A 72089-nucleotide genomic window follows, 5' to 3' on the forward strand; every position below is an offset into this window, starting at 1 on the left:
AATCAGCCTGTCCATACAATTTCTGAATCTGATCAATGTTAATCTTGTTAAATGGGCAATCTGCAGTTGCTACATACATTTTGCACTTATAAATTAATGGTATATACCCATTGATACAACTATCGTACACAATAATGTCATTAGTCATACCTCATCAGAACCCAAAATATTAGTTTGTATTATTCCATTGGTTGTAAACAAGGTTAATGTAAACAAACACTATCAGTGAAGGCTGGTGGAAGGAGCTATAGGATGAGGGACTTATTGTAATGGCTGGAATGGAATACTGGAACGGTATCAAACACATGGAAACCACATGTTTTACTCCGTTCCATTAATTCCATTCCATCCATTACAATGAGCCTGCTCCTTCCACCAGCCTCCTCTAGTCTCAAACCATGGTTACAACTTTAACTTGGATATCATGGATGGTCAGTCCTTGCATCCATAGCTCTGTCTATGAATTGAAGTGGTAGCATTTCTCTAGGCTCAACCCTCAGATTTTTACCAAATCAGTATTGTTTCAACTACCGATTGGCCCTTTTAAAGTTAAATTGCTTGACGAATCTTTTTACCATTTTTGGATTGGCTGTGAAGAGCAGTGCATTCTGGGTAGGACGTCAGCGCGTCCATATCTGTATTTTACTGCTGCTGAAGGAGAGAAACTGGAGTCATGAAAGGGATCCGAACTCTAAATAAATTATCCGTGAGTCTCGTTACTCTATCCTATCAGTGTATTTTACAACGATGTATCATGAGGTTTCGTGCATTCTTTCCGTTGGGGCGTCAATTGGAACCCACCCCGCGGACTCGCCGGCTAAGTTGCCAAGGTTGGCTAGTGGAAACGGATGGTTAATTAGCCTGTCGGTTACCGTAGCTAAAGTTAGCTAGGCGCGCTTACTTCTATAATCTTGACCGAGATAATGTATCCTATCGGTTTCATGAACCTATAATAGCCATTCTTACTTACAAATGAGGCTATGTACTACATTTTACAATGGCATGTTCTCTACTGGCGAATCGCTGGCAGGCTGTATTGCTAGCTGTCACGTAGCCCGTGGTTCCATCCAGCTCAACCCACTGAAGGTCATTGCGGTTCTGCTAGTTTTTCAGATCAATCCCGCACTGACAATCCAAGCCAGGTGGCATGCCATGGAACAGTCAATGTCTCAATTCACCGATCAAGTAATCTCATTGCAATTTTGATTGGTAGTGATGGGATTAAGTATCTGGCAGCTTTAGCTACGAAGCTCTGACAATAAGCCACCGGCTTTCTCCCGTATTATCTAGTATACTGTTGATTTCTAGGAAGCTTGACAAGTTAATGTTTTGATATTGCCCTGTTTTTGAACAATGTATTCTAGTATATCTGGAGTGTGCTGCAGAATTCCCAGTGCTACTTGCTAATGCTTGACATCCAAAGCATCAGCATTGAGATGTTTTAATGTAGACGACTCACAGACAATTCGCAGTGGCAGCCAAGTGTTTGGTGTCTAGCTCAGCTGTCTGCAGATAGGCTTAGCTGACAAACTCAGCAAAAAAAGAAACGTCCTCTCACTTTCAACTGTTTATTTTCGGCAAACTTAACATATGTTAATACAAATTTACACAACAAGATTCAACAACAGACACAAACTGAACAAGTTCCAGACACCAGCGATGGTAGGTTTGTGCCTATAAGTGATGTGGTCGCCAGTGATGTCTGGTGCCAGTTCTTGCTGTGAGATGTCACCCTCGACCTCCGATCCAACAGTTCCCAGGCGTGCTCAATGGGATTGAGATCCGGGCTCTTCGCTGGCCATGGCAGAACACTGACATTCCTGTCTTGCAGGAAATCATGCACAGAACGAGCAGTATGGCTGGTGGCATTGTCACGCTGGAGGGTCATGTCAGGATGAGCCTGCAGGAGGGGTACCACATGAGGGAGGAGGATGTCATCCCTGTAATGCACAGCGGTGAGATTGCCTGCAATAACAAGAAGCTCAGTCTGATGATGCTGTGACACACTGCCCCAGACCATGACCGACTCTCCACCTCCAAGTCGATGCCACTCCAGAGTACAGGCCTCGGTGTAACACTCATTCCTTCAACGATAAACGCGGATCCGACCATCACCCCTGGTGAGACAAAACCGCAACTTTCTGCCAGTCCTGTCTGGTCCAGCGATGGTAGGTTTGTGCCTATAAGTGATGTGGTCGCCAGTGATGTCTGGTGAGGACCTGCCTTACAACAGGCCTACAAGCCCTCAAACCAGCCTCTCTCAACCTATTGCGGACAGTCTGAGCACTGATGGAGGGATTGTGCGTTCCTGGTGTAACTCGGGCAGTTGTTGTTGCCATCCTGTACCTGTCCCGCAGGTGTGATGTTTGTATGTACCGATCCTGTGCAGGTGTTGTTACACGTGGTCTGCCACTGTGAGGACGGTCAGCTGTCCATCCTGTCTCTCTGTAGCACTGTCTTAGGCGTCTCACAGTACGGACATGGCTATTTATTGCCCTGGCCACATCTGCAGTCCTCATGCCTCCTTGCAGCATGCCTAGGCACGTTCACACAGATGAACGTAATAGAAAGGCCTCTTTAGTGTCCTAAGATTTCATAACTGTGACCTTAATTGCCTACCGTCTGTAAGCTGTTATTGTCTTAACAACCATTCCACAGGCGCATGTTCACTAATTGTTTATGGTTCATTGAACAAGCATGGGAAACTGTGTTTAAACCCTTTACAATGACGATCTGTGAAGTTATTTGGATTTTTACTTATTGTCTTTGAAAGACAGGGTCCTGAAAAAGGGATGTTTCTTTTTTTTTGCTGAGTTTTAGCTTTTCAGATATTAGGTTCCAGATTAGTTTAGGTCAGAGGTCTCCAACAGGTCGATTAGCTCGCAGCCCACCTACGAGAAGCTCGCCAAACAATTCTGAAAATACATGCAATTTATCAAGTGTCAGACACAGCAAGCTCCCAGTTACTATCTAATCAACGCAACATTGACATTATCCAACTCCTGGTTAGGTTTGGCTTTTTAAGCCAATAGTGGCTATCTGCCTATTAATTTCCAGCAATATTACGTTTGTCTGTGTGGTGCGCGCGTTTATCCATCACACTGTGTTGCCAGTTGATATAACCATTTTGTGGGTTGACAGTTTCCCCAAAACATCAATTAAATGTTAACTGCAAACTTGGTGCTTCTTCTCTGGTATAATGGCGTTCGCTTCAATTATATGTGCATTCTGCCACCTACACTACAAGTTGATGGTAATAAGGCTCTAAAAAGGAAGGAGTAAAAAATACATTAAAAAAAAAATTGCATTCAAACTAACGAAATGTTAATGAAACTAAAGCTTTTCTGTTTGAAGCCGGTCCCTACACAGGCTCAGAAGGATCCTGTGATGGTGGGACATATCCCGGTGACAGTAGTCCTTGCAGTGCTTCTGCCATTAAGTCTTGGAGGCCCAAAAACTTATCGGCTGCAGATATGATGTCCAGCTTCTTGGACACTTGTGCAGTACAATTAATAACTGTGACTATAAATGCTACAAAATACACCTTTTTCACAATAAGTGTATTCAACGTTTGCAACTGGTTGTGGCATATCCACCTCCATATCTTCTTCAGAACAGTGGCCTCTTGCCCCTTCAAAGCTCTTCACCGACTAAATCCCTGATCTTTGACACCTCAACCTCTTTCACCCTAACAGGGCACTCAGGGACAGTTACATTTTACATTAAGACTCTTCAATAAGATTCCTTCCTTCTGCAAAGACTTGACACATGGCCAACCTTTTTACACTTCTTGCATTGCATCGGGTTTTGGACGAACGCTGTTACGGCGTATCTTAGGGTGGTATATACTAATTAAACAATAATACAGATAAACTGTTCATTTTCCGCATTCTCCATGTGTCTAGCGACGTGTATTAACTACTCCTGGAATTTTTGGCCCAACATAATGATTATCAATGTCCAATAGGACGCCAGAAATAACATTTTACCGGTGCCCTGCTCCGAAAATCAAAGCTGTTCACTTCATGCGTCGATATTTTCGCGAGCCACAATGCACACTCCTTTTGCTCTTTAGATACACACAATATCAACACCATACCACTTCTGGTTACTTTGACTGCATCCACTTTTCCCAACGCCGCCTTCAACATCCTAGTAACTTCGAAAGGGTTTCCAAAATAAACATCTTTATCCAAAAAACGTACTTCAACAACGAACGATACATTAGACTAATTTTCCACAACAACTTAAGCCCATTTTGTTCCATTCTTCACTGTTGTCCACTAATCTTTCACGCTAACTGTACTCGACGCGCTTTAATCGACACTTCTGCTTCCGCCATCTCACGGTCCTAGCACATTCCCCACTCACTAGATACGCAATTAAATGGCCAAATGCGCAATTTAAGGGGAATTACACAAATAAATGTGTTTTTACATACCTAAAAAAAATGTTTTCTGATGTGATTTAACCGTTGACATGGACTCAGAACATCCAATTTCGTTGTTTTTCTATGAACAATTATACTTTTGAAAGTGAAAAACTTACATCTAAAACCAGGAAAAATAAAACAGAAAACATAGTGTACAAGAGTAAGTAGTTCAATAAGAACCTGGAGAAGAGAAGAAAAATGGGCCTATTTGAAAGCTAGAGAAAAATGAGTAGCTTGCTACACTTTTTAATGTAGCTCTCATGCCAGAAAAGGTTGAAGACACCTGTTTTGGTCATTTCTGTGGAAATAACATAATGCTTTAATGTGGAAAATTATCTGTATGACTGCATACTGCAAAAAAATGAGTAGCTTCTATTTCTCTCTTTCATATTGTTGTCGGGTTGTCTGTACAAGCAGACACCATAATCTCTTCTGACATTAGATGTTTGACTGGGGGTTGGATCGTATCAGGTCTTTAGGATTTAGCCTTACTACCAATTGAGTTTCCCTCACCCTCATCTTAACCAAGGTGCTACAGCCAATGTATGATGTGTCTTCTTGGAAGGACAAATAAGAAGGCGGCTTAACATACTACATATTTCAGGTTGGCCTGGCACCCAGTGAGTCTACCCTCAGAGTGGACTAAATATCATCAAGCATACCCACTGCTCTAGTCTAGAGCAGGCTCAGAATTCATCTCCCATCTTTAGGTCCAGAGGAAGCTGCTCGCATCACAAAACATCCTCCTAAACAAAACCTGTTATGATGGTCATTAGAAGTCATTTGACTGGGGTCATTTGAGGACAGAAGGAAATCTAGATCCCTCCACATGAACTGAATTGTGTATCATATTGTAATTCCCTAGCTGAGGAAGTGCTGGTGAGTGTTTGTTGACATGATTTTTATAATTTCCCTCCCCAGATACGATGCTATGCAGCCAGGAGGAGTGATGTCCTCACTGAGCCCTTGGCTGGCCTGAAGGCTGGGGCGGCCCTGCCCCCCCAGAGTGTACAGGTATGTCATAGAGGCCAATAAGTTTTCACATGGGATCACAGGAAGAACTCTGGGCCCTAGTTGTAGCCCAAACTGGGGTGTGGAGTTTTTCTTGGTGGGTCCTTGCATGGCGTGTCAGGGATGAGGATGTGCTCTACTCTATGGCTAAGCATTGTGATTATGTTCATGTGTAGACTTGTTTTAGGTACTACCATGCACACACTTTTACTTACTGTGTAGCCATATTTTTCCCTCCATATTGGAAAATGAACTTTTGGTTGTGTAGTTGATCACAAGAACTTTACCTCAGTTGAACAGAATGGAATGTTTACTCTCTTACACACTGCAGTTTCCAAAACAACAATGCTGCCAGTCTCACGTGTGTTCCAGCTGTGACATCATGACTCTCCCTCCCTGTATTCTCTACTAGGTGTCCAAGCTGCCCAACGGTCTAGTGATTGCGTCGTTGGAGAACTACTCTCCCGTGTCCAGTGTGGGTGTGTTTGTTAAAGCAGGCACTCGTTATGAGACTGTGGAGAACCAGGGAGTCAGTCATGTCCTGCGGTTGGCAGCCAACCTGGTAAGTCCCAGTGGTTTTATGAATGGATTGATCTCTTTGACTTGTGAATGACTTCAACAATAAGGGCAATTTCCATCACAACTACACTGTTTTTTAAAGTCCTTAAGTTAATGAACACTGTCACTGTTGTTGTTTTCAGACTACTAAGGGAGCGTCTGCGTTCAGGATCTGTCGTGGTGTGGAGGCAGTGGGGGGTAGTCTGAGGTCAGTGAGTATGGAGGGTACAGCACTATGTCCCCTCCCTCCCTGTCCCGTAACCCCATTTTTGTCCTCATACAGAGCATACATTATTCTGTTTCCTATCTCCACATACAGAATGTATGCTACAATATACCCTCTGTTACCCTGTATGGCTCAGTTGGTAGAGCATGGTGCTTGTACAGCCAGGGTTGTGGGTTCGATTCTCGGGGCCAACCATAAGTGAAATGTATGTACGCATGACTGTAAGTCGCTTTGGATAAAAGCATCTGCTAAATGGAATATTATTATTAGTATTATGTTATACACTTGTATTGTGTACCCCTTCCCTCCTTGTCCCTTATTCCTTCTGTGTCCCCACCTACATTTCTGTATATTTACAGCAAGTCAGAAGGCAGTGAAACATTAACACCAACTTCAACACCCATACCTCACACAAGCTATAGCTTCACTACATTATAGATGCACACACATACAGTTGCCCTCGAGTCAACAGGGGGCTCACGCTTTAGGATAGAGCAGAATGAACAAGATGAGAGAAGCACAGAGTCACATGCAGGTTGACATTTATTGGGATGAATCTTGTCCTGAGGGCAAAGCTAAGTGTTCCGCTAGATGGGCCAGCTGCAAAGTCAAAATTGGCTATATCGTAAACAAAGTTATGAAAACAAAAATGTGTTTTTTCGTCTCAATTTAAGTTTAGCAGTATGGTTAAGTTTAGGTTTAAAATCAGATTTTATGACTTTTTGGCTGTGCCAGATGGTGACCACCCTGTAGAGCTGCCTCCAGTACATGAATCATCCCAGTAAATGCCAATCTGCACACCCAGCACAAGAATGTTCCTATTTTCACCTCATTGCAACGCAATGTGCATCATAGCTAGTCTAGTCTGGAGGATGTAGCTAACATTTCTGTTTTCTGTATGTCCGCAGCGTAACGTCATCGAGGGAGACCATGGTTTACTCTGTGGAGTGTTTGAGAGACCACTTGTAAGTACCCTTACTACCGCAGCCAGACTCCCTCAAAATGTGTGGGTTTACTTTGGTGTTGAATTGATGGATGAGGAAACTTGAATTACGGACACGTTGTATGCGAGGACAGGGTTGATTCATGGTGTAATTAGCCCCTGTGTTTCTTACCTATTTATCATAGAGGCTTCCCATAGGGCCACTTGAGATCATCTTGATTCATCATCTACAGTGGCAAGAAACAGTATGTGAAACCTTTGGAATTACCTGGATTTCTGCATAAATTGGTCATCACATTTGATCTGATCTTCATCTAAGTCACAACAATAGACAAACGTAGTGTGCTTAAACTAATAACACACAAATTATTGTATTGTTCTTGTATATATTGAATACATAAATTAAACATTCAGTGTAGGGTGGAAAAATGTGAACCCCTAGGTTAATGACTTCTCCAAAAGCTAATAGGAGTCAGGAGTCAGCTAACCTGGAGTCCAATCAATGAGACGAGATTGGAGATGTTGGTTAGAGCTACCTTGCCCTATAAAAACCACTCACAAAATTTGAGTTTGCTTTTCACAAGAAGCATTGCCTGATGTGAACCATGCCTCGAACAAAAGAGATCTCAGAAAAATGGTTGACTACATAAAACTTTTTTAACCCAGCATCTCTAAAAGCCTTGATGTTCATCAGTCCACGGTAAGACAAATTGTCTATAAAAGTTCAGCACTGTTACTCTCCCTCGGAGTGGCCGTCCTGCAAAGATGACTGCAAGAGCACAGCGCAGAATGCTCAATGAGGTTAATTAAGAAGAATCCTAGAGTGTCAGCGAAAGACTTACAGAAACTCTGACGAGGCTACGATACATAAAACACTAAACAAGAATGGTGTTCATGGGAGGAAACCACGGAAGAAGCCACTGCTGTCCAAAAACACACTGCTGCACATCTGAAGTTTGCAAAAGTGCACCTGGATGTTCTACAGCGCTACTGGCAAATTATTCTTTGGACAGATGAAACTACAGTTGAGTTGTTTGGAAGGAACACACAACACTTTGGAGAAAAAAAGGCACAGCACACCAACACCAAAACCTCATCCCAACTGTAAAGTATGGTGGAGGGAGCATCATGGTTTGAGGCTGCTTTGCTGCCTCAGGGCCTGGACAGCTTGCTATCATCGATGGAAAAATGAATTCCCAAGTTTATCAAGACATTTTGCAGGAGATTAGGCTATCTGTCGGCCAACTGAAGCTCAACAGAAGTTGGGTGATGCAACAGGACAACGACCCAAAACACAGAAGTAAATCAACAATAGATTGGCCACATCCTGACTGATGGCAGCCCATTCTTGCATAATCAATGCTTGGACTTTGTCAGAATTTGTGGGTTTTTGTTTGTCCATCCGCCTCTTGAGGGATTAAGATATGGGGAGTTTCCTGGCCATGGACCCAAAATATCGATGTTTTGTTCCCCGAGCCACTTAGTTATCACTTTTGCCTTATGACCAGGTGCTCCATCATGCTGGAAAAGGCATTGTTCGTCACCAAACTGTTCCTGGATGGTTGGGAGAAGTTGCCCTCGGGGGATGTGTTGGTACCATTCTTTATTCATGGCTGTTTTCTTAGGCAAAATTGTGAGTGAGCCCACTTCCTTGGCTGAGAAGCAACCCCACACATGAATGGTCTCAGGATGCTTTACTGTTGGCATGACACAGGACTGATGTTAGCGCTCGCCTTGTCTTCTCCGGACAAGCTTTTTCCCGGATGCCCCAAACAATCGGAAAGGGGATTCATCAGAGAAAATGACTTTACCCAAGTCCTCAGCAGTTCAATCCCTGTTCCTTTTGCAGAATATCAGTCTGTCCCTGATGTTTTTCCTGGAGAGAAGTGGCTTCTTTGCTGCCCTTCTTGACACCAGGCCACCCTCCAAAAGTCTTCGCCTCACTGTGCGTGCAGATGCACTCACACCTGCCTGCTGCCATTCCTGAGCAAGCTCTGTACTGGTGGTGCCCTGATCCCACAGCTGAATCAACTTTAGGAGACGGTCCTGGCGTTTGCTGGACTTTCTTGGGTGCCCTGAAGCCTTCTTCACAACAATTGAACCGCTCTCCTTGAAGTTCTTGATGATCCGATAAATAGTTGATTTCGGTGCAATCTTACTAGCTGCAATATCCTTGCCGTGAAGCCCTTTTTGTGCAAAGCTATGATGACAGCACGTGTTTCCTTGGAGGTAACCATGGTTGACAGAGGAAGAACAATGATTCCAAGCACCACCCTCCTTTTGAAGCTTCCAGTCTGTTATTCAAACTCAATCAGCATGACAGAGTGATCTCCAGCCTTGTCCTCGTCAACACTCACACCTGTGTTAACGAGAGAATCACTGACATGTCAGCTGGTCCTTTTGTGGCAGGGCTGAAATGAGGTGGAAATGTTTTGGGGGGATTCAGTTCATTTGCATGGCAAAGAGGGACTTTGCAATTAATTGCAATTCATCTTATCACTCTTCATAACATTTTGGAGTTTATGCAAATTGCCATCATACAAACTGAGGCAGCAGACTTTGTTAAAATTAATATTTGTGTCATTCTCAACTTTTGGCCATGACTGTACAGAAAATGTTTGTTTGAGGTTATTGCTGCCAAAGGAGGGTCAACCAGTTATTAAATCCAAGGGTTCACATACTTTTCCCACCCTGCACTGTGAATGTTTACACAGTGTGTTCAATAAAGACATGACAACTTCTAATTGTTTGTGTTATTAGTTTAAGCAGACTGTGTTTGTCTATTGTTGTGACTTAGATGAAGATCAGATCAAATTTGATGACCAATTTATGCAGAAATCCAGGTATTTCCAGAGGGTTCACATACATTTTCTTGCCACTGTATGTTGAGAGTTACAACTGTTGCATTGTCCATGTGTGTCCATATGTTTGTCTGCCCATCCAACGTCCATCCTTCTCCTCAGAGACACAGTGATGGAGTACCTGATCAACGTGACCATGACCCCAGAGTTCCGGCCATGGGAGGTGGACGACCTGACCTCCAGGGTCAAGGTAGACCGGGCCCTGGCCCACCAGTGTTCACAAATAGGTCAGCAACACTTCCCCTTAATTCACTTTACTTGTCCAGCACGATTGCTCCTTGTTGAATTAATATGTTTTATTCAATTACCAGTAGCATTTTGGTTTAGTATATATTTGTATGCTGCCGATTATTTAATTTTTTGTCTATAGTCATTTTTCTAGCATCCTGTTATTAGTTCTCCTTGCCAACACACTGACTGAAGTCTTTTGTTATGGGGTTTATTTCTCTGAAGGTGTCATTGAGAAGTTGCATGAAGCTGCTTACAAAAACGCTCTATCCAACTCCCTGTACTGTCCTGACTACATGGTTGGCAAAGTCAGTGGTGAACAGGTAAGACTGTGTTAATAGCTGTGTTGTTCACTATAGTGCTACCTTGTGTTTGTCACAACTTAGCTCTCTCTTAAACTCTCTCCTACTTACTTATTCCCCTTAGCTGCAGTCCTTTGTCCAGAACAATTTCACCAGTGCCAGAATGGCTCTTGTAGGACTAGGTGAGTGTGTCTGGCTGTTAGTCTTTTTGATCCAATGGCACCCTGGGTTCTCCTTTTAACATGTTGCAGCTCCTTCAGCATGTCTCCGGGGCTTTTCTGATTCCTTGCCCTACCTTTTCCCTGAAGTGTGCAGACCCTCATGGATTGAAAAGGAATATGTTGGAAACTCACTCTAGCCAATGTATTACTTTTAAATCCTTGAGGGGATATTGAGCAAGTGCACACTTCAGGAAGAAGGGTAGGGAATCGGAACAACCCTATTGATTTGGTCACAATAAGGGTCATATCCTTTGAATTAGGCTGACGTAAACACACTCTCCTGTGTGTGTGTGTGTGTGTGCGTACGTACTGTGTACACATCACATTTCCTTTGGCCTCTGTCCAAACCTTAGCGTTAAAGGCTGTCTAAAGATATGTGGAGTAGAGGTCAGCTATTCTGCTCCAGTATGACGCACTTTGTGTGTGTGACATGACTGCTCTCTGGTATGTACAAGTGATAGGAAATAAATTGCTAGTTACATATTGAGATTATTTTTGACGATATCGTATGGTTTTGATAATATCGCAATAATGTTTTTGCGCTAGTTGGCTGTACCTGCCCCAAAACCTGTTCTCCCTCTTCTTTTTAAATAGGGAGCCAATTTGTTTTCAGCACTTACACTACCTGTCGAACATCTCATTCCAGAATCATGCTTAATAATATGGAGTTGGTCCCCCCTTTGCTGCTATAACAGCCTCCACTCTTCTGGGAAGGCTTTCCACTAGATGTTGAAACATTGCTGCGTGGACTTGCTTCCATTAAGCCACATGAGCATTCGTGAGGTCGGGCACTGATGTTGGGCGATTAGGCCTGGCTCACAGTTGGCGTTCCAAGTCATCCCAAATGTATTCGATGGGGTTGAGGTCAGGGCTCTGTGCAGGCCATTCAAGTTCTTCCACACCGATCTCAACAAACTATTTCTTTATGGGCCTCGCTTTGTGCATGTTGCCATTGTCATGCTAAAACAGGAAAGGGCCTTCCCCAAACTGTTACCACAAAGTTGGAAGCACAGAATCGTTTGGAATGTCATTGTATGCTGTAGCGTTAAGATTTCCCTTCACTGGAACTAAGGTGCCCGAACCATGAAAAACGGCCCCATACCATTATTCCTCCTCCATCAAACTTTACAGTTGATACTATGCATTGGGGCAGGTAGTGTTCTCCTGGCATCCTCCAAACCCAGATTTGTCTGTCGGACTGCCAGATGGTGAAGCGCGATTCATCACTCCAGATAACACGTTTCCATTGCTCCAGAGTCCAATGGCGGCAAGCTTTACACCACTCCAGCCAACGCATGAACTTAAGCTTGTGTAAGGCTGCTTGGCCATGGAAACACATTTCATGAAGCTCCTGGTGAGCAGTTATTGTGTTGATGTTGCTTCCAGAGGCAGTTTGGAACTCGGTAGTGAGTGTTACAACCCGAGGACATACAATTTTTACGAGCTTCAGCACTTGGCAGTCCCGTTTCGTGAGCTTGTGTGGCCTAGCACTTCGCGGCTGAGCTGTTGTTGCTCCGAGACGTTTCCACTTCACAATAACAGCACTTACAGTTGACTGGGGCAGCACTAGCAAGGCAGAAATTTGAGAAACTGACTTGTTGGAAAGGTGGCATCCTATGACGGTGCCACGTTGAAAGTCACTGAGCTCTTCAGTACAGGCCATTCTACTGCCAATGTTTGTCTATGGAGATTGTATGGCCGTGTGCTCGATTTTTACACCTGTCAGCAACGGGTGTGGCTGAAGTAGCCGAATCTACTAAGTTGAAGGGGTGTCCACATACTTTTAGCCATGTAGTATATTTCCCTTACTGATCAAAAGTAATTTTCTCATGGCTCTCCCTTATCCCTCGGCAGCAGACATATGGGGAGCAAAATATATATTGAATCGAAATAAAATCACAGTATCGAATTGCAATACATATGGAACGACACTACATATCGCTTCAGCACCTAAGTATGGTGATAATATCGTGAGGTCCCTGGCAATTCCCGGCCCTAGTATGTACCCCTGTGTGAAACACTGAACTGAGGGCATGTGATGTCTATGTGATGACAGTCCACCTGTGTGTGTGTGTCTCCTGCTGGCTCTCTGGTGTGTCTTCCAGTGACATAACCCCTATCTGTGCCGTCTCTCCCCAGGTGTGAATCACTCAGTGCTGAGGCAGGTAGGAGAGCAGTTGTTCCGTGTCCGCAGTGGGGCTGGAGTTGCTGGGGCCAAGGCTGTATACCGTGGAGGTAAGACCCATAGAGAGCCTTAGAAGCAATGCACGCCTAACTGCTGAGCTCTAGTCTGGGCCACTGATTCAGTCAACCCCAGTGTGTGAGCCAAGATGGGTTGTGTGTTCGTACCCTGATGGTGGTTAACCGTGTGTGACTGTGTGTCCCTGCAGGTGAGCTGCGGGTGCAGAACGGGGCCGGTCTGGTCCACTCTCTGATCGCCAGTGAGGGCGGTGTGACTGGATCAGCAGAGGCCAATGCCTTTAGTGTGCTGCAAAGGGTTCTGGGAGCCGGGCCACATGTAAAGAGAGGCTCCAACGTCACCAGCAAACTGAGCCAGGGCATCGCCAAGGCAACTACACAGCCCTTCGATGTGAGTAACTTCACCGTTTGTTGCTACAGTTATTCCTGTGTTGTTGGTTGTGGTCACTACAATAGAAATCGATATTCTACATAGTTGAAATTCTACATAACTGTAGTTTTCATTGTATGATTGTCTAAATTACGCACAGAGAAAAATAAAAGGTTTAGAGGTTAGAAAGCACAATGATCTTGGACTATCTTGTGTACAGAAGTTAATCTAATGCTTATTTCTCTTTCTCCTATTCAGGCCACAGCCTTCAATGCCACATACGCTGACTCTGGACTCTTTGGAGTCTACTCCATCGCCCAAGCCGACTCCGCAGGAGAGGTGAGCACACTATAATGCAGTAGTAACATAAGAACTTGTTAGAACCTGATATGTTGATAAGTGACTGTCCCTCTGTACAGGTGATCAAAGCTGCCATCGCCCAGGTGACAGGGGTTGCGAAGGGAGGCGTGTCCGAGGACGATGTCACCAGAGCAAAGTTAGTTCACTAAACAACATGGCTCATTAAGTGGACATAACTTGGTGCTGTCTCTTTGGTTATTTTTATTTAACCTTTAACCAAGCCAGTCAGTTAAAAACAAATTCTTATTTACATTGATGGCCTATAATACCTTCTTGCCCTGATTTGACCTTTGACCCTTTCCCCCCTCTTACCTGGTAGGAAACAGTTGAAAGCCGAGTACCTGATGTCCATGGAGAGTTCCGAGGGCCTGCTGGAGGAGATGGGGGCCCAGGCTCTGTCCAGCGGAGCCTACCACTCACCAGAGACAGTTACCCAGAGCATCGACTCTGTCAGCCACGCAGACGTCGTCAACGTGAGTATACTTCAACATTCACTACTGCTAGGGCTACTGCTAACATTCACTACAGGCACAAACTGTTCTCGAAGTTTACATACACTTAAGTTGGGGTCATTAAAACTCATTTTTCAACCACTCCACAAATTTCTTGTTAACAAACTATAGTTTTGGCAAGTCTGTTAGGACATCTACTTTGTGCATGACAAAGTCATGGCATGGCTTTAGAAGCTTCTGATAGGCTAATTGACATCATTTGAGTCAATTGGAGGTGTACCTGTGGATGTATTTCAAGGCCTACCTTCAAACTCAGTGCCTCTTTGCTTGACATCATGGGAAAATCAAGACATCAGCCAAAACCTCAGAAAATAAATTGTAGACCTCCACAAGTCTGGTTCATCCTTGGGAGTAATTTCCAAACGCCTGAATGTACCACGTTCATCTATACAAACAATAGTACGCAAGTATAAACAACATGGGACCACGCAGTCGTCATACCGCTCAGGAAGGAGATGCGTTCTGTCTCCTAGAGATGAACATACTTTGGTGCAAAAAGTGAAAATCAATCCCAGAACAACAGTAAAGGTCATTTTGAAGATGCTGCAGAAAACAAGTACAAAAGTATCTATATGCACAGTAAAACGAGTCCTATATCAACATAACCTGAAAGGTCGCTCAGCAAGGAAGAAGCCACTGCTCCAAAACCACCATAAAAAATCCAGACTACAGTTTGCATCTGCACATGGGGACAAAGATCATACTTTTTTGAGAAATGTCCTCTGGTCTGATAAAACAAAAATAGAACTGTTTGGCCATAATGACCATCATTATGTTTGGAGGAAAAAGGGGGTGACTTGCAAGCCAAAGAACACCATCCCAACCGTGAAACACGGGGGTGGCAGAATTATTTTGTGGGGGTTCTTTGTTGCAGGAGGGACTGGTGCTCTTCGCAAAATAGATGGCATCATGAGGATGGAAAATTATGTGGATACATTGAAGCAACATCTCAAGACATCAGTCAGGAAGTTAAAGCTCTGTTGCAAATGGGTCTTCAGAATGGACAATGATCCCAAGCATACTTCTAAAGTTGTGGCAAAATGGTTTACGGACTACCAAGTCAAGGTATTGGAATGGCCATCACAAAGCCCTGACCTCAATCCTATAGAACATTTGTGGGCAGAACTGAAAAAGCGTGTGCTAGCGAGCTTGTCTACAAACCTGACTCCGTTACATCAGCTCTGTCAGGAGGAATGGGCCAAAATTTACCCAACTTATTGTGGGAAGCTTGTGGAAGGCAACCCGAAACGTTTGACCAAAGTTAAACAATTTAAAGGCAATACTACCAAATACTAATTGTGTATGTAAACTTCTGACCCACTGGGAATGTGATGAAAGAAATAAAAACTGAAATAAATAATTCTCTCTATTATTCTGACATTTCACATTCTTAAAATAAAGGGGGTGATCCTAACTGACCTAAGACAGGGAATTTTTACTAGGATTGAATGTCAGGAATTGTGAAACTGAATTTAAATGTATTTTACTAATGTGTATGTAAACTTCCAACTTCAACTATCTATTCACATTCGATATACACTAAGTGTGTAAAACATTAGGAACACCTTCCTAATATTGAGTTGCACCCCCCTTTGCCCTCAGAACAGCTTCAATTCATCGGACATGGACTCCACTAGGTGTTGAAAGCATTCCACAGGGATGCTGGACCATGTTGACTCCAATGCTTCCCACAGTTGTGTCAATTAGCTGGATGTCCTTTGGGTGGTGGGCCATTCTTGATACACACGGGAAACTGTTGAGTGTTGAAAAACACAGCAGCGTTTCAGTTCTTGACACTTAAATTGGTGTGCCTGGCACCTACTACCATATCCTGCTCAAAGGTTCTTAAATATTTTGTCTTGCCGATTCACCCTCTGAATGGCACGCATACACAATCCATGTCTCAAAACTTAATCATCCTTCTTTAATCTGTCTCCTTTCCTTCATATACACTGATTTGAAGTGGATTTAACAGGTGACATAAATAAGGGATCATTGCTTTCACCTGCTCAGTCTATCATGGAAAGAACAGGGGTTCCTAATGTTTTGTACACTCCTTGTATGCCTGTGAATATTTATGGTGAATATATTGCCCCCTTGGCTATGGGGATTGCTGTCTGTATGTGCCCCTAAATCCTTCCTCTCCCTCTGTCTATCTTCCAAACTATACCTCCATCTGTCCTATAAAATAATAATGTTTGGGTAAAGTGATCGGAATGCCATTCTCCAAGTAAAAAAATTAAGGGGAAAAAAATAAATATATGAATAACATTTTTTAAGACTGATTTCTGTGTGCATCCTACATTTACATTTTATTTATAGCAGATCAGCTGGGGACACAGAAGGGGAATAAGGGACAATGTGATAAGTGTATTATTTTGTTTTTCCAGGCTGCGAGAAAGTTTGTGGACGGCAAGAAATCGATGGCAGCTAGTGGACAGCTCGCCAACACACCCTTTGTGGATGAATTGTGAAAAGAAATAAACCATAAACAATGACAGTTATTTAACATTTTAACCTGGGCAGGTTGTGCCTGGCTGCTTACTCCAGAACAAGGAACCTGGTTCTGATATGAAGCCCATGACTTCATCTCACAGCAAACGATAATCCTTTGTTAACAAATAATGTTAAAGTTTGTTCTGCAATAATTGTACACAGGCATCAGAAATAATTATGCTTTTTGTTGTCAATTTCTCTGTATATTTGATGTAAATTCATTAAATGGTCTATCTACAGTTATGGCAGTCTGATTTGATCACCAAGATGAATGAGTAATGATATATCTTTGATGTTATTCCGCCCAGCTGCTACAGGGGGAGACGAAGAGCCTTAAATCTGTTGGAGCTGCTACATCAGCAAAAATGTTGCATCTCGTGTAGCAGCCAAGTATGTTAGAATGAGGGGAAATTGTGGGGGTATTGTTTATATCAAAAATATAAACGCAACATGTTTCATGAGCTAAAATAAAAGATCCCAGAAATGTTCGATATGCACAAAAAGCTTATTTCTCTCATTGTGCACACAATTTTGTTTACATCCCTGGTAGTGAGCATTTCTCATTTGCTAAGATAATTCCTCCACCTGACAGGTGTGGCATATCAAGAAGCTGATTAAATAGCATGATTATGACACAGGTGCACTTTGTGCTGGGGGCAGTAAAAGTCCACACTAAAATGTGCAGTTTTGTCACACACCACAATGCCACAGATGTCTCAAGTTGAGGAAACATGCAATTGGCATGCTGACTGCAGGAATGTCCAACAGAGCTGTTGCCAGATAATTTAATGTTAATTTCTCTACCATAAGCCACCTCTGTTTTAAAGAATTTGGCAGTACGTCCAACCAGCCTTTCAACCGCAGACCATGTAACCACGTAAGGCCAGGATCTCCACATCCGGCTTCTTCACCTGTAGGATCGTTTGGGGGTCAATTTATTTAAGTTGAATGATTTCCTTCTATGAACTGTAACTAAGTAAACATTTTGAAATTGTTGCATGTTAAGTTTATATTTTTGTTAAGCATATTGATCGATCTGGAGTTTGGTCAAACACGTTATCAAAAATATGGCACAGCAAAAGCAGCTATTAAGAATAACCGCTATGGCTAGAGAGAGAGGGGCAAAAAAGGCCTTGATGACTAAACATGACAAATCAACACATAACGACTGGGTGTCAGTGACTCATGTATTCAAGGAACGTAGTGAATAATAAAGCTACATATCCATGTGGGTCTATTTAGGTTTAACATGTATTGCCCATTGGAGGTGGTGGAGTGGTGCTTGAATCAGTGATTGACTGACTGTGTGGTAACAGGGAAATCACTAATATACCTCATGTGCCATGAAGGCTATAGTGTGGGGTCCTCTGAGAAAATCTAATCTTATTAAACAAATTAAGAACTTTTTTTCTCTTCAAATGGGTATACATTTCATTAGGATCTCTTTTAGTCCTCATTTGGACTAACCTTCCAAGAGTCCTTAAACATTAATACAATTCATAATACATTTTAACATAACACACTCCGCTAAGGACCTCTTCCACCATTAGAATGTGTGTTCATGTCATTGTGCCTGGTCAGCCAGTGGGACCTACAATTGAGTGAATATGAACACACAGGATATAACTTTTCCAAGTCGGGTCTCCTGCATATTCTAGTGTCAATTTCGGGTTGTGTTCTGTAAAAGCTTAGATCATACAGGCAAGCAATACAAACTCGGAAAAAAAGAAACGTCCCCTTTTTCAGAACCCTGTCTTTCAAAGATAATTCATAAAGTCCAAATAACTTCACAGATCTTCATTGTAAAGGGTTTAAACACTGTTTCCTATGCTTGTTCAATGAACCATAAACAATGACCATGCACCTGCAGAACGAACGGGAGGCAATTAAGGTCACAGTTATAAAAACTTTGGACACTAAAGAGGCCTTTCTCCTGAGTCTGAGAAACACCAAAAGAAAGATGCCCAGGGTCCCTGCTCATCTGCATGAATGTGGCATAGGCATGCTGCAAGGAGGCATGAGGACTGCAGATGTGGCCAGGGAAATAAATTGCAATGTCCGTACTGTGAGACGCCTAAGACAGCACTACAGGGAGACAGGACGGACAGCTATTTGTCCTCGCAGTGGCAGACCATGTGTAACAACACCTGCATAGGATCGGTACATCTGAACATCACACCTGCGGGACAGGTACAGGATGGCAACAACAACTGCCCGAGTAACACCAGGAACGCACAATCCCTCCATCAGTGCTCAGACTGTCTGCAATAGGCTGAGAGAGGCTGGACTGGGGGCTTTTAGGCCTGTTGTAAGGCAGGTCCTCACCAGACATCATTGGCAACAACGTCACCTATGGGCGCAAACCCACCATCGCTGGACCAGACAGGACTGGCAAAAAAGTGCTCTTCACTGACAAGTCACGGTTTTGTCTCACCAGGGGTGATGGTCGGATTCGCGTTTATCGTCGAAGGAATGAGCATTACACGAGGCCTGTACTCTGGAGAGGGATCGATTTGGAGGTGGAAGGTCTGTCATGGTCTGGGGCGGTGTGTCACAGCATCATCGGACTGAGCTTGTTGTCATTGCAGGCCATCTCAACGCTGTGCGTTATTGGGAAGACATCCTCCTCCCTCATGTGGTACCCCTCCTGCAGGCTCATCCTGACATGACCCCCCAGCATGACAATGCCATCAGCCATACTGCTCGTTCTGTGCGTGATTTCCTGCAGGACAGTAATGTCAGTGTTCTGTCATGGCCAGCGAAGAGCCCAGATCTCAATCCCATTGAGCACATCTGGGACCTGTTGGATCGGAGGGTGAGGGCTAGGGCCATTCCCCCCAGAAATGTCCGGGAACTTGCAGGTGCCTTGGTAGAAGAGTGGGGTAACATTTCACAGCAATAACTGGCAAATCTGGTGCAGTCCATGAGGAGGAGATGCACTGCAGTACTTAATGCAGCTGATGGCCACACCAGATACTGACTGTTACTTTTGACCCCCCCTTTGTTCAGGGACACATTCCATTTCTGTTAGTCACATGTCTGTGGAACTTGTGTTCAGTTTATGTCTCAGTTGTTGAATCTTATGTTCATACAAATATTTACACATGTTAAGTTTGCTGAAAATAAACGCAGTTGACAGTGAGAGGACGTTTCTTTTTTTGCTGAGTTTATGAGAACTGGGTGATCTATATATTCTCTCCAAAGCAGAAACACATTGGGTAAAATCTGGTTGAATCAAAGTTGTTTCCACATTATTTTTACCAAAAAATGTAATGATGTTGTGGAAAACTGATTGGATTTGCAAATACTCATCAACTTAAAGGTATTTTGTATTTTACACCCTACTTTTAACCTAAATTCAATGACAGGGTGACATTTCACATTGAATTCACGTTAGTTAACAACTCAACAAAATGTGCATCAAAACAAGATGTCAAACTGACATATGTGCCCAGTGTGAAGACTCACATTGCTGAGACTGCTGTGTTGAGTGGGTGGGAGGTTACTTTCTGCTGATTGCTTTGCTGCTCTAATGGAATAGTGGAAAGCGCTGACCAGCAAAGTACTGCTATCTGGCACACTCCCTTGATAGATCAGAGGATTTGCTTTGACCTTAACTACAGCATGTGTCAGTGAGAATAAACTAAGGCATCTACACATGCTTTTGTTGGCAAAAATGTGTCACAAAAAGGTAATCATACAAACATTTCAGATTGTTGTTTCCCCCCCATCACTCCTATCTTGGGGACCACTTTTATCTGGTAGAATGGACACTTATTCAAACATGGGATAAGGAGCCTTTGAGTGTTAAAAGGAAAGGCGTTACTTCTTCCTCTGATGAGAATAATAAACGGTTTGATGAATGTTATGTCCTTCCAAATGAGTGGTCTCATCTACCCCCTCTGCATGATCCCATCTGTCTGAAACGTCTCTCACGCCAACGATCTCGCGAGAAGATAGCGAATGCCCCGTGTGTGTGTGTGTGTGTGTGTGTGTGTGTGTGTGTGTGTGTGTGTGTGTGTGTGTGTGTGTGTGTGTGTGTGTGTGTGTGTGTGTGTGAGAATTGAAGAGAGAGAGAGAGCTGTTGTCTGTGGAACGCACTGCGTGAGGCACGGTGTTCGGTTGATAGGGGGCCAAGCTAGTGGGCTAATCGGGGAAAGCATAATCACCACCTCTCCTAGCGGCTTTAATAATATCGTATTTCCATATTAAGATTATGCGAAAGCCGCCGAGCCTGCTCGAGCTGCCTTGGTTCCTACTTCGCTATGTCGGCACCAGAGCTTGCTAGCTAGCGGTCTATTTACACTACAGATGCTATTCCAGCAGCGGAGAAGGGGGCATGAATAAGCAAGAGGGAGGATGGGTTCTCGTTTTCCTGACGGCTAGCTAGCCTTAGAGCTTCGCTGAAAACAAGGACATACTGAAGGCAGAGCATTATTCGATTATTTAGTACCTCTGTCTGACGGAGTTTTGTTAGTGAAATGGTTTAAAGTACTTCTTCAAATGGGGGTTCGGCCGTCAAGCACCCTCTCTGGGTTGTTGTTCGGCACACGGAGTTCGAATGTGGGAAATAGCTAGCTAGGTGGCTAGCTATCCTGCTAGTCTCAATAACCAAATGCTGCTGCTACCGTGCAGATCCGAGCGAAAACACCAGCGACTGGAGACTTGGGCCCTGACGTTGCGCCAGCTCCTTTTGCTTTATCGGAGGAAGATTCGGGTCGAAAAGATGGTCGTTTGAGATGTGATTTTTTTCCTCCGTTTTTAGCCATATGTACGCGGAATGAAGGTGTGTTGATTTTCTGTTGCTGCCATGTCCAAATGAATAATGACAGGCTGAACCTCCAAACCAGTTGAATCTCTTATGAAGGGGGTGAGGTGGACTGATAACTATCTAACGGAAACATATATCTAAAAACTGTATCTCTGAGGTTTAAACTCCTTGGTCTTACCTGGAACTCTAAGCCACGTCTTTCATATCTGCTAATTTAAAGCACACAGACTTGAGCTGCAAATATGGATAAATTAACAATTATATCAGGATGTCTGTTTCTGGCAGCGGATATATTTGCAATCGCAAGCATTGCAAACCCCGACTGGATCAACACAGGCGAATCTGCAGGTAATTGGCGAATTATTGAACTCTTATCTTTGACATTGACCACTGTATTTTCCTTTTAATGTTACAGCATCACTGATGGAATGATTCCCATTTGCAGATTGTAGGGCTATACGTTATACATTCATTGAAGCCTTTACCTGCTGCTGCATTCATCATCCACAGAATGAAGATCCACCCTCTAGCAATGTTTACATATCAGCAGGGGTATCTTGTCCTCTCTGCAACTCAGTCGTTTGTTCTATGTTCCTCTGTGATTTGAAACACTGGGCTACTAATCCAAAATAGGGATGCATAATAAATATATAATGTATATATCACATGTAGATATTATTTTAGGCCTATATAATAAGTTATTGCTGATATATTGGGGACACACAGAAATAATTTGATATGTTGTATTCTCTACTACTCTCTTTCCCATGTATTACGTAAGGGTAGTGTTGTAATGATTTCATATTAGCAAGACCAAGAAGCACTACTCAGTAATTTCTTGGCGGCGGTTGTTTATTTAGTAGATAGATCTGTCATCAGAGCAATTGGCCACGTCAATGACCACTTCGAGGTCAATCCTATGGGTCAATCGACAGACTTGATCAACTGTAACACGTGTTGAATACAGGCTTCCTGCTGGCCTCCCGAATGCCAGTTGGTCTTTTTCTGTTGACAAGCCTCAAAACATATCCACATGCCATTAATAGGCTGATGCTCTTCTTTGTACCCACCCCCACCCACGATGATGACGGCTTATAGTAGGAACTGGGTCAGGAAGGGTTCATGCACCAATGTGAAACCAATGTAGCCTGTCAGCTGCTGCAGCAGAAGCTATTTGTTTTCATTGCCCTATTTTCTAAGAAGAAAAAGGATGGATGTTTTCAAAACACTGTTTCTGATGTGTGCTCACTGTCTTTATCTTTCAATTGGACTGTGTCCACACACACTCTCACACATCAACTCAAATAAGCCTTCTATGACAATAACATTCATGTTTTGTCTTTAAAAATGACTTAACAATATTGACACCCTTACTGGAAATGAAGAGTAGCTAACTCATGTTCGACAGTAAATAACATTGTAATTACATGTAATTAGAAAGCATGCTGAGTTGCTTCAGTATGCCTACTCAGCAATGGCCTCAGTAACCTATTCCTGCTAGGCTGTGCCATCTGCCTCACTCCTGCTTTGTTGATAATGGTCACACCTGCAATTAGCCTACCACAGCAAAAGTGCTGGTAAGTGTAGGGTTGCATGCATTGCAAACCACACATCTTAGTGTTTCCCCTTGGATTTTTGTTCAGCAGTGGTGGCAAGGGTAGCGTTAGGGCAATGACATGCAAGCTGTTCCCATAGACTTCCAATCATTGAGCCAATGACTATCCATTTAAAAGCGAGTCTCAGACGATATTGATAATAAACAACCATTTTTTTTGCAGTGGTGGCAACAATTAACAGTGGTGGGCCACCCCTGCTAAATGAATATAGGGAAAACAATGTCATAACCGATTCCAATTATATAATGTTTTAATTCTCGACAAAAAATACTTTCCAAGGCGCAACTCAGGCTGCAATTGGCCAAAAGGGTTTGTTTTGGTTTGACTGCTGGTTTTAGTAGAGCGGTGCAAACGACCATCCTCTCATATCTCCCACTGTTCTCACTTCCCCTCCACAGTCTCCCCTGCGGTTTCTTTGATGATGATGTTGGGTCTTTTGTTGGGCTGTTTATGAGATGGAAAGACCCTTCTTAACATCCTGTCTCTGAAGGGACCAGGCTTTTCTCACCCAGGGATTTAGTCACAAAGCCTGTGTTTGGTGTCCTGTGCTTCTCATCATACCCTCCTGGTTTTGTGACAGGCTGCGGGTATTAGGTGTTATCGGCCCAATTCATTATAGAAGTAACTCAATATAGAGAAGAACATTTCCAGCACATTGGCAGCCTTTTAATGGATGGCAGAAAAAGTAATTTGGTCAGGGTTGGCCTGTGTTACGCATCATAAGAATTTCCCTCTGTCATCATGGTTTGATTGTGATGTGTTTGTGGACATAGTGGTTAGCCTAATTGCTCACCACAATTTGGGAGATAATTGTAGATCTTACACTCTCAACAAGCACATTAATGGAAGTGATAATTTTATTTGTTGGGCTGATTTATTTTTGGATGAAGGGAAAGCAAGCATACAAATGCAGTTTGTTTTGTAATGTTTTTTCTTCTTCTGTTCTCAATTTATACTGGCATAATTGGCCTAACACAGCCTCACTTCTTTAATGCCTGTACAAGTAACCAATAGGCTATGCTCTATTTGCCCCCAAACAACATTGCTATTGTAGAAAGATTTTAACATAAAAAAAACAGAAACAAGCAAAGAGTATCATCAGTCTTCAGCCTCTGCTTTTGATTAAGTCATCTGAATGTAATTTATGAGACTGAATGTATTATTGGTTGTAAAGACATTGTGTGACCAATGTGAATATCTTCATCTGTCAGTTTCAGTTTCTCTTAGTTTCTCTTAGCGTAGCACAAAGATGCAGACATGGCATTTAGCAAAGCATTAAATCATCTGCTATCCTTTATTTAACTAGGCAAGTCAGTTAAGAACAAATTCTTATTTACAATGACGGCCTACTCCGGCCAAACCCAGACAATGCTGGGCCAATTGTGCGCCGCCCTATGGGACTCCTAATCACGGCCGGTTGTGATGCAGCCTGGAATCAAACCAGGGTCTGTAGTGACACCTGTAGCACTGAGATGCAGTGCCTTAGACCGCTGCGCCACTCAGTGACAAACAATCTCTGTAATTGTTTGTCACTTGACTACTCTTCAGAGAAGGCAGGTTAATTACTAAGTGATGAACAGATATGATATGATACCTTTAAAGACGTAAATGTTTGGCAGGGTGGAATCTCTCTCTTCATCTTCTACTGATGCTGGCAAGGGTACAGTGGGCTCCCAAGTGTTGCAGCGGTCTAAGGAGCTGCATCTCAGTGCTGGAGGTGTCACCCTGGTCCCTGGTTCAAATACAGGCTGCATCACATCCGGGTTGTGATTGGGCGCCACCCTATGGGACTCCTAATTGGCTCAGCGTTGGCCGGGGCAGGCCGTCATTGTAAATAAGAATTGGTTCTTAACTGACTTGCCTGGTTAAATAAACAAAAAATACAGTGGGTGTATCTCAATAGTCTAAAGTGGATTCCTCGTCTCCTATCCTCCACCTGTACTGAACAGGTGAATTCCTGGATGGCTGTCTATCCACATGGCTTTAACCTTGTGAGGTTCTTTGGCTCCGGACCCCCTTATTGATATAATAATTGCGACCCCACGATGTAAAAAAATAAATAATAATAATTATGTAATCAACTGCAATTGTTTACTTTTTTAGTTTGGACTATGACAGTATGAAGTGACTGAAGTGCATCAAAGGTATGGCAATAATGTTGGATGATCTTCTGTGTAGAAAAGAACATCATCACAGTCCCACTGGTCTTGTCCACTCAGTTCTAACTGCTTTTGGGCATAGTACAGGGAAACAGTACATTTGTGATGATGCAACACATCATTTCACAATTTTTTATCATGGCAAGTGCTTTAATACAGAGTTCTATAAAGTGTTTCATTATAAATTAAAAAATAATAATGCAAGAATCTAGGCAACAATGCAGCAACCTTCTCCTCTGTTTCCAGCTGGCTGAGGAGGTTTGTGACTGCCTGGGATGATGACTTTTCTGCCAACAAAAACTCTCTGTACAGATGAACATGCTCTGCAAGGTACTTCACTGCCTCAAATGAACTATTCCATCTGGAGCTCACTGCTTCAGTAGGAGCCTTGGCCTGCACAAACTCCTTCATAATGAGGAACCTCACCCATCTTCTATTTCTGACAGGCTTCTTGAAGAAGACAGATCTAATCCATGTCCCAAGTGATGCAACTTCAGAGAAGTATTTGTAGTGCTGCCAGGTTTCACCCTCCAGATTGATGACCTGATAGAGACAGGGTACATGGACACTGTTGGGCATCTCTCCTTTCAGAACCTCCTTGTATGCCTTCAGGCAGTAGGAGGCATTGTCTGTGACCACTGCCCAGGCATCATTCAGGTTCAGATGGTTGCTGTGGAGGGAGGCTAGTATAGCTTGGGAAAACGCTGAGTAGTTGCATCTGTCCATGAAAATGACATCTACCAGAAAGCACTGGTTTTCAACACCTGCAATGAAAGATAAGGACAAATTTTAATTTCAAGTGTAAACACAATATAGATACAGCGATAGTTAGGTAGATGGAGAGGCAGACAGCTGCTGACATTATGCATCGCTATATTTCACCACGAAAGCTTGTCGTTTGGAATATCACAATTTGCATGCGGACAATTCACATAGCCTACATTTACATTCTGCAATTGCAACGCTTTATTAATAGGCTGTTAGGTTAACTCACCAATGACGATGTTTAGAACGCTGCAATCCCCTGGATCTGTTGTCTCGTCAACAACCACCACAAACTTCTTCCCACAGATCTTCAGTAGAACGACAGTCATATGTTGGTCGAACACACGGGCGGGTGAGTTTGACAGGCTGTTCTCATTTTCGCGGAACGCTCCTTCCTGTTTGCAGTGCTTCACACTTAAAACGGCCATAGCTTTCTAAGCTTTTCTAAGGGGATGTCTGACTCGGCGCGCACACAGCCGCAAAGTCCTGAATAAATTCTCGTCTTGAATCTGCCGATGAGCTTGCACTAGAAATGGTTGTTTGAAGAGGTATGCTCTGGCTAACACGGTGCTTTTCCTTGTTTTTCACATGGGCTTTAGACTTTAAGTGGTCATCGCATGTATTTTTAGGGGTCCAATCAATAGTATGTTGACATAATTTGCAGAACAGCTTATCACCTGACTCATAATAGTCCTTTGGGTATTGCTCTGCTCTGAATTTAGGGGTTAGGGTCAAAGTTTTCCGTGTTTTTGATGACTTGGCCGTCCTAGACGGCCTCTTCGACATGTTTCTCAAAGTGACAGCCAAGTTGTGAGGTGACGTAAGGGTCCCACGCACAACCTCCCCCCTCAAAACACCCCAATCGAAAACGGAATTATTTATCTATGCCTTCTCGTCTAATTTTACAATTATGAAATCATTTTCAATTTCAGCCAAATTATGTTTTACAGTTGATTCCATTTTTATTACCAAATTCCATCTGCGTTTTCAGCATCTTGGAAATCATAGGGCCCTATATAAACCACTCTTTTTTTAAATTAAAACCGCATCTAGGTTAATGATGTAACCCTGGTTCTATGAAGCAAGCGCACATTTTCTCTCGTGACCCCATTTTCAAAGCAGGCGACCCCTCATGGGGTCGCAACCCCTAGTTTGGGAAACCCTGACCTAGCCAGTGCACTCAGTAAAGAGGAGTAGAGGAGAACAGCAGAGGTGATCACTTTAGGCTATTGAATTGCATCCTTTGTGTGTTACCCACACATATTCCTCATTGCGGGGCATTATGGACCGGGGTGAAATGTCACCCAAACACAACCCTAGTGGAATTTGCCCCTATGCTCAGATCTAGGATCAGATGACCATACCCCAGCAATTAAACCTAAACCATTACTATATAAAAACAAAAAGCAAACCTGATTTGGGATCAGTGGCGGAGTACCTCATCATGGTGTCTATCTAAGGTCAAAGTGTAGAGAAACAGAAATGCCACCCAGGCCAATTAGTAGGGATGCATGAAGATGTTGGCCACAGACACTGATCATAGGTCAGATTTTTGTACCTAATTAAGTTAGCTGTACCTACATCAGTTATCTGGGTTAGCGTTAATGGAACCAGGATTTTGATTTTGATCTACTCATTGACTCTTAGGGTGGTTCCCTTATTACGGTGCCTTGATTTCCTACTGGAGAGCTCGGCAGCTCTAAACACCCCTGTAATTGGAACCTTGAGTCAGATACCTTGTGTGTATAATATACAGAAGAAGGGTTGAATCTCCTCACTCAACACAATGCCACAGCTGTGTTTCCTAAATGGGTTACTCTACACCTGTCTTTGGTCACGGCTAAAGATAATTCTAACGAAGGAGATAACATTATTGATTTGTAGTTAAACAAGACCATTGAAAAGCCTGCAAGTGAGTAAGTCATAAGTAGAGTCTGGAGTATCTCCAATCCTGACTACGTAACCTGACTAGGAACAACTCCTGGCCCAGGGCAACACAGAGATGTTTAGCGACCACGACAACCACTGGCACAAATGGAGGAGAAATGTTGGCTCTCCAGCTGAAAAGACCCTGTCCTCACCTCTGTGTGACGTTCCCAGGCAATCACAATAAATTCATTTCCTGCCTGGGCTTCTACACAAAGCCCATTATTACTGGCAGTGTCAGTGTCACGGAGACAACTGTGAATCTGCCCGCAGCCCTCTGCCCTCCTGTAGATCCTGTTGTCTTCAGAATGTCTCTGTCACCATCTGAATGAAAATAGACCCACACACAGAGAGAGACAGTGAGATTAAAAAGGGTCACGGTTCAGTGTTATTTTGTTTTCTTGACTGAAATGCGATATGCCATCTCTCACAATGCTATCCTACAAGTAGACTTGATGATGAGATCCTCGCTTCACCTTCCAGCTGTCAGACATATGTAGCACTATCATTTCATGCAGGAAGCATATTGTGTCTTCTATACATTTCTTTCCAAGACAAAAAGCGTGGTCAACTTGATAATCATTTCAGCACTGTTTTGATTGGGACAGCACCATCGCGCTGCTTTGAAACAAGCATGGAGGCATTATCTGAATATCTGTTTGAAAAATAATAGCAATCTATATTTTCTAATCTGTATCATGAGGAAGATACTCCAAATGTAACAGCCTACGCCTGCTCCCTAACAAAGCGGAGCCAGGGTAGGAAAAAAGATAAAGGGTGCAGAGGTTCATCCAGGTCAAATTTGAGATTTCTTTACATGATCGGAAAGAGCAGATTCTAATGTTTTCTAAAGCACATACAGGGCCTTCAGGAACTATTCACACCTGTTGTCTTTTTCCACATTTTGTTGTGTTACAGCCTGAATTTGAAATTGATTAAATTTATATTTTGCGTCAGTGGCCTACACACAATACTCCATAATGTGAAAGTGGAATTATGTTTTTAGAAATTGACAATTTAATTAAAAATGAAAAGCTGAAATGTCTTGAGTCAATAAGTATTCAACCCCTTTGTTATGGCAAGCCTAATTAAGTTCACGAGTAACACTTAAGTCACAAGTTGCATGGACTCACTCTGTGTGCAATAACAGTGCTTAAAATGTTCCTGAGTGGCCAAGTTTACAGTTTTGTCTTAAATCGGCTTAAATCTATGGCAAGACTTGAAAATGGCTGTCTAGCAATGATCATCAACCAACTTGGCAGAGCTTGATGCATTTGAAAAAGAATGTGCAAATATTGTACAATCCAGGTGTGCAAAGGTCTTATAGACTTACCCAGAAAGACTCACAGCTGTAATCGCTGCCAAAGTTAATTCTATCATGTATTTACTCAGGGGTTGAATACTTACCTAAATGAGATATTTTTGTATTTCATTTTCAATACATTTGCAGAAATGTCAAAAAAAAATGTTTTAACTTTGTCATTATGGGGTATTGTGTGTAGATGGGTGAGATATTTTTTTTTAAATCCATTTTGAATTCAGGCTCGAACACAACAATTTACAGTCGTGGCCAAAAGGTTTGAGAATGACACAAATATACATTTTCACAAAGTCTGCTGCCTTAGTTTGTATGATGGCAATTTGCATATATCCCAGAATGTTATGATAAGAAGAGTGATCGGATGAATTGCAACTAATTGCAAAGTCCCTCTTTGCCATGCAAATGAACTGAATCCCCCAAAAATATTTCCACTGCTTTTCAGCCCTGCCACAAAAGGACCAGCTGACATTATGTCAGTAATTCTCTTGTTAACACAGTTGAGGAGGACAAGGCTGGAGATCACTCTGTCATGCTGATTGAGTTTGAATAACAGACTGGAAGCTTCAAAAGGAGGATGCTGCTTGGAATAATTTTTCTTCCTCTGTCAATCATGGTTACCTGCAAGGAAACATGTGCCGTCATCATAGCTTTGCACAAAAAGGGCTTCACAGGCAAGGATATTGCTGCCAGTATGATTGCACTTAAATCAACCATTTATCAGATCATCAAGAACTTCAAGGAGAGCGGTTAAAATGATGTGAAGAAGGCTTCAGGGCACCCAAGAAAGTCCAGCAAGCGCCAGGACTGTCTCCTAAAATTGATTCAGCTGTGGGATCGGGGCACCACCAGTACAGAGCTTGCTCAGGAATGGCAGCAGGCAGGTGTGAGTGCATCTGCACGCACAGTGAGGCGAAGACTTTTGGAGGATGGCCTGGTGTCAAGAAGGTCAGCAAAGAAGCCACTTCTCTCCAGGGAAAACATCAGGGACAGACTGATATTCTGCAAAAGGTACATGGATTGGACTGCTGAGGACTGGGGTAAAGTCATTTTCTCTGATGAATCCCCTTTCCGATTGTTTGGGGCATCCGGAAAAAAGCTTGTCCGGAGAAGACAAGGTGAGCGCTATCCTCAGTCCTGTGTTATGCCAACAGTAAAGCATCCTGAGACCATTCATGTGTGGGGTTTCTTCTCAGCCAACGGAGTGGGCTCACTCACAATTTTGCCTAAGAACACAGCCATGAATAAAGAATGGTACCAACAAATCCTCCAAGAGCAACTTCTCCCAACCATCCAGGAACAGTTTGGTGACGAACAATGCATTTTCCAGCATAATGGAGCACCTTCCCATAAGGCAAAAGTGATAACTAAGTGTCTCGGAGAACAAAACATCGATATTTTGGGTCCATGGCCAGGAAACTCCCCAGACCTTAATCCCATTGAGAACTTGTGGTCAATCATCAAGAGGTGGGTGGACAAACAAAACCCCACAAATTCTGACAAACTCCCAGCATTGATCATGCAAGAATGGGCTTCCATCAGTCAGGATGTGGCCCAGAAGTTAATTGACAGCATGCCAGGGTGGATTGCAGAGGTCTTGAAAAAGAAGGGTCAACACTGCAAATATTGACTCTTTGCATCAACTAATGACTACTAATTGTCAATAAAAGCCTTTGACACTTATGAAATGCTTGTAATTATACTTCATTATTCCATAGTAACATCTGCCAAAAATATCTAAAGACACTGAAGCAGCAAACTTTGTGAAAATTAATATTTGTGTCATTCTCAAAAATTTTGGCCACGACTAGAATAAGTCAAGGGATATGAATACTTTCTGAAGGCACTGTACAGGCACCTACAAACTCTCATGTGCAATAAAAAATGTTTTGTTAGATGACAGCTATTTTATTCAAATAGACGTCCACACACATCTGCACATCCCTACCCTCACTCGTCACCTGTGCCGGCATGTGCTGGGGAGATATACATGTGAAAGTCTTATGCCGGCAAGAATGTGGTAAAGATGGGCCTGTTTGAAAGGGGATCATGTTAACATTGCAAAACAATTGCATGCAACAAACTGTAAATCCTATGTGAAAGGGATATTAGTGACACTTAAGTGAAACAGTTTACTCTATACTCCTGTCCAAGTCCTTTTTTCATGGCAAGATTAGATTTCTACTTTTGGTGATCGGAACACACACAACAAATATTGATAAGACAACAGATTTGAACATTTTTCAGATTCTCTCTGTATCTTCACACTGCTCAGAGAATCTAAGAGGCATAAAGACATTGGATTAACACCGCCGTTCCACAAATCCATGCCTATAACCGAGGGGTACAACATCACCCTGAAAACATAGTGGAGGGGAAGCTTTGACATGAGCTATGAGAGAGAACAAAGTCCACCATTGAAGAAGACCACAAGGGGATAGTCGTGACAATTTCAGAAAAGAGAACAGCCAGCAAGGCCGTCATGTCGTGTATAAATTCTGTGTTGGAGTGTGTGTATGTGTGTTACAGCTGCGAAGGGAGAAAATGATGTACCTCTCTTGTCTCTCTCCCGCTCTGTCTCTCACACTCTTCTGTTCTATTCATCGGTGTGTTGACATGGACGGCTGATTGTCTCTCTCAGTGATAGGTCGTGTCGGTGGCTGTTTTTAGAGTGATTTCTGGTCTACTTCTAAATGGCAAAACCAGCAAGCGGTGCCAAGCCCTCCCACTGCTGTGAAAATGTTCTGTTCTGATCGCTCTGTTCTGATGAAACAACCTTTGCGCTGAGGTACAATTGAGGAAATTGTTTTTGTTGTTGTTTAAACAAAGCCGTGCCATTGAAAATTTGATATTTAAAAGCGTACATCTGGAAATAGCTCTTAATTTGGCCTCGTCCTTGTACAGCCAAAGCATCCCTGTTGCTTCCTTGCGTGCTATTGGGGCATAAGGTTTGGATAACTGTCTTGGTTAGCCCTGTTTAGTAGAGCAAGCACAGTTACAGTAGGCTGTATGTGTGAATGTAGCAAGTTAATATTTGATCATTAACCCTTACTTTACCAGATGCGTTAACTGAACACATTTTCAACACCCTGGCCAGGGAAGAGTTGCAGGGGAGTGTAGAATGATTGAATGAGCCAGTTGGAGGTGGCCATGCTAGTATCAACAGCCAAGTTGGGACACAGCCACAATAACATCACCTGTTTCCCTGTACCAGCTGTACCAGAGAGCAGAATCCTCCTCCACCATCTTTGTCTGCACTGACTGGGCAGCATCCTGTTGTAGTATGTGGTCAGGGCATGAGGGACTAGGGGGAGAAAGAAGTGCTTCGCTGTTGAAAAGTATACTACCAGCTTCCTGCCCTCTCCCTTAACAAGTGCTTTTATGTTGTTGTGTTAAGTAAAACTGTGTGTGTAAGCGTCTGTCCTTTTGTCATGGAACGAATATGAAGAAACTTGTCTTCTGGAAACGTTTGGAAAACTAATGCAGTGGTAACTAACTTCAGACCTTGGCTATGCGTTTTCCTACCTTTTGAAGTCCACCTTTGAAGACTGTATGTAGTGTTTGTTTGTGTACGGATATTGAATATGCAGCCAGCTTGTGTGTGTGTTGTTTGTATACTTCTCAGGAATGAATGTGTGTATGTATGCGTGTCTTTACCTGTGCGTGTGGCTATGTAGTGTGTGTGTGTGTGTGTGTGTGGGGACAGTCAACACTACAGTTTACCTTCCTCTGCAGCCCTGTGATGTAAGTACAAGAACGGCCAGGCTGTTAAAACCTGCAGTGGCTGCCTGCCACCTCCACCTCCATACTTCCACCCAGCAGAGTTTAGAGGCCTCCTGCTCCACTCATCGCTCCAGTGCTGCCTCCACCTCCATACTTCCACCCAGCAGAGTTTAGAGGCCTCCTGCTCCACTCATCGCTCCAGTGCTGCCTCCACCTCCATACTTCCACCCAGCAGAGTTTAGAGGCCTCCTGCTCCACTCATCGCTCCAGTGCTGCCTCCACCTCCATACTTCCACCCAGCAGAGTTTAGAGGCCTCCTGCTCCACTCATCCCTCCAGTGCTGCCTCCACCTCCATACTTCCACCCAGCAGAGTTTAGAGGCCTCCTGCTCCACTCATCGCTCCAGTGCTGCCTCCACCTCCATACTTCCACCCAGCAGAGTTTAGAGGCCTCCTGCTCCACTCATCCCTCCAGTGCTGTCTCCACCTCCATACTTCCACCCACCAGAGTTTAGAGGCCTCCTGCTCCACTCATCCCTCCAGTGCTGCCTCCACCTCCATACTTCCACCCAGCAGAGTTTAGAGGCCTCCTGCTCCACTCATCCCTCCAGTGCTGTCTCCACCTCCATACTTCCACCCACCAGAGTTTAGAGGCCTCCTGCTCCACTCATCGCTCCAGTGCTGCCTCCACCTCCATACTTCCACCCAGCAGAGTTTAGAGGCCTCCTGCTCCACTCATCCCTCCAGTGCTGCCTCCACCTCCATACTTCCACCCAGCAGAGTTTAGAGGCCTCCTGCTCCACTCATCGCTCCAGTGCTGCCTCCACCTCCATACTTCCACCCAGCAGAGTTTAGAGGCCTCCTGCTCCACTCATCGCTCCAGTGCTGCCTCCACCTCCATACTTCCACCCAGCAGAGTTTAGAGGCCTCCTGCTCCACTCATCCCTCCAGTGCTGCCTGCTGTCTGGCTAACAGTAGCTAACACCTCTCTGCACCTACACTAATGACAGCATCGCCATGCTCTCCCATGCTCAGGACCAACTCACACAGCCCTCATTTCCTCTCATTTAGAGAGAATAGAGGGAAGGCATATGGGAGGGAACACCGGAGAAGAGAAACAGATATGAGCTGTGTGAATATAGAGAGAATAGAGGGGATGCACATGGGAGGGAACACCGGAGAAGAGAAACAGATATGAGCTGTGTGAATACAGAGAGAATAGAGGGGAGGCACATGGGAGGGAACACCGGAGAAGAGAAACAGATATGAGCTGTGTGAATATAGAGAGAATAGAGGGGAGGCACATGGGAGGGAACACCGGAGAAGAGAAACAGATATGAGCTGTGTGAATATAGAGAGAATAGAGGGGAGGCACATGGGAGGGAACACCGGAGAAGAGAAACAGATATGAGCTGTGTGAATACAGAGAGAATAGAGGGGAGGCACATGGGAGACGGTTAGCTAGAGACACGGGGATCCATGGAGATTAGAACTGTTAATAATGTTTTTATGGGGACTGTCAGTATCTGTGTGAAGAGGCTGTATTATTGTGTGGGACAGTGTTTGTGTGTTACTGGTTGTTGTGCTCTGTGTATATCTGGATGTCTGTCTCTGTACACAGCAGCAGTGGTGGGTCTTGCTGTACCCTTCACCATCTCTGCTCTGCGGTGGGCTGGGGGGAAATGAGGCGTCGCTCCATTGCTCACACTTTTCATTTTAGATTCCAGGTTTATTTATCCAGATGTGTAGTCTCACGGAGTGTGTGTGTGTATGTGTACGTTTGTGTAATTTATGTCAGAGTACCATGTTTTTGCATGATGTGTCCAGTGGTGTGTGTGCCATGCCGTGTGTGTGTCCAGTGGTGTGTGTGCCATGCCGTGTGTGTGTCCAGTGGTGTGTGTGCCATGCCGTGTGTGTGTCCAGTGGTGTGTGTGTCCAGTGGTGTGTGTGCCATGCCGTGTGTGTGTCCAGTGGTGTGCGTGTCCAGTGGTGTGTGTGCCATGCCGTGTGTGTGTCCAGTGGTGTGTGTGCCATGCCGTGTGTGTGTCCAGTGGTGTGTGTGCCATGCCGTGCCTGCCTGTTGTAAGGCAGGAATTCCACTGAGAGCTAGTGAATCAGCAGGAGGCTGGAGGATCCGGGGGGAAATGGCCATAAAACAAGACTATTAGTGCTATCAGAGCCCGCTGATGTTCCACACACACACACTTCCCGTCCTCAGACAGGTTCAAGGTTACAGTACCCAGGCAGGAATATATGGCCTATTTCACTTCAGAAATAGGCTCTTGGGTAAGCTCTAGTGCTCTGGTGGGCGTTCCAGGTGCCATTTTAGTCTGCCTCGCTCTGACCTCCTTCTTTCTTTAGTCTAAAGGCTGAGTAGTTCTTCCGGTTGACAGCAGAACACATTGGCCCCAGTGCAGACTGCACAAGGCAAGGCAATAATGGCCTTCTAGAATGTTGGTTTTCTTGGATGTAGCCTATTTTAGAATATCCAGGGCTCGAATTCTAGATTATGTTGATTATATAATCTCTAAAATGTTCTCTATTGTTCTAGCACATGAAAGCATTCTCCAGCAGAGGAGCATTAGGCCTTCATAGGGTTTGTACGTGTGGTTAGGGTAGGGTTGAGGCGGTGTTTGCTTGTTATTGTAGAGGCGGTGTTGTGCTGGCCTGCTAGCTGTTATAAAGGGGACAGGATTTCCTCTGGACTGATGGCCAGTGGACTGTTTGGCTCGCTGTGGGATACCAGAGGAGAGGAGACCCGCCCTGCCCCAGTGCAAGAGGAGATTCCCAGGCCAATCTGTCTTTCAGCATCTCCACCATTGGACCACCAATATGTATTGTATCATCTTTTCCACCATGTCTTTCCAAGTTGTTGTAAAATTCAAGTATTGTCGATATACTACCTGGTAAGATTATGGTGAAGGTGGTAGTAAAACCCACTCTTCATATCCGAGCCCACCTTTCATGAAAAAGCCTACAGGTTCCTACCACCTAAACCTTTCATGAAAAAGACTACAGGTTCCTACCACCTAAACCTTTCATGAAAAAGACTACAGGTTCCTACCACCTAAACCTTTCATGAAAAAGACTACAGGTTCCTACCACCTAAACCTTTCATGAAAAAGACTACAGGTTCCTACCACCTAAACCTTTCATGAAAAAGACTACAGGTTCCTACCACCTAAACCTTTCATGAAAAAGACTACAGGTTCCTACCACCTAAACCTTTCATGAAAAAGACTACAGGTTCCTACCACCTAAACCTTTCATGAAAAAGACTACAGGTTCCTACCACCTAAACCTTTCATGCATAATATGATACCGTTTTGCTTACTCAGGTAGAAATCTCCATGAAGAGGAGCACACACTGATTTAGTGTCTCTCCTATGGTTCTCAGTGGTTTGATGTGTGTGTACGTGTGTGTGTGTGTGAGAGAGAGAGAGAGAGAGTGACCTACGTGTGGCTGCCTACGTAACTGTACAAGTGTGTGTGCTCATGAGCTAGTCTATCTCTGGCAGACGTCATCATGGCTCAGTCCAGAGGCTATAAATCCTCTGTGTGTGTCTGATCAGTGATAGATGGCTCCAGTAGGCTCTCCGCCATAGGCCAGATATTATCTCCTCTCCTCCGTGTTCCAGACCAACAGATGTGCATACTTACTGACTGACTTCAAGATCAGGGAAGAAACTCTCTTGGAGAGAAAGAAGCTTCTTCAGTTTGAAGTGAGAGAAAGTGAAGTAGGAAGAGAGAGGACAGGAAGGTGTGTGTGTTTGCTGGATAAATCAAAGGGAGAAATACTGTACTATTTCTGATGGGAGAAGTGAGATGAAATATATAGTAGCGATGCAAACTGCTGTCACGTTAGTTAGCAGAATTTTAGACTTTTTCAAAGCCTCTGCTTCTTAATGAACTGACACATTATACAGGAATGCTGAGGTGTTGAGACAAACATCCGGATGCAGTGTGTGTGTGTGTCTGTGAGTGGATAATGATTTATGTCTGTTGCTGTGTGTATGTGCACCTGTGTGTGAGAAGAACCATTACAATCGGTTGCAGTGTGTGTGGGGAGATGTGTATGCTTGTGTGTATTACAGAGCAACAGCCTCCTCTGACATAATTGGGCCCTGTAGGCTGCAGAGAGGAGCTCCTAGCAGGTATTGGTTCACAGACAGATTAAAGGGGGGGAATTCCACAGTAACGGAATTAAACTTTGTCTCAGTCTTTTCACTTTAGAATGTATGCCAAACAAAAACCATGTATTTTCAAAGTTTAACAAACAATAGAGCTCTATGCACAAGGACTACTTTTAACAATTTCCACTTTTTTTTTTTTTTTACAAAAACAAATTTAATGTAAGAACTGTGTAGATGGAAACTTCGGTAACGGAATTACTGTAAAATCTCCCTCGGGTTTTTTATGTGACCACGTTTACCAAAAAATTGTTAAATATACGCTGAGAATTAAAGATACTATGCAGAACACCATTTCCTGGTTGCAAAAATTCTAATAGTTCGCCTAATTTTAGTTTGTGACAAAACAAGCAAGTATAGTGTAGAGAATCATTGTGCCATCTAAATCACTGTGAAATACTATATTTTCCATAACAGAAAATATAGTATTTTCATTTGTTTAAAGCTGGTGTACAAACCCAAAAGTAAAAAGTAGAAGCATAGAAATAGCTCTCATAGAACAAATATACCGCTTCTTAGACTTGCTTTCAATGTGAATGGCCGATCTATAACTCACATTTCTATGTGAATTTGGTTGGGTCGCCCAAAAAGTTACATATTGCTGCAATAAGATTCAAAGATGTCTGCAGAAAGAATGGGGTGTCACCTATGGCATGTTGAGTTGAACAAAACTCTATTTTGGATATTGAACTACAGTAAGTGAAGTGGAATTACGGTAACGGAAATACATCATGGGTCCCTGATCTATACTACACAGAAATGAGTAATTATGGATATGAATATCATTGTCTTCATGTTTTACAAGTTTGGGCATCGCAGCACAGATGAGTGGAGTTGTGAGCGCAGTAGAATACAGTATAGTTCAGTACAGGACAATATACTGTACTATACGCTTCTTTTATTTATTGTCCTCTACTATATTGTACTGTACTATTGTATTGGACTGTACTATACTATGCTCTACTCACTGTACTGTACTGTACTCAGTACCAGAGGTTGGAACCAAAATCATTTTACAATTGTTTCGTTCTGAACAGAACCATTATTGTTTTCATTCCGTTCCACTGTTCCGACCAGCAAAATAAAGTTCTGAACCGGTTCGAAACCCCAAAAAAGTAACGGTTTATATGGTGCCTTTCTGTTCCTTTTTAAACTTGTGAAATCAGTGCGGATAGAGCAGCTTGTGGTGGAGCGGGCAAAATATTTACATGCACTGGACAGATGAGTGTAGGGTGTGAGATGGGACTGACATTTTGCAGCGGGGAGAGAGAGAGAGAGGGTTGAGGAGGCTTGGCTTGAAGTGGTGGGAATCTTATGACATGCATTACCTGGAGCGGCTTCTATAAAGGAACTTTGAATGTCTTTGAACGTCATAGTTGACTTAACGTTGGACCTGCTCGCTAGCTAACATGTTTGTGTGCAGAGCAGCACCGGAATTCAAATAAAAACACATCATCCTCCCAAGTGGTGCAGTGGTCTGCTGTACCACTAGAGATTCTAGGTTCGAGTCCAGGCTCTGTCGCAACCGGCCGTGACCGGGAGGCCCATGGGGCAGCGCACAATTGGCCCAGCGTCGTCCGGGTTAGGGAGTGTTTGGCCGGCAGGGATGTCCTTGTCTCATCGTGCACTAGCGACTCCTGTGGCGGGCCGGGCGCAGTGCATGCTTGTTATTTCCACACTGTACCACATTTCTTTTCTTTGTCTGCCTCTATTTTGTGAAAGTCACTTTTTCTTTCCAAGTACCATATACTGTATATTAAATGGATTCAATGTCAGTTCCTTTCGCCACAAGGGGCATTGTGCCGATTTCTAGAGTGCTTTTGTTACCCGCACTGCCTCACAGGCAAGATTTGTGGCAAAAAAGTACATTTGCACATCTTTGGCACCAGTGCTGCCTCACAGGCACTATTCATGGCAAAAAAAGCACAAGTGCACACCAGAAGCTCTTGCTAGGAAATTAGCAGTTCTCAGCTGTTCGCAGTCTCTTACTGACGGTAAGAACGGGCGATTGCCATATTGTTTTTAGTTACATCACTCAGTTATTATATTTCAATTACATTTAACAAACCAAATACCATTATTTAAGTTAAGGTAAAGTAAAAATACAAACCGGACTGTGCATCAATACCTGTATATAGTAAAATATGGTTTACTGCCCAGCCCTACAAGGATGTGCCCTAACAGTGTGGCTGGTGAGAGTATTTAAATGTGTGTATGATCTAACACCTATTCTCTCTCATTCATATATATCTAGGTGCCCTGACGGTAGGCCTGGTGAGAGTATTTAAATGTGTGTATGATCTAACACCTATTCTCTCTCATTCATATATATCTAGGTGCCCTGACGGTAGGCCTGGTGAGAGTATTTAAATGTGTGTATGATCTAACACCTATTCTCTCTCATTCATATATATCTAGGTGCCCTGACGGTAGGCCTGGTGAGAGTATTTAAATGTGTGTATGATCTAACACCTATTCTCTCTCATTCATATATATATAGGTGCCCTGACGGTAGGCCTGGTGAGAGTATTTTAATGTGTGTATGATCTAACACCTATTCTCTCTCATTCATATATATCTAGGTGCCCTGACGGTAGGCCTGGTGAGAGTATTTAAATGTGTGTATGATCTAACACCTATTCTCTCTCATTCATATATATCTAGGTGCCCTGACGGTAGGCCTGGTGCGGCAGTGCCAGACCATCCACGGTCGGGACCGCACCTGTATCCCCCCGCGGCTGCCCCCCGAGTGGGTCACCACGCTCTTCTTCATCATCCTGGGTATCATCTCCCTCACGGTGACCTGTGGCCTGCTGGTGGCATCCCACTGGCGCCGCGAGGCCACCAAATACGCCCGCTGGATTGCCTTCACCGGGAGTAAGTGACCGAAACGACCCTACCTTAATGACGGTCGAGTGTACATTGACCAATCAAAGCCAAGCTCAACCAACTGTGTCTCTTCTCTTTACTGATAGACGTTACTCAGAGACATACTACACTTGACCACTAAATAAAATAATGCACCCTCTCTATCACCCTGTTAAGTAGCTTGACCAAACAAGCTGTAGGCCTAAGTACATAGGTCTCTCTCTCACTCCTCTCTTACTCCTCTCTCAAATCTCACTCCCCTCTTTCATGACATAATTTCCTTGGAATAACACTCCCCTCAACACCAGTGCATCCGTCTACGAGCAGATATACCCTCTCCTACACAGAGGAGGGGTAGGGGTAGAGAGAGGGTAAGTTGAGGGAGAGAAGCGGAAAGGGGGAGGCGAGGGAGAGGGGGGCTGTGAAAATATTGGTTTAGCTTTGCATTCATGCCCAGAATTTCAGTGGTGAAGCTGATTTCAGGTAAACCAATGGAATCAATGTGTGTGATGTTTGCGTCTTTTGTGTGGGCGGTGTGTGTGTGTGTGTGTGTGTGTGTGTGTGTGTGTGTGTGTGTGTGTGTGTGTGTGTGTGTGTGTGTGTGTGTGTGTGTGTGTGTGTGTGTGGGTGTGTGTGGCGGTGTGTGTGCGTACTTGCATGCTGTATGTGTCTTCTCTATCCTCCATGCCTCCAGATCATCCCTTCCCTGCAGCTCTTGGACTGAGAAGTGCATCCTATGGTACCTGTGTGGGCGTCATAGAGTACCACTCAATCGCTTCTTTTTGTCTTTCAACACTTATCCCCCTCTTTTTAGACAGGAATTCAGACGAGACACTTCTTAACTCAATACCAACCCAACATTCAGCAGCCCTGCTGAGCTGGGCTGTTTCGTAAGGCTGTGTAGGTGTTCATATTCTGATTGGTTGTTCAGCAAAGAGAAGAGACGCCCCCCCTCTCTCACTCAGTTTTACTAGCACACAGACACATTTGATTGAATTGGTGCATCACAGTCATTATATGTTAGTCGTATTTAGAGAACAAGAAGGATTATATTTCTATGGTGTATTTACCCAAGAATCACCCAATAATCCATTTCCCTCCAACCCGTCTAAAAAGATGCGTTGTCAATGTGTCCATTGCAAATCTGTGTCACGTGCTCAATGTGATTTTATTGAGTAATTTTTTGACAATCACACATCGCTCTGAGCCAAGTGATGAGGTTGCCCTGGCAACAGGGAGGATATAGTCACAATCATCCAGGGTTCCATTGGCTGTATCAGGTTCTCAGTGATAATCTCTCTTTCTCTCCCTCTTGTGCTTTCACATTCTATCGCTTTCTCTCCTACCATTGATGGCTTCTTTCAGACAAAGAGATGCATTTTAAAGGAACAGGGAAAGGGGAAACCTAGTCAGTTGCACAAGTGAATGCATTCAACCGAAATGTGTCTTCCGTATTTAATCCAACCCCTCTGAATCAGAGAGGTGAGGGGGCCTGCCTTAATCAACGTCCATGTCATCGGCACCCGGGGAGCAGGTGGTGTTGCGGGGGTTAACAGCCTCGCTCAAGGGCAGAACGGCAGATTTTTCCACCTTGCCGCTCGAGGATTGGAACCATCAACCTTTCGGTTACTGTCCCAACGCTCTTAATCGCTAGGCTCCCTGACGCCAGAAAGAAAGAGATTGAGAGAGAAGGAACGGGAGAATGTTTGTAGGTAGGGGGTAGAGATTGAGAGAGAAGGAACAGGAGAATGTTTGTAGGTAGGGGGTAGAGATTGAGAGAGAAGGAACAGGAGAATGTTTGTAGGTAGGGGGTAGAGATTGAGAGAGAAGGAACAGGAGAATGTTTGTAGGTAGGGGGTAGAGATTGAGAGAAGAACGGGAGAACAGGAGAATGTTTGTAGGTAGGGGGTAGAGATTGAGAGAGAAGGAACAGGAGAATGTTTGTAGGTAGGGGGTAGAGATTGAGAGAGAAGGAACAGTGGAATGTTTGTAGGTAGGGGGTAGAGATTGAGTTAGAAGGAACAGGAGAATGTTTGTAGGTAGGGGGTAGAGATTGAGAGAGAAGGAACAGGGATGTGGAGGTGGAGATTGAGATGCGTGAAGAGGAGACTACAGAATGACACTGAGCTACGCTGGACCAGGAAGAGGGAGAGAGGGAGATGAAGAGAAAATGAGAGTGGGATTGAGAGACTGGAGAGGTAGAAAAGCATCACTTGTAACCTGAGAGCCAGCTATGGGAGAAGGAAAGGGTGGAGGAGGAGAGAGGGGTTCTAAAGGGGGTAGAAAGTAAGAGGGCCTTGAGTATTTCCCTGACAGTGCTGAGCACTACACCTCACAGGGTTGCTGCTGTGTAATGGGCAGGCTGGGCTTTCTCCTTTCAGGAAAGAGGGAGAGGGGAGGGAGAGGTAGAGTAAGGAGAAGTGGTAGACTAAAAGGGATTAAAAGAGAGGTAGAGTTAAAGTGAGGGAGAGATTGAGTATGTGAGAGAGTGAGGGGGCTGGGGGTTGGGATAAGGGGCATCTGTGATTGGTGCTCTGTTACAGAATGAAAGGTGCAGGGAGAGGGGGGTAGCTAATAGGGGGCTAACAGGTGATGATTGCTGGCTGGGGAAAGGAAGCTACCAGTAGGCGTAGCTGGCCCAGGGCCACTGCCACCTGAAAGGACCCTTTTGTACAGCCAGCACAGGCCTCCTTCTGTCCCCTGTACACTACAGTCTTTACACTAGGCTCAAGCCAGACCCCCTTCTGTCCCCTGTGCACTACAGTCTGTACACTAGGCCCAAGCCAGGCCCACTTCTGTCCCCTGTGCACTACAGTCTGTACACTAGGCCCTAGCCAGGCCTCCTCCTGTCCCCTGTGCACTACAGTCTGTACACTAGGCCCTAGCCAGGCCCCCTTCTGTCCCCTGTACACTACAGTCTTTACACTAGGCCCTAGCCAGGCCCCCTTCTGTCCCCTGTACACTACAGTCTTTACACTAGGCTACACTAGGCCAGCCACCCCCTTCTGTCCCCTGTACACTACAGTCTTTACACTAGGCCCTAGCCAGGCCCCCTTCTGTCCCCTGTACACTACAGTCTTTACACTAGGCTCAAGCCAGACCCCCTTCTGTCCCCTGTACACTACAGTCTTTACACTAGGCTCAAGCCAGGCCTCCTTCTGTCCCCTGTGCACTACAGTCTTTACACTAGGCTCAAGCCAGACCTCCTTCTGTCCCCTGTGCACTACAGTCTGTACACTAGGCCCAAGCCAGGCCCACTTCTGTCCCCTGTGCACTACAGTCTGTACACTAGGCCCTAGCCAGGCCCCCTTTTGTCCCCTGTACACTACAGTCTTTACACTAGGCCCTAGCCAGGCCCCCTTCTGTCCCCTGTACACTACAGTCTTTACACTAGACCCTAGCCAGGCCCCCTTCTGTCCCCTGTACACTACAGTCTTTACACTAGGCCTTAGCCAGGCCCCCTTCTGTCCCCTGTACACTACACTCTTAACACTAGGCCCTAGCCAGACACTACTATGTCCTCACAAACCCCACTGTCTGACTTCGCTGTACACTACACCCCAGGTACAGTGAGGTACAGTATTCTGACAGGCTAAGGATCAGTAACATATCAGCGAAGGTAGTTTGAAAAACACTGAGGTTCTGGCTTGCGGTGGGTAAACACATGGCCGCGGCAGTGAGGACAGACGTAAATATTAGCCGTGTCTGCCCAGTCCGGGGGGGTTAGCCAGACAACACTCTCCTCCCTAGCTGGCAGCACAGACAGGGCACATTCAGCCAGCCTGCCTGCTAGTGTAGAGAGAGCCATAGAGAGCCAGCTGCATCATCTGAGCCATTTTAGCTAGGCTAAATCAGTCCCTTTCTGAGGGGGAAAATAGCCTGTGTGGGTTTGGGCTGGAGGACATGATATGTAGCTGAAGTGTTGTGGAAGCATATGAGGAGTTACTGCCCCAGGCCTCTTTTGATTTCCATCTACGTGCGTTTGGAAAATCAGCCCTATGATTGAAGCTTTAGTTAGTGCACTCAGTGTGAATGGAAGACAGTTTCATCTGTAAGCCTTTGATTGTGTGTTTGGCATAGCAACATGATTTGATTTAGTCCGTTTCCAGTTTGTCTGTTCAGTGGTAATTCACAGGAATCAGAGAATGATCTTGTTTGACTTATAGACAAGACCCAGCTAACACTTCCCTAAACGTTCTCCTTTGGTTATTTGACATACAGTGCCTTCAGAAAGTATTCACACCCTTTGACATTTTGCCGATTTTGTTGTATTACTGCCTGACTTTAAAATGGATTAAATGGAGATTTTTTTGTCACTTTTTTTTTTGTACCTCATAATGTCAAAGTAGAGTTCTCTTCTTTTTTTTAATCATAATTTCTTTTTTTTTAAATACATCTGAAATGTCTTGAGTCAGTAAGTATTCAACCCCTTTTGTTATGGCAAGCCTTACTAAGTTCAGTAGTAAACATTTGCTTAACAAGTCACATAATAAGTTGCATGGACTCACTCTGTGTGCAATAATAGTGTTTAACATGGTTTTTGAATGACTCCCTCATCTCTGTACCTCTGGACAAGCAGTACATTTCTAATACAGATTCAACCAGTGTGATTTTCCAAGGCCTCGCAAAGAAGGGCATCTATTGGTAGATTGGTAAAAAAAAAAAAATCAGACATTGAATATCCCTTTGAGTATGGTGAAGTTATTAAATACACTTTGGATGGTGTATCATCACATCCAGACACTACAAAGATACAGGCGTCCTTCCTAACTCTGTTGCCGGAGAGGAGGGAAACCACTCAGGGATTTCACCATGAGGGCAATGGTGATTTTTAAACAGTTTGTTTTCTCCTATCACACTCTGAGGATGGATCAACAACATTGTAGTTACTCCAAAATACTAACCTAATTTACAGAGTGAAGGTAATAAAGTCATAAAGTAAAACTGCAAACAATGTGGCAAAGCAATTCACTTTTTGTCCTAAATACAAAGTGTTATGTTTGGGACAAATCCAAAACAACACTTCACTGAGTATTACTCCCCATATTTTCAAGCATAGTCATGGCTGCATCATGTTATGGGTGTGCTTGTAAGGACTGGGGAGTTTTTCAGGATAAAAAAAAACAACTAAAGAGAGCTAAGCACAGGCAAAATCCGGGAAGAAAACCTGGTTCAGTTTGCTTTCCACCAGACACTGGGAGATTAATTCAACATTCAGCAGGACAATAACCTAAAACACAAGGCCAAATCTACACTGGAGTTACTTACCAAGAAGACAGTGAATGTTCCTGAGTGGCCGAGTTACAATTTTGACTTATCTGCTTGAAAATCTATGGCAAGACCTGAAAATGGTTGTCTAGCAATGATCAACAACCAATTTTACAGAGCTTGAAGAATTTGGGACAAATGTTGCTCAATCCATGTGACAATCTCTTAGATACTTACCCAGAAAGACTCACAGCTGTAATCACTGCTAAATGTGATTATAATATGTATTGATTCAGGTGGTTGAATACTTATCTAATCAAGATATATTAGTGTTTTATTTTTCCAGAATTGTTTACAATTGTCAGATTTTTTCCCCCACTGACATTAGAGTGTTTTGGTAGATCGTCCTGGGAACTAACATTTGGTAGCTGGGGAGGCTGCAATATCTTCAAATACATATTCTGAAAGCCCCAAAATAAAACCAAACATGAGTTTCATGATGCTAATTAACAATGACTTTTTAAATTAACTGGTCCTACCAAGAGGCTAATCACTTGGATTAAGACCAATAACTACCCTAATGAATTTACTCCTGACCTTGTCCCTGTGCCCAGTCATTGCTTGCACATACACACTGAACACACACACCGTATTGTGCCCCATCAGGACTGGTGTGTCACTCCACTTTGTGGGGTGCTAGAGCAGTGACTTATTACAGTGTTATATCACTTCTCTCAGCAGGAAGTCTAACACACTTATTGGTGTCTTGAAATGGACGCCAAGTGCTTGTCTCTTCAGAAATATATATTTATGGCCTCCCGAGTGGCGCAGCGGTCGAATGCACTGCATCGCAGTGTTTTGCGGTGTCACTACAGCCTTTGGTTCGAATCCCAGGCTGTGTCACAACTGGCTGTGACCGGGAGTCCCATAGGGACACCAATTGGCCCAGCATCGTCCAGGTTTGGGGAGGGTTTGGCCAGGGGGGGCTTTACTTGGCTCATCGCGCTCTAGCGACTTCTTGTGGCGGGCCGGGCGCCTGCAGGCTGACTTCGTCAGTTGATCGGTGTTTCCTCCGAAACATTGGTGCGGCACATTGGTTAAGCGAGCGGGTGTTAAGGAGCGCAGTTTGGCGGGTCATGTTTAGAATGACGGGTGACTCTCCCGAGCCCGTTGGGGAGTTGCAGCGATGAGACAAGATCGTAATCACGAAATTGGGGAGAAAAAGGTGGCAAAGGTTTGGACACACCTACTCATTCAAGAATTTTTCAGAATTTTTACTATTTTCTACACTATAGAATAATAGCGAAGACATCAAAACTATGAAATAACGCATATGGAATCATGTAGTAACCCAAAAAGTGTTAAACAAATTGAAATATACATTTTTTGAGATTCTTCAAAGTAGCCACCCTTTGCCTTGATGACAGCCTTGCACACTCTTGGCATTCTCTCAACCAGCTTCATGAAGTAGTCACCTGGAATGCATTTCAATTAACAGGTGTGCCTTGTAAAAAGTTGATTTGTGGAATTTCTTTCTTTCTTAATGCGTTTGAGCCAATCCATTGTGTTGTGACAAGGTAGGCATGGTACACAGAGAGCCCTATTTGGTAAAAGACCAAGTCCATATTATGGCAAGAACAGCTCAAATAACCAAAGAGAAACATGAAGGTCAGTCAATCCGGGAAATTTAAAGAACTTTGAAAGTTTCTTCAAGTGCAGTCGCAAAAACCATCAAGCGCTATGATGAAACTGATGAGGACGGCCACAGGAAAGGAGTTACCTCTGTTGCAGAGGATACATTTGTTAGATTTAACTGCACCTCAGATTGCAGCCCAAATAAATGCTTTACAGAGTTCAAGTAACAGACACATCTCAACATCCATGTTCAGAGGAGACTGGGTGAATCAGGTCTTCATTGTCGAATTGCTGCAAAGAAACCACTACTAATGGACACCAATAATAAGAAGAAACTTGCTTGGGCCAAGAAACACGAGCAATGGACATTAGACCGGTAGAAATCTGTCCTTTTGGTCTGATGAGTCCACATTTGAGATTTTTGGTTCCAATCGCTGTGTCTTTGTGTGGCTCCCACCGTGAAGCTTGGTGGAGGTGTGGGGGTGCTATGCTGGTGACACTGTCAGTGATTTATTTATAATTCGAGATACACTTAAGCAGCATGGCTACCACAGCATTCTACAACGATATGCCATCCCATCTGGTTTGCGCTTAGTGGGACTATCATTTGTTTTTAACAGTACAATGATCCAACACACCTCCAGGGTGTGTAAGGGCTATTTGACCAAGAAGGAAAGTGATGGAGTGCTGCATCAGAAGACCTGGCCTCCACAATCACCCGACCTCAAGCCAATTGAGATTGTTCGGGATGAGTTTGACCGCAAAGTGAAGGAAAAGCAGCCAACATATGTGGGAACTCCTTCAAGACTGTTGGAAAAGCATTCCAGGTGAAGCTGGTTGAGAGAATGCAAAAGTTGCAAAGCTGTCATCTAGGCAAAGGGTGGCAACTTTGAAGAATCTAAAATCTTTGTCACGGATCCCCCTGGTACTGCTGCTCATTCCGTGCACCAGTTCCGGAAGTCTATGTCACTGTCCTCTAGGCGTCACTAAACTGTCTCATTATGGACAACTGGTTCCCATTCCCCCTGATTAGTAATTGTATATGTGTGCCCTCTGTCCACCATTGTCTTGGTCGGTTACTGTTCCCATGTCCGTCGGTCTTGTGAGTACCTGTGCTTTGTTGTTTCGACTTTCGTGCTGCGTGTATTGTGCACTTGTTATTACGGGTCTCGTCCTGTGTATTTATTAGAGGTTTAACCTCACTCTTTTGTTTGGGTAACATCCCTGTGTTTTTGTATACGTGTTTTGATTTGGGCTTCTTCCCCGTGCCTTTTCATGGCATTGTATTTTGGGGTGGAGTATTCAAACCCCCTATTACGTATTCCTGCGCCTGTCTCCAATCATTTATACAACGTGGCAATCTTAAATATTTTTATTTCATTAACACTTTTTTGGTTACTACATGATTCCATATGTGTTATTTCACAGATTTGATGCCTTAACTATTAGTCTTCAATGTAGAAAATAGTAAAAATAAAGAAAAACCCTTGAATGAGTAGGTGTCCAAACTTTTGACTGGTACTGTATATATTTATTTATTTTTTACTTGTTGGTTTTTGATCTAATGATATTTGTTGCTTTTTTCGACACAGAGTAGAAGCTCCTGGTATGTCTCAAACGGCCCCGTCATGATGTGACAGTGTTTGTGATGGGGTGGCGCTTCTATTGCTGCAGAGAGAACACGGACACTCTACCATCGAGGAGAGCAAAAGTTATTTCACTGCAGAACACCGCATGTCCACTGAATTAGCGTTAGCCTAAGTGATTAAGTTACAGTATATCGAATTAGCTTTTAAAGTAATCTTTTAAAGAGTATGTGTAAGTCCTTGGCTTTGCCGTTTCAGATTAGTAACACTGCTTCAGATGGACAGATTCACTCAAAGCCCACATAATCTATGTTGTGCGTATATGTGTGGGTGTTCAGTTGGTGTTTGTGTCTCTTGATCTGGTCCTGAGTCCCTCTCTACCCGCTGCCCTGACTGTCTGAAGTGAGAGAGATGCTGCCTGGTCTCGGCTCCCTCTAGCTGAGTGGATTATAAAATTGCCTCAGTTTGTTACAACGCCAACTCACTTTTCTTTCTCCTACTCACTCTCTCCTACTCTCTCTCTTCTTCTCTCTCTTTCTCTCTCCTACTCTCTCTCTCACACACACACAGTCTTGTGTAACTAACCTTGTGGGGACACACAATTCAGTCCCATTCAAAGTCCTATTTTCCCTAACACTAATTCTAACCTTAACCCCCTAGAAATTAGAATTTTACCTTGTGGCGACTCTCCGCAGTTGTTCAGTTTTTCTTGGGATTACTATTCTTGTGGGGACTTCTGGTCCCCAGTAGTATAGTTAAACACGTACACACACACACACACACACACACACACTTTCTCTTTCTCCTCTCTCCATTCCTCCCTCTCCATCCATTCCTCCATCTCTCTCTCCCTCTGATCATTGATCTGCTTGGAAGCCCACTGAAAGGCCCCATTATCCTATGCCGATGTGCGTCCCGTCTGCCTGTTGTTTTTGGAGCTCTTGTAAAAGCCTGCATGGTCTGGTTGGTGTGTTCGTGGCCTTGTTACATTCACGGTGGTGAGACTGGAGTGTGTCTCCTTCACAGCTAAGGTCTATTTATGTAAAAGGGTTGAGGCGTGATGGTGTCTGGGGCCTTGGATGAGTGTTTTGGTTCTGTAGTGTGTGTGACCTTGTGCGGTAGGTAGTATGTAGGCCTACTGAGGACGAGTGTTTTGGTTCTGTAGTGTGTGTGACCTTGTGCGGTAGGTAGTATGTAGGCCTACTGAGGACGAGTGTTTTGGTTCTGTAGTGTGTGTGACCTTGTGCGGTAGGTAGTATGTAGGCCTACTGAGGACGAGTGTTTTGGTTCTGTAGTGTGTGTGACCTTGTGCGGTAGGTAGTATGTAGGCCTACTGAGGACGAGTGTTTTGGTTCTGTAGTGTGTGTGACCTTGTGCGGTAGGTAGTATGTAGGCCTACCGAGGACGAGTGTTTTGGTTCTGTACTGTGTGTGACCTTGTGCGGTAGTTAGTATGTAGGCCTACTGAGGACGAGTGTTTTGGTTCTGTACTGTGTGTGACCTTGTGCGGTAGGTAGTATGTAGGCCTACTGAGGACGAGTGTTTTGGTTCAGACATTAAATTCATCAATTAACAAATCAAGTCAATCTTTATTATACCAGAGGGAGATTTGGTTGACAAGCATCCAGTCCATCCCAGGTTTCATCCTAATTGAAAGCGGAGCTGTCTCCAGTGTAGCAAACACCACAGGAAATAGTAAACAGTTCCAACATGTCTAACATTATCTCTCTCTCTTCCTCAGTGATCCTGTTCTGTATGGCGGCGCTCATCTTCCCCATCGGCTTCTACATCAACGAGGTGGGTGGCCAGCCATACAAGCTGCCCAACAACACGGTGGTGGGCTCCTCCTACGTCCTCTTTGTCCTCTCCATCTTCTTCACCATAGTGGGACTGCTGTTCGCAGGCAAGGTGTGCCTGCCCGGCTGACTGCGGCTACCACTCTGCCACCTGGACTTTAAGCTGGGGCCGAGGAAAAACATACAAAGGAGATCAATAAAATGGAGGAAAAGAAAAATGGACGACTAAAAAGAAAACCACTGGCCAGGAAGCAGGGATGGGATGTCTCTGACGGACGGTGTGACGATATGCAGCTGGGACGGTTAACGCGGAATAACAAACTAACTGAGATGAATAGACATGGACGAATATGGACGCTGTCGAACTGACTCAGGCTTTTTTTCCCCTCTCTGCCTTTGCTTATTTAAAACATGTTATTTTTACATTGTTGTTGTTGCACTTTGGAGAGCGATGTGGGAGACACACGTCCACTCCATGGGGGGGTGAAGAGGAGTGGGGGGGGGTTGGAACGACCACCGTCCTTTCCCCAAACCCCCTGCCGTTACCATGGCGACAGTAACTATGACGTCACACCTTTCGGAGGATCTCCACTTCACCCTTCCTGCCCAGCGAGAAAACAAACCGTTGTCATCTCAACTGTTCCTGTTGCTATTTTTGGCTTCTTATACTATTTCAGTTGTTTTAGTTTCTTCCATTTAGTGTTTTTTGAGGTTGTTGCTTTCTCCTCTCCCCCTTTTTCACTGAGGTGAAGTTTGGGCCAACAAACCTCTGGAGGAGCTGTAAAGGTATATTAAGAGGCTGCTGGTGGGGTCATTGTCTCTCTGCCTCCCCAAGTGTGGTCTGGGACAAGAGTCACTTCAGCCATGGTTAGGCAGTAACTAGGGAGGGGGTTATTTGGAGTAGAGGGGGAAGGTTGGTTGAGATGACATCCTAGCTTGCTGGGTATGAGCAAGTCTCCTTTGGAAGGGGGATGGTGGACTGCTACATTGGCCTTTCCATCTTCACCCTAACCTTAACCCCAGCACCATGACCCATATAATCCATGGGATTTAGACAGGTGCGCTGTTCCAGAGAGGGGAGGGTAGGACCCCAGGCCCTGACGACCAAGGTTCCCTAATTAACCAGGCACCACACAGTAAGTCAAGCACCTACCAGCTGCTCTACAGGAAAGGAAAAAGGGAATGAAGACTGCGAGCAGCTGGATTATTATGAAACATGGATGGGATCAGGCAGGAGGAATGTTTTGTTTTTGCTTTGTAAAATAGTAATAAAAGGCATCAGGGACTGCAGGTCAGGTCGTTGTGTGGGGCTGTGCCTCACTACTGTGCTGTGCCCGTGAAACACACACGCACACACTAACAGATGCACAAAAGACTCGCACGCAAACACACACACGTGTTTCGGGCTCAATCTCCAAGTCATGGTGAAGTATTTGTTGTCCATTTCCATTCCTGCTCAGCTTTTCTTTATGTTGGTCTGTATAATATGGATAATGAAGAAGCCCTTTCTGGTTCCTAGTTTGATTTGTTGTTGTGCCATGATCAGAATTTCTGTTTTAGGAAGCACTGTGCATTCAAGGGTATAGCTAATAGCAGAAGATGCACCACAAATGTATAAAAAAATAACTTCTTACCTCATATTTTTTTCTTATTCAAACTACTACTATTCTGTTTTCCAAACCATGGCGATGAGTTCCCTAGAAATGGTATTGTCTTGATCAGGCGGCTAGGCATAAAGCTTGTGATCAACGCAAATTATTTATCTTTCACTGAATAAAAAGAGAAAAAAGACGTCTGTGTTTGAGTCCGACACAATCACTCTACATACTGTATAATGTTTACTCTGTTTCAACATGTTAGTGTTCAGCTCCGGGCCTCGAGGGCCACCATGTCAGCTGGTTTATGTATTGCCTGGTTTGTCATTTATCAACTAGTGTCTTTGACTGGTAAGGAGTAGCCAATCACGCCGGTCTCTGATAAAAGGCAATGACAAAAACCAGGGCGATGTTCAGTAGGAGAAAACCTCCCTGTTTCAAAAGTTATGTAAAACTTATAAATTTATCCAGAGGACCTATTTATTATCTATTTATTTTACCACAAAAATAGTTTAATTTGTGTAGGGGGTTCAGTTATATATTTTTCAGTTTCTTCTGGAATAATCTGTAGAAGAAGGTGCCATCTCCAAATGGCCTTCCCATGTGAGCGTTTTAAGACATTGCACTTTTGTCAACACAAACCTATGTAGAAGACAGAGGCAACCAAGGTGCATCTCAGTTGAAGGGCTATATGTTTTCAGTCAGCCTGCAAAGTGCTTATTGTTCATCTGGAAATGAGCACCAGTGAAGTTAGTAAAGAACAAAACGTACAGTACCTTCCCAACCCCACGACTATTGATTCAAGTTTTCTTTTTCAAGACTTTAACAGTGTTTTCCATATTCACCTATAAATTGACTTAATCTCAAGTTTTACAGTCAAACCTATGAGTGACTTTTCATTCATGTTCATACTGCATTCATGTTTCTGTTAAATGTGGATTTAGTTCAGAAGTCTGTGTGCTCAGTGTCCAGCCAAGAATGGACAAAGATTTACATAATGCAACTGATTAAAATGTTCCTTCCATCAACTACAAACACTATTGATTTACAGTACAAAAAGGAATGATGTATCCACAGCAAAATGATCATCTGATTATATGGAAGTGCACATTCACTGTTTGGGTAAGTTATTAGCAAGACACTAGTCACTAACATCATCTGACTATAGAATAAAAGGCACCAACTATGCAAATAAAGACATGAGCTCTACAGGTGTAAGAGTCAAGGCTCCTCTTCCATCTAATTGCAGCATCTTGTCTGTCAACCATCTTTAAACTAATCAATGCCTGTGATGTGACCATACTATCAATTAATAAAAATAAACAAATTAAATAAAGGGCCACATTTACCAATCACTTCCACCAGTCCAAAGTTTGCACCTGTTATGTTCTGAGAGAAAGAAATTAGTATTTTAAAATGAAGTTAAACCATGAAAGTGTCTTTAGTAACACCTGCTTCCCTCCCCTTGGATAACAACAGATGGAGCAAACTTCACACCAGAGCAAAACATTTAGGTTGCATCCCAAGTGGCACCCTATTCCCTATCAATTGGCACCCTATTCCCTATCAAATGGCACCCTATTCCCTATCAAGTGGCACCCTATTTCCTATCAAATGGCACCCTATTCCCTATCAAATGGCACCCTATTCCCTATCAAATGGCATCCTATTCCCTATCAAGTGGCAACCTATTCCCTATCAAATGGCACCTTCTTCCCTGATCTGTTGGTATATAGTGAATAGCGTGCCATTTGGGCCATTTTATAATGAGGAATGTCCCAAATCTGGTTGTTTGGCTAAAGAGAGCTGGTTCTTGTTTGGGTATTAGGTGAAGTCTGCAATTTTGCCATTCAAATTAATTTACCAGCTAGATTGACCCCCTAGAGTCTATGCCCCTGTGGAAATTTAATTAGCATAATAAACAAATCCCCATCAAAATCTGTCTGTTTAAAATGGAGCATTTGCGGTGGAAGTTGGCTGAGCTACAGCAGTGTTTGTCAGACAATGACACATCCCGGTCTTCTCATGAAAATGTCTGTAGTGTCCAAACCGCTTGGCCTCCAAACTAATAGAGCCCCACAGTGGAGGTGTCATAATTCCCATAAAACCTAGCGGTCAAACAAGGAAATGGTTCCAATTATTTTTCCACATTTATTTTTCCTATAGGGAATGTTAGAAACACTTAAAATAAGGGCTGGGTTTCGTGTAGGCTTACCCTGGCGTGACGTTTTGATAACAGTGTAAATCTCTCTTGGACAAGGTGACTTTTATCAATATATTTACTCTCAGATTCGAAAATGTTAATTAGCATCAAAGTAGACACCATATAAGACTACAAATCCCTGCAAGCTCCTGCGCGTCATCTTTAGCTGACACCTTTGCTAACAGGTATACTGTCAAAGAAATGTAACCAATTTATTCATTACTACATTTATCTAACATTAGATAGTTAATCCAGAGATTCTTACCTTTTCCTTGATTTGGCAGTTTTGTCCAGATCATCATGGCATTTGTAGGTATTTGACAGCCATATTAGCAGCTAATTAGCCTTTCATTTTTGTGGGGGTGGGGGGTTTACAGGCGAATATATTGATAAAAGTCTCCTTGTCCTAGAGAGATTTACACGGTTATCAAAATGTCACGCCAGGGTAAGCCTATACAAAACAGCCCTTATTTTAAGTATTTATAAAATCTCCTATGGGGAAAAATGAATGGTGGATAAACAATTACAACCATTTCCTTGTTTGACTGCTAGGTTTTATGGGTATTATGACTCATACTGTGGTGCTCTATATGACCACTCTATGGAAAGATGAGACTCTCATGATGGTGTTCTCCGTTTTGTGTTCTCTACGATACCCAAAATTGTCACGGGACTCGTCAGAAGTCATTACAGCCGATCTGCTAACTTCTGTCTGTAGCGTCCAAACAGTTTTGGCTACACACTAACATGACCCCTCTATGGAAAGGTGAGACTCTCACCAACACGGAAAGGGGAGAATCTCATAAACATGTCGGCTGATTTACTCTATGACCCTCACAAGACGCATCTGATGGGTAGCCCGGTACCAGGTAAAAGTTTAGTGCGCCCCAAAAAAGGTTAAATATGGGCTTAAACTCTTAAGGATTAAGTTCAGTCAACCAGAGACAGGAAGCTTTTCTTGGCCATGTGACCTGACCAGTAACAACTCTGCCTAGTCTACACTCTTAGCAAAAAGGGTTCTTTGTCTGTCAACATAAGATAGGTAGAACCTTTTTGGGTTCCATGTAGAACCCTCTGTGGAAAGGGTTCTACATGAAACCCAAAAGGGTTCTACCTGTAACATAATGGGTTCTACCTGGAACCAAAAATGGTTATTCAAAGGGTTCTTCTATGGGAACAGCCGAAGAACCCTTTTAGGTTCTAGATAGCACCTTTTTTTCTAAGAGTGTATAGCCTAGTACATAACTTAGGTTCAAAGGTTTTCCAGGTGACATCACGTGATCCCCCAAACATTCCAGACCCTGATTCTGTTATGGAGTGATCTGATATGGTTGCCTTCAGACTAGACCATGAATTTGTTGCAGAACTGCTTTACATGCATAGAGAACAGCAGCCACATCTCTTCCTCCTCAATGGTGACTCATCTACATACACTAGGTGTCTAATCTGTTTATCTGCTCTGTCTGAGCACACACTCTCTCCACCCATTCCCCCACCATCTGAGGTTCTTCCCCTCTCTTTGTGTTCTACTCTGCTCTGTTAGTACAATGTGGTTGTTTTTCTCAGTAGCTTGAGCTAAATGACAGCTGAAAGCCTTCACAGAGCCATAGTGTATGTGTGTGCACATGCATGCATCTGCGCATGTGTGGGTACCTTATATATGTCTATGTGTGGGTGTGTCTGTATGTTTGAGTGACAGGTTATGAGGTTTGAGGATGAGTCTCCCAGCCTAGAATTACATGGGCTTCCCTCTGGGCCCTGGCTGATGAGCCCTAGCTGATGAGCCCTGACAGATCTGAGAGCAGTGTGGGTGTGCTGGCTGGATTCAAACGGTCAGAGGCTCTCTCTGGTCCCTCAGCTCATCTGTGACTAACCAATCCATCCATTTGCCACCATAAAAATAGAATGCCATTTTCTCTTCTAGTAATGATATTTCTATGTTTGCCGCATTCTCGTGCTTGGAATGAGTCATTGGTAAAACAGTTTGAAGAGGAGATCTATAGTCACGCTGAAACCATTTTAACAGTTTTATATGATTAAAACCGATGGGAGAAATGTATAGAGTGTTTGAGACCATTCTCAAATGCAAATTAGTTATCAATTAAGAATATTTGTTTGTAGTTAACTTTAATTAAGATGAATCAGTTGCGAACTTGACTAAAAGCATCACGGTCGTGTGGTGATGAATTAAAACAAAGAGCTAATCTTAAATTGACCACTCAATCCCAATTAAGAGCTCAATTAATTAAGCTTGATTAATTGAGAGCTCAGAACGTAATCAAATTGAAACCCTGCAATCAGATTGGCCTGAAGCAACACCATGCAGACATAATAATGATGGGTCCTTTTTCATACTGATGAATATAAAGCCTATTTTTCTCCACATAATGTTACATTTTAAGTAGGAGCACAACCTGTGATCATATTAGGATACCTAATCACCAAGAACATGTTTTGGATCTATTTTCAAAAGTGTCTCAGGGAGAGTGGTAGATACTAAAAACACATTTCCATTTCACACATGCGTATTAATACACGCTTGTATTGGTGTGAAATAGGACAAATATAAGCACCCATCAAATTATTATTATAAATCTGTATAATTTATAGAGAGCTAAGAGAACTGTGGAAGAATAGCTGACTTGATGAATGATGATTCATTCTACTGATGAAATGTTCATAGGGCCATATCAAGTACACAGTCCCTATATATTTTCTGTTGTCTTTACTTATACCAACACACACACACACACACACACACACACACACACACACACACACACACACACACACACACACACACACACACACACACACACACACACACACACACACACACACACACACACACACACACACACACACACACACACACACACACACACACACACACACACACACACCCTATAGGCCTATATCAGTCAAAATGATACATTGCTTTGATGATGGAAGCAACCTACATCTTGTCTGTATAGATTAGCAGACCACATTGAGGTTATCAAGGAGAGAGATGTTCACTGTACAAACAACTGACTCCTCAATGGGAGTAAAATGAAGAGTCTTTAGCGATGAAGCACACTCAAGTCGATGTTGTAGTCACACGCTGACAGGTGCTGATATCATCTCTGTAGATGTTATAGCCTTGACACTGACAGGTGCTGATATCATCTCTGTAGGTGTTGTAGTCTACACACTGACAGGTGTTGATGTCATCTCTGTAGGTGTTGTAATCTACACATTGACAGGTGTTGATATCATCTCTGTAGATGTTATAGCCTAGACACTGACAGGTGTTGATATCATCTCTGTAGGTGTTATAGTCTACACACTGACAGGTGTTGATGTCATCTCTGTAGGTGTTGTAGTCTACACACTGACAGGTGCTGATATAATCTCTGTAGATGTTATAGCCTAGACATTGACAGGTGTTGATATCATCTCTGTAGGTGTTATAGTCTACACACTGACAGGTGTTGATGTCATCTCTGTAGGTGTTGTAGTCTACACACTGACAGGTGTTGATGTCATCTCTGTAGGTGTTGTAGTCTACACACTGACAGGTGTTGATGTCATCTCTGTAGATGTTATAGCCTAGACACTGACAGGTGTTGATGTCATCTCTGTATGTTATAGCCTAGACACTGACAGGTGTTGATGTCATCTCTGTAGGTGTTGTAGTCTACACACTGACAGGTGTTGATGTCATCTCTGTAGATGTTATAGCCTAGACACTGACAGGTGTTGATGTCATCTCTGTAGATGTTATAGCCTAGACACTGACAGGTGTTGATGTCATCTCTGTAGATGTTATAGCCTAGACACTGACAGGTGTTGATGTCATCTCTGTAGGTGTTGTAGTACACACTAGGTGTTGACACTGACAGGTGTTGATGTCATCTCTGTAGATGTTATAGCCTTGACACTGACAGGTGCTGATGTCATCTCTGTAGATGTTATAGCCTTGACACTGACAGGTGCTGATGTCATCTCTGTAGATGTTATAGCTCTGTAGATGTTATAGCCTGACACTGACAGGTGTTGATGTCATCTCTGTAGATGTTATAGTTGACACTGACAGGTGCTGATGTCATCTCTGTAGATGTTATAGCCTTGACACTGACAGGTGCTGATGTATAGGGGCCTATGTTATGTGGGTGGCAAGTGTAGGAACATAATCTCACAGAAATTATTATACGTATGGAAACATTTGATTTTCGAAGGATTTTCAAATAGAATGCAACAATGTTTTTTCTTGCTAAATGCATGCTTTTTATGCGTTATGGCTTTCACGTTTGTTGACTGTGATAGATTACTGTGTCAGTGCTGCCAAGTGCACTTAGATGGAAACGTGGTGCCCATCTGCTCATTTGATGGCCTTCCAACTCGATTTAGTTCACCTGAGCAGATAATACCAGCGAGGCTGCAGCAGTCTCTCCTTCTCCAAGCAGCAGTGAGGAGAGAGGTCATTGTAGTGAATTTGGCAGGAAGCTGTAGCCTACACTCTAAATATTAGGGGTTCAACAAGGGTTCTTCTAAGATCCTCAAAGTTCTTTGAAGAACCTTAGTGTTCATGGCACTGAAAATTGCCCCCAAAAAGGTTATTCCTAAAACCCCATAGGAGGTGGGGTTCATCGAGGAACCTCCTTAGTTGGTGGGGGTTCTTGCAGGAACCTAACTGCCCAACTGAAACATGATTTGTGTAACGGCAGATTTTCTCCTCTTTGTCTGAAGAGGAGTAAGGATCGGACCAAGATGCGGCGTGGTAAGTGTTCATGACGATTTTAATAAGAAAAGCACTGAACACTATGAAAAACAATAAACGAATACGTGCAATAACCAAACCGAAACAGTTCCATGTGGCGACAAACACTCACACGGAAACAAACACCCACAAACCAACATTGAAACCCAGGCTACCTAAATATGGTTCTCAATCAGGGACAACGATAAACAGCTGCCTCTGATTGAGAACCATATCAGGCCAAACACAGAAATAGAAAAAACATAGAAACATAAACATAGACTGCCACCCCAACTCACGCCTTGACCATACTAAATAAAGACAAAACAAAGGAAATACAGGTCAGAACGTGACAATTTGAATTTGAAAGGAGAGCAGGTGCAGGCACTTAACTGAGAAATGTAAAGATCTCCTCAATTTAAGGTTGGTCCCTTATATGATCTAAATGGATATTGTTTTGTAATGATACCATCTCTCTTTTCATATTTGTGAAAATCTTTCTAAAACAGAAAATGGACACAATTCAATGGATATCAATCAACAAAAAGGTAAGAATTTGTAGGCTATAATATGTTGAAGGCTGGCTGTATTGAGTGCAGATGACTGAACTGCTCACTTTTGTGTCTGTAGTTATACAGACGAGGAGGCATACAAAGGTATGCCAATTGATATGTTATACAAATCACATGTACCATCCTCTTCTCTTACCTCTTCAATGAAAATCCAATAGGCCTCTACAATACGGACAAGGTATGTGTATGAAAACCATCATCAAAACAGGTTTTTTAAATTCACATTTAACACAAAAACCAAGGTATGAATACTGTTGTGTGCATGTTTTGTTAAATATCTGTATAATTACTATTTTTTGGATACACAGACTTCACCCTCCCCACACCTCTGATGAATATAACAGGAAACCTGTTCAATCACCATGCACTGCAAAATCATTCTGCCTATGGATACAGAGAACATCAACACATTAACATCAACAGGCCAGAGGATAAACCCATTGGACTTGGGGCTCTGCTGGGAGTTTACCTCATATTTAGATTTCTTTACGCTGCTTTGCCACTAAAATCATAATAAACACAGACAAGTAAAATATTGTGTTATTGTTATGCGTATTATTAGTAATAAGAGCCCTTTAAAAGACTTTATAGGGGTTCCCCCATTGTTTCGATTTGAAGAAGCCCTAGAGGATACCCCAGGACCCTTTTCTTTATAGAGTGCATTGATACAATGCATAGCAAGCACCTTGTGGAAATAAGAGTATATTATATTTCATGCATATATTATATTTAATTGTTCACAATGGCAGGGTTATGGACTTTATAAAAATACCAATAGGCCTACCAGAGGGGATGGGGAAAACGTAGGCTATATGAACCCTCTTTGGGCCTACACTTTTAGTGGAAGCCAAACAGAATAGATCATGCCTGCCAAGAACAGCAACCTGGTCTCTGAGTCTTTCATATTAATCTGTACGTGGAGACACCCCATTCTATGATATGTATGGTATGTATTAATTTGTGGGTGTCCATCACCCATTTCGTATGATATGTTATGAATTACAATTCGTATTATATGTTACAAATTTTCCAAAATGTACAATATGCTAAACGTGCTAAACGTGTGATATGTTACAATTTCTAGCTAGGTGCTAACGTTAGCTAGCTGGCTAATGTTAGCTAGGGCTGGGGGTTAGGGTTAAGTTTAGGAGTTAGGTTAAAGGGTTAATTAAGGTTCGGTTTAGCTAAAAATGTTAAGGTTAGAGGAAGGGTTAGCTAACATGCTAAGTAGTTACAAAGAAGCAAAAAGTAGTAAGAAGTTGAAAAGTTGCTAAATACCTAAAATGCTAAAAGTTCTCCTGATGAGATTCAAACTTGCAATCTTTGGGTTGTTAGAGGTTCAAGTTATACACCCAGCCTGACTAACCATCCTACTTTTGTTTTTGCCTTAAGTAACCATTTCTCTTATCAACACTATTAAACGTAACATACCATACTGATGCTGGTGTCCCAGATTGATATTTACTATTTTACGTCTAGTCTATGAGACCAGGCTGAGAACAGTGTTATTAGGTCTGCCTAGGCCTACTCTACAGGTAAAATATTAACGTTTTTGATTCAGATGTTAAATCTATATAACATTTTCTTTTCAATACAGTTCCAGGTATTTTATGTTCCATGCCTTTACCTGCCTCTAGGTCTTTATGCGCTCTCTTTCAAAAATGCGCACTCACGCGCACAGATCGGAAATTGTCGGTCACCTTGGAGATGAGAAACATTGAAGAGGGTAGGTTACGACTGTCTCAGCCTCGACTTTCCACACGAAAACTCTCAGCGAAGCACCCTCAATATATCTGTACAACTTTATATACGATATAAGACGCTTTGAGACAAAACCGATGATTGCATAAACTGTCGCGAGGCACCTGTCGGACACATCCATGTTTTGCGTCTTCAGAATGTCTTGAGAAAGACGCTCTGATTGTCCACCGGTCGACCCTGCAAGCAAAGGTAGAACGCGCCGGTGAAATTGTATCAATTTACAAATGACAAGATTCTGAAACTCTGCTGCACCCTATCTAATTCAGCAATGATCTAATTTAATCGCATGTTTTCAAAAACTCTGTAGTATTTTTCTTGAAATAAGGAGTCGTCTAAGAATAGGATGCCTTAAACCAATGTGGTTAAAACGGGCCATCCTGGGAATATGATAATGATTTGCCTGGAAACCCGAAATTGGGCATAAATGAGAATTTACACCAAAGTTTCCGCTCACATCTACAAGCCAGAATGTTTAATAACGTTACATTTTAACTTCCATTACTTTACCGGTTGTCTTTTGCATTTGGTCGTTTTTGGCGGTAGGAATGTGAGACAATATACCCCTCAAAATACAGTGCACTCTGGAAGTATTCAGACCCCCTTAACTTTTTCCACATGTTGTTACTTTACAGCCTTATTCTAAAATGTATATAGTTTTTCCCTTCATCAATCTACACACAATACCCAATAATGACAAATCAAAAATGATGTATTTTTGGCAAACTCCAAGCAGGCTGTTTACTGAGGAGTGGCTTCTGTCGGGCCACTCGACCATAAACGCCTGATTGGTGAAGTGCTGCAGAGATGGTTGTCCTTCTGGAAGGTTATCCCATCTCCACAGAGCAACTCTGGAGCTCTTTCAGAGTGACCATCAGGTCCTTGGTCACCTCCCTGACCAAGGCCCTTCTCTCCCGATTGCTCAGTTTGGCCAGGCAACCAGCTCTAGAAAGAGTGTTGGTGGTTCCAAACTTTTTCCATTTAAGAATGATGGAGGCCACTGTGTTCTTGGGGACCTTCAATGTTGCAGAAATGTTTTGGTACTCTTCCCGGATCTGTGCCTCGACACAATCCTGTATCAGAGCTCTATGACAATTCCTTCGACCTCATGGCTTGGTTTTTGCTCTGTCATGCACTGTCAACTGTTTAATCAGCTTCTTGATAGGCCACATCTGTCAGGTGGATGGATTATCTTGGCAAAGAAGAATTGCTCACGAACAGGGATGTAAACAAATTTATGCACAACATTTTAGAGAAATACGCTTTTTGTGCATTTGGACTATTTTTGGGATCTTTTATTTCAGCTCATGAAACATGGGACCAACACTTTACATGTTGTGTTTATATTTTTGTTCGGTATACATACATTTTTCAAAGAGCTGCTAGTGCCTTGAGATTTATATCACCTGAAGTATGCGCAGAACCATGGAAACACATCCACAAAATCGGCAAGTACTGCTTAGGGATTAGTGCTTTATGATTAGTGTTATTTGAGGTCAGTTCTGTTTCGGTTCGATTCGATTACTAAAAAATAATCACTGTTTTGATTTCGGTTTAGATTTTTTTTTTTCGTTAAATGCATTTAGCATTATGTGGGTTGAATGCTGTAACAAAACAGAATAAAACAATGAATAAAAGTTCCATGATGGTAGTGACTGTCCTTTACTGCTTATTATTAACCATCAGTTATTCAACTTTAATACAATATTTCAGTTTTTGTGTATATTACGTTTGTTTTACTAAATTACTTCAGTATTTCATTCCAAGTCATCATCATCTCTATAGAGCTGCTGCCTATGCTGTCTGGCAAAATCTCTATTTTAGTAGTTCTTCGATGTAAATAAGGCATTGTAGTTCATTACCACATTTTATGGGTTAAACTATTTGGAATATTGGCCTGTTGGAAACTACTACTACATCGCACAGTTCAGACTGGATTTGATTTATCTCTGGAAAAACTCATGGAGCTCACAGAAAAAAAGAACAAAATTGAATTCAAATAATTTATGTCGGTCAATTAGTTGTTTAAAAAACGTTTAAAAAATGGTTAATCGCTCAGCACTATTGGCAGGTATGCATGCGTCTAGTGCATGTATTTGTATGTTGTGCGCATGCTTCAGGTGGTAGATATCTGAAGGCCCTACCCTCCCTCCCTTCTTATCCTCTCCTGGGAAGTCTGTGCACAGCAGAGGAGGCTGGTTGGCTGAGCTATAGGAGGATGGGCTCATTGTAATAACAGGAATGGAGTTAATGGAACAGTATCGAACACATGGAAACCGGATGTCTTCTTCCGGTCCATTTGTTCCATTCCAGTCATTACTATGAGCCCATCCTTTTATAGCTCCTCCCACCTCCTCTGGTGGACAGGTGTCTGACAGATGGCTGCATGGCTAAGATCCTTCATGAACAGAATCAATGGGTATTGATTACACTGAAGCCCCAGTCAGTCTGTGACAGTGCTGTGCTGCTGTTTTGTTATTCCCCGGTGGCCACAGAGCTCACAGGGTTACTGCCTCTGTCTGAACTGTGTCTCACTACAAACTCTTCTAACTAACTGGGGCGACAGGGTAGCCTAGTGGTTAGAGCATTGGACTAGTAACTGAAAGGTTGCAAGTTCAAATCCCCAAATCTGTCGTTCTGAACAGGCAGTTAACCCACTGTTCTGAGGCCGTCATTGAAAATAAGAATTTGTTCTTAACTGACTTGCCTAGTAAAATAAAAAATTAAATACCCCTGATGTCTCCAACTGTTCTGCACTATTTTGACCTAAATTTAACGAGGCAAGTCAGTTAAGAACCAATTCTTATTTACAATGATGGCCTACACGGGCTAAAAACGGACACCGTTGGGCAAACTGTGCGCTGCCCTATGGGACTCCCAATCACGGCCAGATGTGATGCAGCCTGGGTGTGCAAAGAGGATGCTAGATACTGTACTTTGGCAGGTCTTACAGATGCCTTTGAGGAACTCTTTTAGAAGAAGTCAAGAGTGTCATATTGTGTTGTCTGTCATTAGATCAGAGGTGATGCCCAATTATCCATGTTCATAATCCACCGGCCTATGAGGATGCTGCACACTCCAAAGGTGCTGCAGCAGGTTGCACACTGTTACCAAGGGTTGCATGATGCACAATATTGCCATTCTGAATGAAGGTTGGAGATACAGTGTGTTTTATAGTGTGTTTTTATTGGGTGTTATAGTGTGTTTTTATTGGGTGTTCATTGGTGAACAGGTGTGATGGAAGCGGCCAGTACTTCCCTCAGAGATGACTGCCCTCCCTGGGAAGATGTGTCTCTGTCTGCCCCTCACAGAGACGATGGTCTACTGGTCACCCATGTCAACCAAACACAGGACTTACTGGTGAGTTGGTCAAGTTCTCTCTTGAAAAATACATTTTATCTCCATGAGACTAACCTGGATAAATAGTGTTTAGACTTCCCTTGAAAGGATTGAATTGAATTGATTTGTAGTTTGTTTGTGTCTAATGCTGAATCCACAGTGTAATGGGGTAAATCTTGTTTGTGTCTTTATAGTTCTTTCTCCATGTTATTACTGCCTGTGTCGTCGCTGTCTGTGTTTTAGTCCGTATTGCCCCTGTCTGTCTGTAATGCTGTCTGTGTTTTAGTCCGTATTGCCCCTGTCTGTCTGTAATACTGTCTGTGTTTTAGTCCGTATTGCCCCTCTCTGTCTGTAATACTGTCTGTGTTTTAGTCCGTATTGCCCCTCTCTGTCTGTAATACTGTCTGTGTTTTAGTCCGTATTGCCCCTGTCTGTCTGTAATGCTGTCTGTGCAATAGGCTTACCTTATGTCTTAGTCTGTATCCCTCTAAATGTTTCTATATACAGTATATAGTACTAAGGCTTACTTTATGTCAGTAGGACTGAGCCTCAAAGTATATCTGTCCTCTACCTTACTGTCTGTGCTTCTCTCTGTAACCCAGAGGTCACAGGGTCAGGCTGCGGAGTGGAAGAGCTCCTCTGATTGGCTCCTGACCCACAGTCTCTACAGCTCCGGCCTCTCCCTATCAACACTCCTCTCACACGGGACCACCAAGATCAGGCAAGTATGTGTGACAGGGGCCAGCTTTACATATCTGGGCCCATGTTCACAAAGAGTATCAGAGTAGAACAGCTGATCTAAGATCAGTTTTGAATGAAATCATAATGATAAAGAGCATGGACCTGATACTAGATCTTTTACACTGAGACGCTTTGTTAATACGTGCCCAGGTCCCTAGCACGCCTAGCTCGTTCCATGTTACAAATGCCCTATGCATCCAACTTATCCCATCTGGGAAGTTATTGCCTGAGCAAGGCTGCCTGAACGGTCACGTATGAACTATGACCTAATAGCAGTTGCCCTTGTCCCCTGCTCTGACCTCTCTGTATTGGTGGCAGTGCTGAGGAGGACGGAGGCCTCAGCAGACAGCTGGAGATCACTGCTGCAGCACTCATTCACTTTGACTTCCAGCTGTACCAGTGAGTACTCCTCTCTTAGCACACACGCACACACACACACACACACACACACACACACACACACACACACACACACACACACACACACACACACACACACACACACACACACACACACACACACACACACACACACACACACACACACGTGTGTGCAAACTCACACACACACACACTGGCATGTGGTGCCATGCACACACAGGCACACATACACACACTGGCATGCACCCACGCGGGCATGCAAGCACACACACACACAAAACAAGTGCTGTCACCCACACACACACAGCTGCAACCGTGACTGCCACTGTTTGTGATAATGAATGTGTTGTTTGGACTCTACAGGGCCATTGAGCTGTACCATGGCAGAATAAGATGGCTGAACCAAGGAAGTATGAAGGCATGGCATAGTAGATCTTCTTCTTCATCATCATCATATACACTATATAACTATTGCTATACAACCTAAAGTGTCCAGAGTGACAGTTTAACTGTGCCATTCCCCTGTGTGTGTGGCAGGTGTTTGGGCTGGTGAAGGGGTCCAGAGTAGGGGTCATAGTTGACACCTCAGATGTTAACTGCACCAAGGACAGACTGCCAGATCTACAGAGGAACCTCCTGGTAAGATAGATAGACATTTAAACCACTGGTTTCACCTTATGATTTACAGGTGAGATAAATATACATTTAGACCCCTGGTTTCGCCCAGCGATGTTTATAAACCCTGGATGACTGACAGGGACCAGTGTAATAAAGCTACCATGCAGCATCTTGGTACTCCTCCCTTGAAAAAAGATTTTGGAAGCTATAAAAATGCAATTATTCATGTCTAGATTAGTTTTCTATTACAGACACTTTGATGCGTACTTTTAAATTATATCATGTGTGCTAAACATACAAAGGAAAAATTATATTTAAAAAATGACCTCAAAGTATTTCTTTAGAGAATACTAATATTAGTGTCCTCACTACAACTTAAACATTCTTAAATACATGTAATTTTGTCCTTGAAACATTTAATTGAAGTACTGTAGAATTCCATTCATTCCTATGGAGGACTGCTCCTACAAAGTAGTGCTAAAATGGCCGACCAGTGGCTTCAAAGCCTCTCAATGGCCAATATATTGCATCAGCAATCCAGAGTTTGCATACATCATTGGTTTCACCTCATCATTTACTGATAAGATAAATAGATATTTAAACCCCTGGTTTCACCTCTCATTTACTGGCGAGCTAGATAAGACATTTAAACCTCTAGTTTCACCTCATCATTTCCTTCATTTACTATGGGCTTTGTCTCTCAGCAAGCATTGGATGTGTGTGTTTATGTGTGTATGATTTGTGTGTGTGTGTCAGTCTCTGATAGAAGAGCAGCTCAGCTGTAAGCGTCAGCTGTACCTGATGTCCTGTGGTACTGAGACCAGCAGCCTTTGGGACGGCCCCAGAGACGTCAACACCTTCAGGTGAGAAGTCCTAAGAGAGGTCATCGAGGTCATAACATTGTGCTTTAAAGGTGTATCCCATAACCTTTTTGTCCCCTGTGGCCATCAGACTAAATGCTGAAATAATCCATGCTCACACACATACACACACCATTTAGGCATAGCCGCAGGAAGTAGGGTGCTGAGGGTGCTGCAGAACCCCCTGAAAAATTTGAATGTTTTTTGTTGTTGAAAAAATATATATTATAAAAAATATAATTTGGAAAAATCAGAAAAGTACTGCCCTGGGCCTTTAATAGTCCTATATTAGCGGACCGAAATATCAGTCAGCAGAGTGGGCAAAATATTTTTCCAGCCCCTCCCCCAAACTACTTCCCGTGGCTATACATTTAGGTACCCTGTCAACCTGCCAAGTAGTTTTCTTTAACCAGAAAGGAAACTACAGATTGCACCTTTGACCCAGAGGGGTGACAGGCATATTATTTTTAACCACAAACCAGTCCACTCTAGTATTCCAGTTGTTCACCATTGAGAGGATATTATAACTGACATGTATCCCTCAAGTGTTTTGGTGGGATAAAATAGCATTCTTTTTCAGATGTTGCTATAGTATCCTTAAAAAGCTGCCCAGTCACTTTAGCTCAAGTTCCATGATGATACCAGAGGACTCTGGATGTTGATGTAACAGCATGGCGCTGGAGGGGAGAGGCCTGCTGGACTGTCTCACGGCCTTTGTGTGTGTGTCCCTGTAGTCTCACGGACCTAACCCAGCACAGCGCCCACTGTTTATTTCAGCTCGCTCCTGCGTTTATTTTCATTAGGGTATAATGTCTATTTTAATATGCTTCTTATGCCTCTTGTGTTATTTTAGATGAGTCATTTGGGAATGCGTGTGTACATGCGAGAACAGTTTGTGCCTGTGTTAGTAGAGGAAGACACACACACACACACACACACACACACACACACACACACACACACACACACACACACACACACACACACACACACACACACACACACACACACACACACACACACACACACACACACACACAGGGAAGAGTGAGAGCTACTGTGCACTGTTCTGTGGTGACTGACTGGCTGTATTCCACACCAATGCCAAAGAATACAAACAGAATGTGTTTTCATACTGAACACTTTAGTATCTATTAGTGTAAATAAATGTTAAGCTTTCCATCTTTTAATACCCTCATAGATCATCACTCATTCCTAACGGTTAAGTGTATCTGTGCTTAACAAAAACAGTCCATTCCTACAGTGGTTTGTGAAAACATAAACTGTATAGTTTGGGGGACGCCCATATTTTCAGGTAGAGTAATACACTCATGTTTCCTCAGTGAAATAGCACAACATACACAGATCTAGTACTGTAGGAGGTAACAGAGCTACAGTGTTGGGTTAGAATACAAATAGATCAAATACAAGTTCTGTGTGAAACGTCTGTATACACACTTAATGCTATTTTGTTTTTGTTGTTCTTATTGTTGTAAGTATATACAGTTGAAGTCGGAAGTTTACATACACCTTAGCAAAATACATTAAAACTCAGTTTTTCACAATTCCTGACATTTAGTCCTAGTAAAAATTCCCTGTCTTAGGTCAGTTAGGATCACCACTTTATATTAAGAATGTGAAATGTCAGAATAATGGTAGAGTGATTTATTTCAGCTTTTATTTCTTTCATCACATTCCCAGTGGGTCAGAAGTTTACATACACTCAATTAGTATTTGTTAGCATTGCCTTTAAATGGTTTAACTTGGGTCAAACCTTCCACAACTTGGGTAGCCTTCCACAAGCTACCCACAATAAATTGGGTGAATTTTGGCCCATTCCTCCTGACAGAGCTGGTGTAACTGAGTCAGGTTGTTGGCCTCCTTGCTCGCAAAAGCTTTTTCAGTTCTGCCCACAAATGTTCTATTGAGGTCAGGGCTTTGCGATGGCCACTTTAATACCTTGACTTTGTTGTCCGTAAGCCATTCAACTTTGGAAGTATGCTTGGGGTCATTGTCTGTTTGGAAGACCCATTTGTGACCAAGCTTTAACTTCCTGACGGATCTCTTGAGATGTTGCTTCAATATATCCACATAATTTTCTTTCCTCGTGATGCCATCTATTTTGTGAAGTGCACCAGTCCCTCCTGTAGCAAAGCACCCCCACGACATGATGCTGCCACCCCTGTGCTTCACGGTTGGGATGGTGTTCTTCAGCTTGCAAGCCTCCCCCTTTTTCCTCCAAACATAAAATGATGGTCATTATGGCCAAACAGTTCGATTTTTGTTTTATCAGACCAGAGGACATTTCTCCAAAAAGTACAATCTTTGTCCCCATGTGCAGTTGCAAACCATAGTCTGGTTTTTTTTATGTTGGTTTTGGAGCAGTGGCTTCTTCCTTGTTGAGTGGCCTTTCAGGTTATGTCGATATAGGACTCGTTTTACTGTGCATATAGATACGTTTGTACCTGTTTCCTCCAGCAACTTCACAAGGTCCTATGTTGTTGTTCTGGGATTGATTTGCACTTTTCGCACCAAAGTACGTTTATCTCTATGAGACAGAATGCGTCTCCTTCCTGAGCGGTATGACGGCTGCGTGGTCCCATGGTGTTTATACTTGCGTACTATTGTTTGTACAGATGAACGTGGTACCTTCAGGCGTTTGGAAATTGCTCCCAAGGATGAACCAGACTTGTGGAGGTCTACAATTTTGTTTCAAAAGTTTTGGCTGATGTCTTGATTTTCCCATGATGTCAAGCAAAGAGGCAGTGAGTTTGAAGGTAGGCCTTGAAATACGTCCTCAGGTACCACTCCAATTGACTCACAGGTACCCCTCCAATTGACTCACAGGTACACCTCCAAATGACTCACAGGTACACCTCCAATTGACTCACAGGTACACCTCCAAATGACTCACAGGTACACCTCCAAATGACTCACAGGTACACCTCCAATGACTCACAGGTACACCTCCAATTGACTCACAGGTACACCTCCAAATGACTCACAGGTACCCCTCCAATTGACTCACAGGTACACCTTCAATTGACTTCACCTATCAGAAGCTTCTGAAGCCATGACATCATTTTCTGGAATTTTCCAAGCTGTTTAATGGCACAGTCAACTTAGTGTATGTAAACTTCTGACCCACTGGAATTGTGATACAGTAAATTATAAGTGAAATAATCTGTCTGTAAACAATTGTTGGAAAAATGACTTGTGTCATGCACAAAGTAGATGTCCTAACCGACTTGCCAATACTATAGTTTGTTAACAAGAAATTTGTGGAGTGGTTGAAAAACAAGTTTTAATGACCCCAACCTAAGTGTATTTAAACTTCTGACTTCAAGTGTATGTCTTTCCATCCTTTTATCCATTTATCAATATGTTTTAGATAGAGCCATACCATTTGTGTGCTCATGCATTTCAGTCTGTATTGACTGCTGTGTGGGTGTAATTGAACATGAACTTGAAATAGACCTAAACTGCTAGTTTCTGTAGGCTGACTCGTTGTCAGTGGATCTGTTTATGCTGCCTTCTACAGTAGATTGTGTCTCTGTGGCCTGTTCTCGCTCCAGACTGCAGGAGGCTTGTGGCTGGGTGGATGAGCTGGGAGCCAGGGGGGGATGTAACCTCCTACAGGCCCTGAAGAGAGGCCTTGGCCTGGACTGCACTCAGCTTGACTCCCTGGTCATCGTCCTGGGCTCCAGGTGAATCAACTTCAACAGGACAGTGATGTAGTGGGACTGACAATGAAAGTACAGCAATAACTACATTGGGTTGTACACTATCTACACATTGGGTTATATTATGTAATATGAATGGACTAATCAGAGAACAGGGCTAGGATGACCAGTCAGAGAGCAGGTGTATGACAATGTAATTATTATTATCATGTCATTTTTAAGGGACAAATCAGAGGGCAGGGTTATGATGACCAATCAGAGAGCAGGGTTATGATGATCTTATGATGAAAGGACCAATCAGATAGCGGGGTTAGCATGTCATTGTGAAGGTACCAATCAGAGAGGAGGATTATGATTATGTATTTTTGAAGAGACCAATCGGAGAGTGGGGTTATGACGATGTCATTATAAAGAGACCGATCAGAAAGCAGGGTTATTCTTCCACATAACAAGTAACAAGTCCCCTGTGTTTGAGGATAGTACCTCCTCCTCTAACTTCTCTCCTTTCCTCTCTGTAGCCCTGACCAGACCGCAGATGCCCTCTTTGATTACGTAGGACAAAGCATTTTGGGAAGGACGTTGTTGATCCATGTGGTGTCCTACTGTAGCATTAGCCCTCTGACCATTGTGAGTCAAACTGCTGGCCCTTCAGGTCACCAACAATCATGTGTTTTTATTAATAGAGGGACAGATTTACTAAACTTTCTAACCTGTGAAAAGTTTGGTCAATGATTCACTGTGTCTCTGCCTCAAACAGGCAACTGTAAAGAGACTAGCTGAAGTTACACAGGGACGCCACCACATCTTCTCAGCTTCCCTGGTAACCTGTCTGTCCTGACTGTGCTATTTGGGTTTGTGTTTTAGTGTGTTGTGGTCAAAAATAACTTTCCCTGCTGTTTGTGTGTGTGGTGTGTGTCTGTGTGTGTATCAGGGTGTAGTAGACAGCAGTACAGATTTGGAGCTGCTGTGGACAGAGATCAAGGCAGCCAGAGAGCTACTGGGACACACTGAGGCCCTGCGTCAGGGACGGCTGGGGGACATGACTGTCACTGTGGTGGGACAGCAGGTGAATGGACTCTGTGTGTGTGTGTGTCAGTGCTGGTGTCTGTGTGTACAGCATTTTCTTGAACATCTAACATAAACCTTTTAGTGAATCTTTCCTGTTACTGTACTCCCCCAGATTTCCCCAGAGTTGGACAGCTTTTCACTCTCTCCTTCGCTCCCCAGACCACCCAATCACAATGTCCCCCTGAGCATCAAGCCCCCAGGTGTCCCGCCCAGCTCCTCGGCTGATTGGCTGAGGAACCATGGACTGAAAGG

The 72089-nt window shown here is 43.3% G+C and overlaps 3 protein-coding genes and 1 long non-coding RNA gene across 4 annotated transcripts in view; all 4 read left to right on the forward strand.

Moving 5' to 3' along the window:
* Positions 1 to 595: 595 nt before the first annotated feature.
* Positions 596 to 16958, forward strand: LOC135554622 (cytochrome b-c1 complex subunit 2, mitochondrial). The gene is made up of 14 exons (XM_064987021.1): positions 596 to 706; positions 5354 to 5446; positions 5856 to 6005; positions 6145 to 6209; positions 7136 to 7192; positions 10134 to 10258; positions 10485 to 10582; positions 10686 to 10743; positions 12922 to 13017; positions 13173 to 13372; positions 13610 to 13690; positions 13771 to 13847; positions 14031 to 14184; positions 16614 to 16958. Exons 1-14 carry the CDS (start codon positions 674 to 676, stop codon positions 16695 to 16697), a joined length of 1371 nt encoding a protein of 456 aa, XP_064843093.1. The 5' UTR covers positions 596 to 673; the 3' UTR covers positions 16698 to 16958.
* A 3829-nt stretch (positions 16959 to 20787) lies between these two features.
* mosmoa (modulator of smoothened a) lies at positions 20788 to 52071 on the forward strand. Its single transcript, XM_064987022.1, has 3 exons — positions 20788 to 21838; positions 39851 to 40063; positions 50224 to 52071. The coding sequence occupies exons 1-3, from the start codon at positions 21733 to 21735 to the stop codon at positions 50406 to 50408; spliced, it is 504 nt and encodes a 167-aa protein (XP_064843094.1). The 5' UTR covers positions 20788 to 21732; the 3' UTR covers positions 50409 to 52071.
* LOC135554624 (uncharacterized) lies at positions 25198 to 25779 on the forward strand. The gene is made up of 3 exons (XR_010457708.1): positions 25198 to 25250; positions 25512 to 25595; positions 25712 to 25779. It is a non-coding gene; the product is annotated as an uncharacterized LOC135554624 (long non-coding RNA).
* Positions 52072 to 58828: 6757 nt separating the features above from the next.
* The window catches only part of vwa3a (von Willebrand factor A domain containing 3A), a 47459-nt gene continuing 34198 nt past the window's right edge, over positions 58829 to 72089 (forward strand). Inside the window, exons 1-12 of the mRNA XM_064985780.1 lie at positions 58829 to 58838; positions 64380 to 64507; positions 65089 to 65211; positions 65526 to 65626; positions 65972 to 66026; positions 66146 to 66247; positions 66983 to 67089; positions 70662 to 70793; positions 71288 to 71396; positions 71527 to 71589; positions 71701 to 71835; positions 71950 to 72088. Of these exons, the coding sequence (XP_064841852.1) occupies positions 58829 to 58838; positions 64380 to 64507; positions 65089 to 65211; positions 65526 to 65626; positions 65972 to 66026; positions 66146 to 66247; positions 66983 to 67089; positions 70662 to 70793; positions 71288 to 71396; positions 71527 to 71589; positions 71701 to 71835; positions 71950 to 72088 (1204 nt within the window). The remainder of the gene's footprint in view (positions 58839 to 64379; positions 64508 to 65088; positions 65212 to 65525; positions 65627 to 65971; positions 66027 to 66145; positions 66248 to 66982; positions 67090 to 70661; positions 70794 to 71287; positions 71397 to 71526; positions 71590 to 71700; positions 71836 to 71949; position 72089) is intronic.

The sequence above is a fragment of the Oncorhynchus masou genome, chromosome 14 (genome assembly GCF_036934945.1).
Source record: "Oncorhynchus masou masou isolate Uvic2021 chromosome 14, UVic_Omas_1.1, whole genome shotgun sequence".
Taxonomy (NCBI): Eukaryota; Metazoa; Chordata; class Actinopteri; order Salmoniformes; family Salmonidae; genus Oncorhynchus; species Oncorhynchus masou.

What these genes read in the sequence shown, in the direction of transcription:
- LOC135554622 (XM_064987021.1), top strand. Translation starts at nt 674, where the DNA reads ATGAAAGGGATCCGAACTCTAAATAAATTATCC. An exon ending in GAGTGTTTGAGAGACCACTT is followed by an intron (nt 7,193 to 10,133) that starts GTAAGTACCCTT and finishes CCTTCTCCTCAG; the next exon opens with AGACACAGTGATGGAGTACC. An exon ending in AATGGCTCTTGTAGGACTAG is followed by an intron (nt 10,744 to 12,921) that starts GTGAGTGTGTCT and finishes GTCTCTCCCCAG; the next exon opens with GTGTGAATCACTCAGTGCTG.
- mosmoa (XM_064987022.1), top strand. Translation starts at nt 21,733, where the DNA reads ATGGATAAATTAACAATTATATCAGGATGTCTGTTTCTGGCAGCGGAT. An exon ending in CAACACAGGCGAATCTGCAG is followed by an intron (nt 21,839 to 39,850) that starts GTAATTGGCGAA and finishes ATATATATCTAG; the next exon opens with GTGCCCTGACGGTAGGCCTG. An exon ending in CTGGATTGCCTTCACCGGGA is followed by an intron (nt 40,064 to 50,223) that starts GTAAGTGACCGA and finishes TCTCTTCCTCAG; the next exon opens with TGATCCTGTTCTGTATGGCG.